The sequence below is a fragment of the Monodelphis domestica genome, chromosome 1 (assembly GCF_027887165.1).
Source record: "Monodelphis domestica isolate mMonDom1 chromosome 1, mMonDom1.pri, whole genome shotgun sequence".
NCBI lineage: Eukaryota > Metazoa > Chordata > Mammalia > Didelphimorphia > Didelphidae > Monodelphis > Monodelphis domestica.
The window spans coordinates 386789684-386861772 of record NC_077227.1 but is presented as its reverse complement, the minus strand read 5'-3'; the positions used below and the strand labels follow the sequence as shown (position 1 = coordinate 386861772).

Genomic DNA, 72089 nt, shown 5'->3' with positions numbered 1-72089 from the left:
ATTGTCTCTCTGTGAACTATTTTCAAGGTCATCCACCATCTCAATGAGATATTTTGTGTTGCCTTCTAATCTGCCATTTTTTTGACTTTGTTTTATTAATTCTTACTGTCTTGTGAGATCATTGGCTTTTATTTGCCCAATTCTAGTTTTTAATGACTGGTTTTCAGCTAAGATCTTTTGATTTTCTTTTTCAGTTTAATCTATCCTACTTTTCATGGCTTCAAGCAGGTCATTTCTGATCTTCAATTTGCTTATTATATCATTTGATTTCTGGGCTTCAGATTCCAAGTGGGAGATCTTGTCTTTTAAACTGTTATTTTCTTTTTTAACTATTTCCCACTTTTCTTGACACATCTCTTCCATTTTCCTGACAATCTAGGATTTAAAGTATTGAATGAGTTGTGACCAGTTTCCATTTTTTTCCTAAAGGTCTGGGTGTGTTTAATTGTTTGTCATTTTCTGCTGTCTCTTCTATAGTCTGGGTTTTTTCTGGATAAAAATTATCAAGGGTCAACGTTTCCTTCTTGTTTTTTTTTTGGTGTTTGTGGATTTTAGTTCCTAGGAGTTGGTGGTCATTGCCTTGTTCCTTCCTGGTCAGATGTCTAAGTGAGGAATGTACGTGATCTTTGTATTGGGCTCTGGAGAAGTTTTTGCCATGAAGACATTTTTCTCTGTCCTCAGCAGTGTCCAGCTGCTTTTGGTAGTAGGTTCAGCACCTAAGAACTTATAGATTTCCTGGGAAGAGGTCTGGGTGTGGAGTGTAGGGAAGTCTCTGTATTGAGCACTGGAGAGATTTTAGCCTGAGGGATTTTTTGGTTCTCTTTGGCATTTTGCTGTGAGCTTTCCCCCCTCACCAAGTTCTAGCACCCTATCTCCATGTTTCGTCAGCCTCCTGGGGTTGCTAGTCTTGCTGTTCTTACAGGAAGATCCAGCCCCTTAGAACTTAATGATTGCCTGGGAAGAGGTATGGGTATATGGAGTGTAGGCAAGTTTCCGTATTGAGCACGGGAGAGGTTTTAGCTTGAGGGATTTTCAGTTCTCTATGGCATTTTGCTGTGAGCCGCCCCCTTTCCCCAAGCTCCGCAGCCTATCTCCATGTTTCACCAGACTCCCAGTGTTCTGAGTCTAGTTCTCTTAGGAGTAAGTCTGTGTTGACCTTAGCCATCCTCCCTCCCAGAACCTAGAAATTTGTCTATTGCTCACTTAGACACTGGAAAGGTGGGGGAGGGATGATTAATTCATCCCTTGGTGGGGGAAATTCTGTCCCCTTTTAGCGTGGAAATGCTGTAACTTTGCTTACCTACCTTCTGTTTTTTCCCTACTGTGGAACTCCTTTGCTCATTTGATTTTGGTTTTGTCATTTTTAGGCACTCTGTCTCAATCAGTGGAGAGAAGAAGAATTCTGTTTCTACTTGGTAGCCATCTTGACCCCAATTTAGTCTTTTTTATAGCATTTTATTTAAATTTTTGCATTTATATTTATTAAGGAGACTGGTCTGTAGTTATCTTTCTCTGTTTTTCATCTGCCTGGCTTTGGAATCAGTTCCTTATTTGTGTCATAAAAAGAATTTGGTAAGACTCCTTCTTTGCTTATTTTGTCAAATAACTAGTATCGTATTGGGATTAGTTTTTCTTTAAATGTTTTCTAGAATTCATGTGTGAATCCAACTGGAACTAGAGATTTTTTCTTAGGAGTTCCTTGATTGGATTATTTAAGTATTCTATTTCCCCTTTTGTTAATGTAGACAAGTCATATTTTTGTAAATATTCACCCATATCACATATAGTCATATTTATTGTCATAAAATTGGGTAAAATAGCTGTTAATATTTGCGTCAATTTCATCTTCATTAGAGGTGAGAGAGCTCTTTTAATTCATAATACTGTTAATTAGAGTCTCCTCTTTCTTTTTTTAGATCAAACATTTTGTATCTATTTTATTTGTTTTTAAAAAATACTTGCTCCAAGTCTTATTTATTAGTACAATAGTTCTTTTACTTTCAATTTTATTAATGTCTCCTTTGTTTTTTAGTATTTCTAATTGGGTCTTCATCTGAGAATTTTTAATTTGTTTTATTTTTTGGTAATTTTCTTAGTTGCATGTCCAATTTGTTGATTTTCTCTCTCTCTTTTTATTGACATAGGCAGTCATTAATATACATTTCCCCATGAATGCTGCTTTGGCTGCATCCCATAGATCTTGATATGTTGTCTCCTCATTGTCATTCCCTTCAGTGAAATTATTAATTGTTTCTATGATTTGTTCTTTAACCCAACAGTTTTGAATACATAGATTTAATTACTAGTTAATTAAAATTATTTGATAATGTTGCTTAGAACAATGTTAAACTGTAATCTCATTGGCTAACTTTTAACATCATCTTGTGTTCCCATAAAAATCCCTTTGTAGCGGACTTCCGGGTAAACATGGCTGCAATCTAGACGCGACTTGCTTCCCCTCCCCAGCACCGAACGAAATAGACTACCTCAAAAGAGCATAAAAATCACCTTTGGTAAAACAGAGAGACTCCCCAGTACCCCACAGAAATGAAGGTAGGTGGGGTTTGAACATTTCCACACTATAAGGAGGAGGAAAAGCTCACACAAAAAACTTGAACTGAGCCGCCCCTTCACCCCTCCCCCCCACCAAATCAGAGTAAGCTATCAGAGCACTCACTGGGACAGCGAGTGAGTGAGGAGTGTCTCTGTCTGGGGGTGGGGGGAGCACATCAGGGTCCTTGGGATCTAAAGACTGGAAGGAAACAACCTCTCAGGGCTGTTTCACGAGAAAATCCTGCGCTGAGCAAAGGGGCGACCGTGCTGAGAGGCTGTGCTGAGCAAAGGGGCTGCCACGCTGAGCGCAGGGGCCTGTGCTCTAAGAAACCTCGGAGGCCGGGAAGAACTGTCTGAGGCAACCTAAATACACAGAAAACACGCCCACATCACCCAGACCCTAGGCCAAAAAAAGAAAGTGGAATAAAACCACCAAAGGGATGGCTCACATGTCCCAAAATCAAGCCTCCAAGAAGAAAGGGGGGGAAAAAGTGACTATTGAAAACTTTTATGGAGGGAGTACCCCAGGAAAAGAAGAGAATGAGGATGAAATCCAAACAAAATCAGAACATGCCTCCCAAAATGGAAACTATCCACAAGCTCTGGAAGATCTCAAACTGGACCTTACCCAAAAGATGGAAACCTCTTGGGGAAAAATGGGAGAAAGAGATCAGCAGTCTGATAGACAAGACTTCACAATTGGAGAAGGAGCTGGAAGCATCTAATAGAAGGGAAGACAAAGCTGAAAAGCAAAACCAGGCCCTAACAACCAGAATTAAGCAACTAGAAGACAGCGAGCATGCCCAAAAGATGGAAACCTTTTGGAAAGAAAAATGGGAGAAATAGATCAGCAGTCTGATAGACAAGACTTCACAAATGAAGAAAGAGCTGGAAGCATCTACTAGAAGGGCAGACAAAGCTGAAAAGCAAAACCAGTCCCTAATGACCAGAATTAAGCAAATGGAAGATAGAGAGATTACAAAACAGCAAGAATCAATAAAGCAAAGCCAAAAAATTAATGAATTATAAGAAAACATGAAATATCTCACTGAAAAGGTCACAGACTTGGAAAACAGAGGAAGAAGAGACAACCTCAGAATTATTGGTCTCCCCGAAAAACCAGAGATAAACAAAAACCTCTATGCTATTCTACAGGAGATTATAGAAGAAAATTCCCCACATGTTCTAGAGCAAGGGGGTAAAATAGAAATAGAAAGGGTTCATAGAACACCCTCTATACTAAATCCCCAAAAGACAACCCCCAGGAATGTAATTGCCAAATTCAAGAGCTTCCAAGAAAAGGAGAAAATCCTACAAGAAGCCAAGAAGAGGAGATTCAGATACAGGGGGGTTCCCATAAGGATCACACACGACTTAGCGGCTAACACACTAAGAGACCACAAAGCATAGAACACAATATTTAGAAAGGCAAGGGAGCTCGTCTCCAACCAAGAATCCAGCAAAACTGACTATATACTTCCAGGGGAAAGTATGGACATTCAACAAAATAGAAGATCTCCAAGCATTTGCTAAGAAAAGACCAGAACTTAGTGGAAAATTTGACATCCAATCACAGAAAGCAGTAGAAACATGAAAAGGTAAATATGAAAGAAAGGGAAAAGGAGATAAATCTTATCTTTTTCTTTAAGTCAAACTCTCTTCTATAAGGACTACATTTACATCAAATTATATATATTAATATGTGGGGAAATGTATTGTTTAACTATCAAAAATTGTATGCATCGTAAGAGTAGTTAGAAGAATCATGCATAGGGAAAGATTGGGGCATCAAGAAGATTTGGTGAAAGGGGAGGCAAGGAAAGAAAAAGGGAGGAGGGATCGTCGATAATACTAACATTTACTTCAAGAAATAGGAGGGTACTAAATAGAATAATCTTTCCCATACAAAGATACACATGAGAAGGGGAGGGGAAGAACTCTCATATGGGAAGGAGAGGAAGAGAGCTTGAAGTGGTATTACTTAAACCTTACTCTCAGTGAAATCAACTCTGAGAGGGAAGAACATCTAGATCCAGTGGGATCCTGAATTCTATCTTATCCAACAGGTTAAGAATGAAAGGAAAATCAAGGAGGGGTGGGGGGAGGGAGTATAAAAAGGGAAAGAAGGAGAGGGGGGAGGGGAATGGAGCATAAAAAGGGAGGGGCTAGAAAGGGAAGCATCTCAAGGGAGGGGACTAGGGGGACTGACCTAAAGTAAATCACTGGTTCAAAAGGATATAGCTAAAGAAGAAAGGTCAGAAGTAGGGGAAGTTATCAAAATGCCAGGGAATCCACAAGTGACAATCATAACTTTGAACTTGAATGGGATGAACTCACCCATAAAAGGTAGACAAATAGCAGATTGGATTAGAACCCCAAACCCTACCATTTGTTGTCTTCAAGAAACACATATGAGGTGGGTTGATACTCACAAGGTCAGAATTAAAGGATGGAGTAAGACATTTTGGGCCTAAACTGATAGAAAGAAGGCAGGAGTTGCAATCATGATATCAGACAAAGCCAAAGCAAAAATAGACTTGATCTAAAGGAATAGGGAAGGTAAATATATTCTGTTAAAAGGGAGTATAGACAATGAGGAAATATCAGTAATCAACATGTATGCACCAAACGGTATAGCATCCAAATTTTTAATGGAGAAACTAGGAGTATTGAAGGAAGAAATAGACAGTAAAACCATATTAGTGGGAGACTTGAACCAAGCACTATCAAATTTAGATAAATCAAACCAAAAAATAAATAAGAAAGAGGTAAAAGAGGTGAATGAAATCTTAGAAAAATTAGAGTTAATAGACATATGGAGAAAAATAAATAGGGACAAAAAGGAATACACCTTCTTCTCAGCACCACATGGCACATTCACAAAAATAGATCATATACTAGGTCACAGAAACATGGCACTCAAATGCAGAGAAGCAGAAATAATAAATGCAACCTTTTCAGATCATAAAGCAATAAAAATATTGATTGGAAAGGGTACATGGAGAGCCAAATCAAAAATTAATTGGAAATTAAATAATACGATACTCCAAAATCGGTTAGTTAGAGAAGAAATCACAGAAACAATTAATAATTTCCTTGAGGAAAATGACAATGGTGAGACATCCTTTCAAACCTTATGGGATGCAGCCAAAGCAGTACTTAGAGGAAAATTCATATCCTTGAGTGCATATATTAACAAATTAGGGAGGGCAGAGATCAATGAATTGGAAATGCAAATCAACAAACTTGAGAACGAACAAATTAAAAACCCCCAGAAGAAAACCAAACTAGAGATCCTAAAAATTAACGGAGAAATTAATAAAATTGAAAGTGATAGAACTATTGAGCTAATAAACAAGACTAGAAGCTGGTACTTTGAAAAAACAGACAAAATAGACAAAGTACTGATTGATCAAATTAAAAAAAGGAAAGAAGAAAGGCAAATTAACAGCATCAAGGATGAAAAGGGGGACCTCACCTCCAACAAAGAGGAAATTAAGGCAATCATTAAAAACTACTTTGCCCAACTATTCTGGCAATAAATATACCAACCTGCTTGACTACAGGGGGGAAGAGGATATGACTGAGGAGAGACTCTAAATGAACACTCTAATGCAAATACCAACAACATGGAAATAGGTTCGAACCAAGAACACATGTGATACCCAGTGGAATAGTGCATTGGCTATGGGAGAGGTGGTGGGAAGGGGGTTGGGGGAAGGAAAAGAAAATGATCTTTGTTTCCAATGAATAATGTTTGGAAATGACCAAATAAAATAATGTTTAAAGTGAAAAAAAAAAGAAAAGGAGAGGATAATTATACTTGCAACTTCATAGTGTTTTTATGAGAAAAGTGCTTTGCAATCTTTAAAGCAACATTTACCATGGGCTTTAATCCTTTTTGTGCCTTAGTTTAGTTATCTGTAGAAAAAGAATAATAAAAATACATGTAACATAGTAAAAACAAATCCCTTTGTAGCAAACAGAAATATATAGGCCTTTCTTGCTTATACAATTTACTACATAATACCATAATACTTGCATATTAAAAGCAATATTTGAAAAGATGTGCACTATAGAAATATAAAAGCAAAAACCAAGGAAACAACACAGGTTTATCAAGATTTGTAAATCTGGAAATGACCTCAATCACTATTTATGACTGTATAATTAGAATTTTGATCCCTAGCGATCTCTCTTTCCCAGCATCCCAGTTACCTATCTATGTAACATTAACATAGGGAAGTTTTAAGTTTTGTGTACCTCTGCCCTCACTCTCTTCTACCAGAAATGCAGCTGTGGAGGTGAGGTGATTTGAGAGACAGGAGAATTTTACTCTGGCATTTTTTAACTCAGATTTTACTTTTGTTCTTTTTATTTTTTCTACTTCAAGTGATAATTAATAAACTTTATAAAATATAATGCTTGAAGTTATTGGATATTCATTTAATTCTTACATTTCTGGTGAGCTATGAAGGGATTTAGAATCCTTGATCTTTTTTTAAGGTAGCTTGTGAGTAAAGATGGGGAGTAGGTTATTTTTAATAAATTGCATTTCTCTCATGCCCAGGCTTTCCCCTTTCCCCCTTCAGGGAACTTTTTTCAGTGGTGGGAACCTGCCCACAAGAGTAACCAAGCCTAGAGCTGTCCACCTGCCTATTGCTGCTGTTGCTATTGCTATTGCTGCTGCTGCTACTGCCATTACCTCTCATGTTTGACCAGACACTGGCTAGGGGTTCTTGAGAGCCATTTTCTGTGTGGTTGGTAAAGTATAAATCCCCCCTTTCCATTACATTGTTAATACCTGAATGCTTGCTGCTGCCTTAGAAGGCCCAGTGCTTCTCTTAGGCAACAATTAGCTTCCTTTTCAATAAAGGAAATGAACTGTTTGGAGAAGACACCATGAAGATGCCTTCAGAAACCACACACTGCACCAAAAGATACAAAATGAACTTTAGGATGTATTGAAATTTAACTGAGGGGAGTTGAATGCATTTATTTTAAATGTACACCCAAAGAAGACTGCTCCCTAATTGTTTTTTTTCATTGCACCTAGCAAACATTAATTTTGTTCTCTTTATCTTTTATTTTCCTCTTATCCACAAATTACTGTAATTTTCCCTTAGAAACTGAAATATTGTATGTACCTCTAGTTAAAGATTTTTAGAGATATAAGTTGGTTATGTCTACTGATTCATTGGGGAAACTAGGCATGCAAATCTGGGAGATTTCTACATGCTTGTTTTCCAGTAGAATCACAGGGGAGACTGTATAATTAGAATTTTTCTCCCCAGGAACTCTCTTTCCCAGCATCCCAGTTACCTATCTACATAATGTACTAACATGGGGAAGGTATAACTTTTGTGTACCTCTGCCCTCATTCTGTTCTCCTGGGAACATGGCTATGGAGGTGGGGTGAGGTGAGAGGCAGGAGAATGTTATTCAAGTGTTTTTTACTCAGGCTTTACTTTTGTTCCCTTTATTTCTTCTACTCCAAGTGATTATTAGTAAACTTTATAAAATATAATTCTTGGAGTTATTGGATATTCATTTTAATCTTATATGAAAGAGATAAAAATAAAAACCAGCTAATACTAAATAAAATTCTAATTGAGTATCCTATTATCAAACCAAAAACACTATAAAAATGCTTGTTAAGGCCAATATCAGATATCCATTGCAAGATTTAAATACTAGAAGTACTCATATGACAATTTCATTTTCAGAACAATTTTTAAATTAAGTTCAAAATTCTCAAAATGAAAAATTAAATTCAAAAATTAAATTCAAACTTCTTACTTCCACTTGTGGATAATAAGATGCTAATATATCTTTTTAATAATCTATCTTTTGGGGGAGAATGAGATGCTGAGGATCTAAAAAAAATTCTTTTTATTCACTTTAACTGCTTATTTAACTACTACACCATGCTCAAATGGATTGAACGTTTCATTCACATTAACAACTATTTAAAGAATTTATTTCAGATCCCTTGAGCTCGTGTCCATTTTTCATATACATGTTTTATGTATATACGTGAATGAATCCCAAATTAAAAACTACATCCATGTGATTGAATGTCTGAGGTATAATAACTAAATTGACAAAACCAAAATTCACCTTACTCAAACTTTACTAAGTGGATTTATACCTTGGTCTCACAAAGTAGAGGCCATATTTTCTCATTGTTTTTATACACACATATTTCCAAAGGCATCATAATGAGTAACGGATAGATGATAATCTTACAGTATTCATCTGCTTGATTGTTTGAATGACTAAACCTTTATAGTACCTCTAACTTCAATTCATATGTTTCAGCATTAGCCCAAGACAATATCATCTTTCATGATAGAAAACTTGCCACAAGAGGAAAAACAAGAGAGAAAAAAACTAAGAAAAGGGAGAAGTACTCCCCTAATTTGGAGTATTAATTAATGCCAGCTTGCAGTTAGAAATGATGCACAGTCATGTATAGGACTTGCCTGGTATAAAACTTAAGTTTCATCCTAGGGAAGACAGGCAAGCACCCTTCTCAGATTTCCAATGATTTGGGACTATACCTGCAGTTACTAGACGATACTGCATTGGACTTCTTACATCAAAAACCATTTTTTCCATAGCATTTCTTCTAATTACATCGCCATATGCCTTTCCCTCAAATGACAGTTTTCTGTAATCATGTTTAGGGTTGAATATAACTATCTCCTGTTGTTACAACATAAAACTCATCAGGCTCCCGTATTCTTTCCTAAATTCTTCTGACATTTCATTGATAATTGATTACATTCTCAAATTCCACATAGATAAGGGACACATGATAATTTACCCGCAGTTAGAAAAGCATTCTGGAAAATTACTGTAAATCTCCAATTTAACAGGTGATATGTTATATTAAATCTTGTAACAAAATAAAATAAAACTGAGTTGAAACTTTTCTATTTTAGTTGTAACCAGCACTCACAAAGTATTTTGCCAAGTACTTCTTGTGCATTTGCAATAAGCAGTCAGTTTTACAGTTTACCAAACCCAAATCAACTTTCCCACACTCCAGAATACATGTGTTAACTAGAAAAGCCCTGTTCTCTAAGAAGAATAATAGCTTAAAAACATTGAAATCTTAGCATTCATGAAAAGAGTTAATATGAAGAATAAAACTGCATCACATTATTGGCATAATTTCATTGTCATTCATTTTCTCTATTCATTATTTTCCACATTCACCATACCAAGGTCTATAAGGAAAGTCCTAAAATAAAGTGATGAATGCTGGGTCTGTCTTTTGTCTTCTATGAGAGACTCCTATACCTGGATCACGAGTTCTATATTCTCAGCTACTGGAAAATCAACAGTTAGTACAAAATTAAACCTTAGTAGCTAACATTTAGATTAAATACATTTAAGGCTGTTTTAGAGAAACTTCTATCTGAGAAATACAATATAGAGAAAACCTAGAACTTAAGTTCTCAAGCTTCTATAAGAAGCTTTAAAATTTTTTACGAGCATTATCACAAGTCCTCAATTCTAGCATTTCAATTCCTGAGGAACTTTCCTCCATTTTAATTGGTCCAAAGCAGTGTAAAAAGGGAAATAAGTAACCCCTAATGATGCTATTTGCTAGCTGGGCTATCCTTCCCCTTAACCAGAGGGTCTCAAGGGGTTTGTCCCTGTGATGAAAACTGAGTACAGGGAGAGATAGGATCCTGTGTTCAGATAAGAGACATCTATGGGGTAAAGTATGGACAATTTGCCAGGGCTTAGCGAAATGCCTGGCGCCCCTAGCTGACATTTCTGATACAGACCCTGTCAGAGAGGCTGTCAGCTTTATGTTTGAGGTAACTGAAGCCTCTTAGAACTGCCTCCCCAATTGGCCCCTTTCACCCTCTACCTCCCTTTATATCTTCCAAAGATTTATCTGACTACATTGGAATATAATTTATAGATGGTTTATTGATATAACTAGCAAAGGAAAGGTTTAGGAAAGTGGGATTCAGGAGATCCTTAAGCTCTCTGTCCAGGTTGGTCTTAAGTTCCTGGCTTTGGCCACCAGCCAGGACCAGTCTAGAAAGCAATTCTTCCTTTCTCCCCAGCTCTACTAACTTAAACTAAATGTCTATGTATGCGCTTGAGCATTGTGGTTAAGAGGTTACAGAGACAGGTGGTTTCTTCAGGTCAGACACACAGATTGCCCTCCTGGGATTAATCCCTCTTTGGCTAATCGGAAATGTCTGACCACCAAGTTCTTGATAAGATGAGATTTGAGACAATTAATGAACTCCAGAGACATAGCAGTCAATTTGGGACACTCTTGGGAATCAGATGAGATTTGCAATTCAGGGCTCAGGAAAAGTTGTCTCCCTCTTCAAGGCTCGGGACCAAACCCCCTCCTTCGTCACTTGAAAATCCTTCTCAGGCTCCCTCTGCAACATTCCAAACAGACCTTTCAGTCTGTCAGTCATGTCTTTTGCTGTGTTCCATCTGCACTCTGAATGCACACCTCTATTCCTACAGCAGTTTTCCACATTGAGTTTAAGCAATTGGGGTTTAAGAGCCTAGACTCCAACTTTTCAGCCTAACTCCATTCAGTGCTTCAGCCAACCATCCAGTCCGATTCTTTGCATCTCTTATCTGTGTAGCACACCATCCCCTTTCCTACTTCCCCCAGCCCAGCGATAGCAAATATTTTAGAGATGGGCTGCCACCCCCACCCTAACCTCCAGACTGAGTGCCTTAACTTCCCCTCCCCCTCCCCAAACCTGTGTGCCCTGCCCCTCCCCCAAACCAAGTGCCAGGCATGCCCTGTCTGCCCCCTTATCCCACACAGGGAGGGAGGAAGCTCTCCCATTTAGCTGCTGGGCAGAGAGGTGGGTGAAATGACAAATGTCCTCAGCCAGTATAGGGGATAAAGTGTCACAAGGGATAAAGATGGCACGTGTGTTCCACCTTCCTGAGACCTGCATATCTCCTGATAAACAGTTTCTCCAATTTCTAGCTCTTCTCCCAAGTCACCTACCCCTGCCACTCACATGTCAACCTCAAACCATTCCCAAAATCATAGATGTCACCACCTCCAGCCCCCCCCCCCAAAGTAAGCTGTAATCACAAATCTCCTGCCCCCTGGTTTGTCAAGTATAGCTCTCCCATAAAATCAATAAAACCCTATTTTTTTTGTTCATTTAGTCAGGCAGACTCCCATTGGGTAGCTTCCTCTTGGTCATCTATCTCACTAATAAACCCTTTTAGCCTCATTGAAATACCCTTGAGGTGGGAAATCCTGGGAATCAGCACAGCTTTCCACACAACATGCTACCCTTCCTCAGGTACTTGCAGTCTTTATGACTCAGCAAATCTCTTAACCTTTCTGTGCCTCAGTTTTCTCATTTGTAAAAAAAGAGATAGTTGGTGTTGATGGTCTCTTCAAACTCTAAATAATGTCAGACCTGGTTGTCTTCAGGAATGACTAAAGTGAAGCCAAATTGCATTAAAAATCATTTCATTGCTTTTTTTTTTTTTAATAGAGCAAAAACCAGGATGTTCCATAGTGATAGTCTCTCGGTGACCGAGAATGACTTTTGTCTTTGTGCAGTTTCATCTACGGTGTACCCTCATGTGGCTTTGGAGTCCAAAGGCTGACGCACAAAGTTTGTGGCACATGGGGCATGGGACGCCAGTTGTTACGGGAGGTGCGGTTGTGGCCTGGTATCGGCGTTCATGCTCAGCAGCAAGACGTAGACGTCGCTCATCTTCAAAGGTGGTGGCGGCATGGTTAATGTGGGTTCGCCAGCTGCTTCTGTCAGATGCAGCGAGTTCTAGTTGCTTTGGTGTCATGCCAGCCCACTTCAAGTTTGACTTTAGCTGATCCTTGTATCTTTTCTTTGGTCGGCCTTGTTTCCTGAGTCCAGCTGACAGTTCACCATAGAATACCTGTCTTGGTATTCGCTGTTGGTCCATGCGGATGACGTGTCCAGACCATAGTAGCTGGGTTTTGAGGACCAGGACTTCGATGCTGGTGGAGTTGGCTCTGTTGAGGACTTCCTGGTTGGTGATTCGGTCCTGCCATCGGATCCTCATGATTGACCAGAGAGAGCATTGGTGGAATTGCTCCAGCTGTTTCATGTGCTTCCTGTACAGTGTCCATGTCTCACAACTGTACAGGAGTGAGCTGAGGACCACTGCATTGTACACTTTGAGCTACGTTGCAGTGCTTACACCTCTGTGTTGGAGGACTTTGCAGCGCAGCCGCCCGAGTGCCTGGCTGGCCTTTTGGATCCTGGCATTGATCTCATGGTCTAGGGACCCATCGTTGGCGATGGTGCTGCCCAGGTACTTAAACGTGTTGACCTTAGAAAACTGAGTGCCGTCAATTGTAATGCACGGCTGGTTCATTGACCTCCCTGGTGCAGGTTTGAACAGCACCTCTGTTTTGCTGAGGCTGATAGTCAGGCCAAACAGTTTTGTTGCGGTGGAAAACTTGTCCACAATGGTTTGGAGATGATTTTCTTGGTGGGCCATGAGAGCACAGTCATCTGTGAAGAGAGCTTCCAGGATGAGTCTCTCTGTTGTCTTTGTTTTTGCAGTCAGGCGGCGAAGGTCGAATAGTGAGCCATCCAGTTGGTATTTGATGTAGATGCCCAGGTCTAGATCCATCACAGCATGTCATAATACTTGGGTGAAGAAAAGGTTCACAACATTGGAGATGTTGAAGTGATCAGAAGTCTCTCCACCAGATAGGACTTGTCTGTACTACATTTCTGTACTACATCCTGTATTCACTCTTTTCATTTCTTCTGATCTCTTTACTTTTCCTGTTCTCTCTTAGATTCTTTTTTGGATCTGTTCTAATACCCCTGCTCCTTCCCTATAATATATTTATTTGAGATCTTTCCAGAAAATATTAACATCATTCCAGACCAAGGGATGCAGATGGGACCTTGAGAGACCCAGGATGCTCCTTCTTCAGCAGTGAGCAGTTTGATGAGAAAGACCATTGACCATTTCCCTCCCTTGGAGTTATATCCCCTCTTCTTTCCTCTCCCCACTATCTTCTACTCTCATTTTCTTCTTTTTAAAAAATCAAAAGATGAGAATGTAATGAGCAAAAAGCTCCCTTTTCCCCAATCCCCACCTGAGACCAAAGCCCCTCTTTCCCCTCCCCCCAGCACTTGCCATTACCTGGAACAAAATCTGCCACAATAGTAAAACTGGTAGGACTCCAAGAATTCCCTGGAAGATCCAGACAAATGATCTCCTCCATTATTGACCATTAGACCTGAGAATTTCCCATCCTGCAGAGACTGAGGTTCTACTCTCCTTTAGGGGCATCCAATCATCTGGATACAAGTACCCAAACTTTGTCCAAAGGAGACAGCCCAGATTACCTAATCCCAGACTACCACCCTAAAAATATTTCCCCCTTCCCCACCCCACTGGAGACCCCTAGTCTTCTACAGATTGTGGGGTTCCCCCATGCTCTCGCTTCCTCCCCCCTCCCCATTCCACTGCCATCAGTTTCTCATCTCTCTCTGGTCCCTCCTTTACTCCAATAAAACCTTGTTATATTACTCAATTTCTCTATCTCATTAGTCTCTGGTTGGACCCCTGTCAGCCAGGTCTGACAATATTATCCTATGATCTCAATTGTACATTATGTCTGAATATCAGTGAATTATAATCATGTAAATTTCCTTGAGAATACATGAAAGATGATAAAGAAACCTGATTTGGGGGGCAGCTGTGTAGCTCAGTGGATTAAGAGCCAGGCCTAGAGATGGTAGGTCCTAGTTTCAAATCTGACCTCAGACCCTTCCTAGTTGTGTGACCATGGGCAAGTCACTTAACTTCTATTTCCTAGCCCTTTCCACTCTTCTGCCTTGTAACTAATATGCAGTATTAACTCTTACGTTGGAAGGTAAGGGTATATTAAAAAAAAAAACAACTCTTTTTTATTGGCCTGAGGGACCTTATGCTATGCTCAATACAGCACTCTGAACTCTTTTTTTTTTTAAACCCTTACCTTCCATCTTGGAGTCAATACTATGTATTGTCCAGCACTCTGGACTCTTGATAAGAGATACATACCTTCCTAAGATGACAAAGGGATTTCTTGATTGTTCTATAAGGTTCAGGCATACAAAGATGATTGTAGACTAAAAATCAAGAGGATGGACTCATTCTGGACATTCTGAAACTGTCTGCCTTTGATATATCTCCCACCTCTTGTCAGGGGCAATGGTGGTTTTCAGCCAAAGCACATGGCTGTGGAGATATGTCCATCTTCAGCAGACCTGAAATTGCCCTTTGAGTCTCTGGGCTGCCTTGTTTTGCCTTTCTTCTTCCTTTGCTGAGCTCAGATTGGTAGTCAATAATCTTGAGATATAGATATTACAAGTTCTAACAGTCATTTCATGGGTCAAGAGGTTCTGAGTTCAGGTTGAGGTGGTAAATGATCAGAGAGAGAATTTACTTAACAACATATTTTCATTTTTTTCTTCAGAGATATTTTATTTTCCCTATTGTATATAATAAAAATTTTCCACATCACTATTTTGGATTCATAAGATCCAAACTGTCTACCTCCTTACCTTCCCTCCCACCTTCTGGAGATGATAACAATTCAATCAGAATTATACATGTATTATCATGCAAAACCTATTTCCATAGGGTTCATTATAGTAAAAGAATACTTATAAAACCAGAATCCTGAAAATAAAACACAAATAAAGTAAAGTAAAAGATAGCATGTTTTGCATTCTAACTGAAGGAATTCTGTGTGAACTGGAATAACATCCAGGAATTGATGCAGAGTGAAAGGAGCGGAACCAGGAGAACATTGTACACAGAGACCAATACACTGTGGCACAATTCAATGTAATGGACTTCTCCATTAGTGGTAATGTAGTAATCCTGAACAACTCGGAGAGATATATGAGAAAGAACACTATCCACATTCAGAGGAAAAACTGTGGAAGTAGAAACACCAAAGAAAAACAACTGCTTGATTACATGGGTGGAGGGAAATATGATTGGGGATGTAGACTCTAAATGAACATCCTAGTGCAAATTTCAACAACATAGAAATAGTCTTTGATTAAATACACAGTGGAATTGTGTGTCAGCTATGGGAAGGGAGGAGGGAGGGGAGGGAGGGAAAGAATATGATTCTTGTAACCAAGGAATAATGATCTAAATTGACTAAATTAAATTTAATAAATAAGTAAAGGATTAAAACAAAAAAATTCCTTTCAACTAACCCTAGAAACCAGACTATCACTAACTATATTCCTAGAGTATCCTGCAACTTTGCTAAAGTTGTTGATTATTTTCACTAGCTTTTTAGTTGATTCTCTAGAATTCTTTGAGTAGACCATCAGTGATAGTTTAGTTTCCTCATTGCCTATTTTAATTTCTTTAATTTCTTTTTTTTTAATTTTCTAATTGCTACTGCTAGTGTTTCTAGTATAGTATTAAATAATAGAGGTGATTGTGGGCATCCTTGCTTCACTCCTGATCTTATTGGGAAGGCTTCTAATTAATCATCATTGCAGATGATGCTGATGGCTTTAAATACATACTGTTCATTTTTTTTTTTACAGGACTGAAAATTGATTTTTAATGATAAATTACAACTCGGACACAGGGCAGGTAATGGGACAAGAGCTGGATTGTCTGTGGGCTTGCATTGTGCTGATGGTCTGCTTGGGGGCTGGGGCTCTGGACTCCAAGCTCAGGTCTTGCCAGGAGGCTCTCAGTCTCGGGGACTGGCAATCTAGGAGGGCAGCAGGGCCCTTTTGGTGCAGGGGAGGCAGCAGGATGGCTCCTTTAAACATAGTGTTGCTGTTGCTGCTGCTGTTTCTTCATGGCTGCCTTGCTAACTCCTTGGCCTTCTCAGTAGGGCCAAAGCAGTTTCCTTTGCCTTCTCAGTTGCTTCCTTAGCTGTTTCAACAAGTGTCTTAGAAGGAGCTTCATCTTGCAGTTTGGCCAAGATGTAATCAATGCCTTTGATGGTCTTGGTCACATTACTTTTGAATCTAGCCAGGCCAAACTCCTGTACAGCTCTGGACACCCCAAACAAACTGGAAGAGACCCAGGCCTCCCGTTGGATTTCAGTCCAGCCACTGTTTTCAGGGTTCACACAGTAAACACAGCTTTCCTCCACTACCATCATCCGGACATGGTTAATGTTCCAGGTGAAAGTGGTCATGGTCTGGTTCTGTGGGTCCACGATAGAGTCCTCTAGGATGTATACCGAGTGGGCTACGTTAGCAGGGAAGAAGCGCTCCGCCCAGCGGGGCATCCTGTTGGTCTTTGTCAGAAGCCGCCTGGATAGCAGCTTCTGGTCAGGAGTGACATCCCAGTGAACAATGTCCTCAGTCAGTACATGTTTGCTGTCGGGGTTGGGGTAGCGCTGCCAGAAGGCAGCGAACACTTGGTCCCAGGAGCTCCGGAGCACGCTCTGCCCCAGGAAATACTTTACCATCGTCCCGGCGTGGGGGGGGGGGGGGAGGGGGGGTGTCGGGGTCTGGGCAGGGTCAAAAGGTGCACAGCATCTGGGGGTAGGGAGGGAAGGATCGCCGGGCTTGCGCTCTCCTTCACCATCCCAAAGCCACCGTCACCGCCACCACCGCCGCCGCCTCCATGAGGGGGTGTCTGGCCGCTCGGCACTTCCCACTGTTCATTATTTTTACAAAAGACTATTCTTATATTTTCTAGTGTTTTCAATAGGAACAAATTGTATTTTGTTTTTCAAAGGCTTTTTTTTAATCTATTGAGATAATCATGTGATTTTTGTTAGTTTGATTGTTGATATGGTCAATTATGTGGATAGTTTTCCTAGTAGTGAACCATCCTTGGGTTGTATGAGTGTAATTTCAATTGCAATATGCCTCTGTCCCAAAATAACCAATAGTGAGGAGGAAAAGAGAGGAGACAAGTGAGAAGGAATAAAAGAAAAGAGGAAGGAAGAAGTTATATGTATCTTACATAATCCCCTCTAGCCAATCCTCAGCTCTCTGAAAATCTATCCATAAATGGGACAACCCAATTTAATAGAGTCATCATAAAAGGGTATCTTTGACCAAGTCTATCCATGTCATCCACCTTTAGTAGAGAAATGGGTATTTCTATAGCTTTCATAGTGAAGAAGAAGCAAAGTAACCACCAAAAGGCCCACTTCAAGTTCAGCTAGGTGATTCAGTGGATTGAGAGCCAGGCCCAGAAATGAGAAGTCCTGGGTTCAGATCTAGTTTCAGATACTTCCTAGCTATGTCACCTGACTCCCATTGCCCAGCCCTTATCTCACTTTTCCCTTGGAACCAATGTGTAGTCTTCGTTCTAAGATGGAGAGTAAGTCGTTAAAAAAAGTGCACTCAACTAGAGAACTTATCACTTTGATATCTGAAGGAGAGTTTCCTGATTAACCCAGGTACATAAAAATCTAGAATCTAAGTGTAACATTTGCCAATCAGGGAGAGATTTAATAAAGAGAAGCTGTCATCTCACTTGAAGTCAACTTGAGCTCAACTAATTCCAGGATGATTGAGCCCCTGGGTAGTGTTTTAGAACAGTTGGATTCTCAACTGTCCCAGAGCCTGGAGTCTTTGGGGTTCAGAGGAAAGGAATGTAGTTAGGAGATAAGAAAGAGTAGGAAAAGGGCATCCATCTGTGACCAGCCCCAGAATCAGAAATAAATAGGAAGCCTGTATACAATTAGGCAGAACATTGTTCTCCTTATTACCTTGGAAAGGAAATTAAGGCTGAATGAATCAGAAACCCTCTGCTTCTAGACCTCGAATCTATTTTTAAAGATGAGGCCAAGACAATCCCGTTGGAAAATTCTAACACAATCTAATATTAATTGCCAAAATGGTGCTTTTAATCTGCTATCTCCATCTGGTGCAAATAAGGCTTTTTCAGATTAAATCAAACAACCAGAACAGAGTGTGATCAGGACTTATGTACCAGCTGGGGTCAGTTTATTATAGGCTGAGTCACTCTTCTCATATCTACTGGAGAAACTTTCTCAGAATGTCACTGTCTCCAAACATTTGAAGGGCTGTTATGAGCTAGTTGAGTGAGAATCTGATTTATTGTGTTTGGTCCCAAGCAGAGGTCAGAAAGTAGGAAAACTTGGCAGTCATCTCAGAGGGGCCATTTTCAGCCATTCAAGGAGAAACTTCTTAGAAATGAAAGTCATGTAAAAAGTGTTGTAAGTTGCATCAGCAGGTACTAACATTCCCTGTGACTCAGTTCTTGAAGCAGAGATTCCTCTGACCATCTTTCAGGGATACTCAGTAAGGGGCTTCTGCTCAGGGAAAGGTTGGACTGGAGGTCTTGGAAGCTCCCTCCAAGTCTGAGATTTAATGGTATGAGGGTTGAGTAACTTCTCTGTCTGCTTTGCTGGTGTTGTCTGTAAAATAAAAAGAAAACAAAACTAGATGGTGTCTGATATCCTTTCACCTATTGAAGCTCTATAAAACAAGCTGATTTAGAGAAGGCTCATTCCTCCTGCCCTGGGGTCTGCAAGCAGGTGTGTGCTGGTAAATAAATGTTTAACAATTGGTTTGGGGGAGGCAGAGGCAAGAGAGGGAGAGGCTGCATGGATACACACACCTTAAGTCTAGAAAATAATATTTGCTAATAATGATAGTTAACATTTATATAAAGTTTACTGTGTGTCAAGCACTATGCCAAGAGCTTTATGAATATTCTCTCATTTGATCCTCAAAGCAACCCTGGGAGGTAGGTTGCTATTCTTCTTATCATTTTACGGGGTTAGGAAACTGAGGTAAACAAAGATTAAGAAACTTATCCAGAGCCACACAGCTATTAAGTGTCTGAGGTTGGCTATGAACCCAGGTCTTTCTGAATCTGGCGAAAAAAAACAACTATTAACAAAACAATAAATCAAGCCCTGATATGTAATGATGACACATTTCTGAGATGGAAACACACACTGAAAGCTAACAATTGGTTATCACTGTCTCTAGCACAGGTAACCCTGTCAGGGCAGTATGAAGAAATTTTTCTTTCTCAGATTGAAACTTTCTGAGCAAAAGATTCAAAAGACATTTCCTCTTACCCCTCCCCTTCTTCTAAAAATACTTTTATTGATATATTTTGGGTTTTTGTTGTTATTGTTGTTGTTCTGTCTTTAAGTCATGTTTAAAATTTTGTGATTTTTTTTTTTTGCTATACATACTGGAGTGGTTTTCTGTTAGCTTCTTAGCTCATTTTACAGATAAGAAAACAGAAGTATATGGAGTTAAATAAATGACTTAGGGTAACACAACTAGTTTCTGAGGTTGGATTTGAACTCATTTTTTTTTTTTTTGATTCTAGCACCAGTGCTCTAACCACTGCATCATCTACCTTCCCCTTTGTTTTTATATCCTCTTTATTTCCAAAAATCTCTGTAAGCTTCCTGAGGCAGAGGGCTGTTGTTCGACAATAACAATAACTACCTCCATAAAGAATAAAATAAATTTAGAAGCAAATTAAGCTTCTTTAAGAGGGACTTAGACATTTCATTTGGGGCTAGCCCAATGCTGGAGCATTAAAATTGTCCAATGCCTCTTGTAACATAAGAGTCTTTTATAGTAGAAATCTATAAAGGTAATAAAGGGACAAAGGGAGTAATAAAAATTATTAGATGGAGAATAAATAATGGGACTAGATATAGTAGTAGTAGTCTCTTGGTAACCGAGGATGACTATTGTCTTTGTGTGTTTTTGTGCACAAAGACACTTGCTTGTGTGTGAAGATTTAAGTGGAAAAGTCAATGCACAGAGACAGTCCCATTGTCTCAGCGTTGGAAGCCTGGGTCCAGTGGCATGAAAAGTCGTTACATCTGGAGACTTCCTCAGCTGCATTGGATGGCCGTGTTGTCCTTTGTGCTCCAGCAACCCTAAGCACTCCACAGTGTTTTGCTGCGTTGCCATCTCAGCCATTGAACCTTCTTATTGGTTTCCCCGCCTGTTCAGCCGAAGCAGTCTTCACATGCTGGGTGAGCAAAGCCCAGGTTCACCATGGGTTGACAACCCGATGGCTACCCTCACAAGGTTTAGCCAGACTGTCGAAGCTGTTGCCTGGGGTGTGGCCGCTGCCTCATGCTAGCAGCTACTGGGAGCCACAAGTGAGAGCTGGGTGTCAGGTGGGGGTCAGAGGCTGGAGAGCTGCCCTAGGAGGGCACGACAAGCCCTCCATACCAAAGATATTACTCCTCCCTGAGCACCCCATACACCCCACTAGATATAGCCTTAGATATAGATATAGCTCTCCTCATCACATGGGAATTCAGGTACAAGATAAGGACCAAGACTTTTGACAGCAAATGGGACCAAATGAGGGGCCTGGAGGTGAGAATCTTTTACCCAGGAAAGGTGAATCAATTCCAACCCAAGGAACAAGTCTTCTCTAGTTAATGCTGATGTGGTCAAACTCCAGGATTGTAGCTGCAAGACTTTCAGCTCTGGTCAAAAACAATGGCATCAGAGGGAGCAGCATTTCTTGAGACTGTGAGGATTAAAATTCTCTGAAGACTGAATATTAATTCATAATTATTTATTAAATAGTAAAAATGGGTTGGAGAGAGTAAAGGCACATAATCACATGATCTAGCTAATTTAAGTTTGCCTGCTCACCTCATATCTCTATACCACCCCTATTGCTTCCTAACCAAGAGACTGAAAACTTCTTTGTTCCATCACTTATAACCCCTGTGACTTTACTTTTTCTGTCTCCCTGGTTACACTGGGTCAGAGGTCAGGCTTCTTCATACTAGGAGTCACATGGGAGAAGAGTTGAGCATCTTCCAAGACACTCAGGAGGCAGGAGACCTCCAGCTTCATATATTTGGATACAGGCCCAAATGGTGGGGCTGACACACAAAAGGATTTTCAAAACTTTCTTTTCTAAAAGTAAAGTAGGGTATACATTTATGTTAAATTCCCACGAGATCTACTCAGTTTCATCTTTAAAAAAAGGTAAGAAGGCTTGAATTGACCAGGATCTAGCAAATCTCCACAAGAGAAATTTGTAAATTTCACAGAATCTCAGAACTTATACCTAGAACCAGACACAGTACTTCAAATATTGTCTGACCAGGGAAACGGAAATTGCCTCCTATTCATTTCTAACATGGCATTCCTATTTGACAAGTATGATTCTGCCACATTAAAGAACAAGTGGGGCATCCAGGAGGTGCAACTGTTTAGAGTGCTGGCCCTGCAGTTAGGCAGACTCATCTCCCTTAGTTCAAATCTGTACTCCAGACACTTATTACTGTGTGACCCTGAGAAATGCTCAAGCCTAGGTGCCAAAATAAGTTAATAAATAAAAAGAATATATAGTTTTCTCTATTTGGAGAGTTGGTTGGTTGATGGTCACCCTCTATACAGGTGAGCCTGAAATCAGTATCTCATTTGATCTGAGTTTCAAATGCCATTGTGAGATTCCCCATCATCTATATAACCAGGAATGTATAAGAAAAGTGGTTCAGGGAAAGATTCTGGCTTCTTATCTATTTCTATCTTCTCTCCCCAACCCTCAGAATGTTGGCTTACTTGACAAAATTTTAAGAGGCCAGCATTTTTAATTGACTCAGTCTTTCACAGCTCCTGACCTTAGGGATTTCATTTCACTTCTCTAGGCCTTAGCTTCTCATCTGTAAAATGGGAAGAATACCTCCAATCTTACTTCCCTCATGGCTGCTATATAGATAAGATGAGAGAAAGGAAGGGTTCCATACTTTCAAAAGAGAAAAGAAGATTCTTTCCCCACTAGGAGTATTGGAGGGCACTTGAAACCATATGTCCAGAGCTGCAGGATATTTCAAAGCTTTTCTAGTCTTCTATCCTATCTCCCAATTTACTGATTAGGATACTAAGGTTTGGGTAAGTTAAATAACTCACTCCAGCTCACATAGAAAATTAGGAACAGCAGAGGTAGGATCTGAACCCAAGTTCTCTGAGGTCAAACAGCAGTCTTACAATAATCTCATATATATTTCAATGCCCTAAAGGTCAAATCTATATAGAAACTATAGAAATTTTCTAGTTCAATTCAGCCTATTGATAGAATAGATATCACATTGATTCCTTCTATGAAAGTATGGGGGAGGGGAAGAAATAAACATACATTCATTAAATTTCTACTATGTTCCAGACCAAGTTCAGAGTGCTTTATAAATGTCTCTTTCAATCCTCACAATAACCCTGGGAGGTGGGTACTATTATTATTCTTGTTTAATAGTTAAGGAAATTGAGGAAGACAGAAGTAGAGTGGTTTGCCCAGGATCACATAGCTAGTAATTTCTGTAGCCAGATTTGAATTCAGATCTTCCTGACCCCAGGTTTAGCTCTCTATTTACTTTACCACCTAGATGTCACATGTGCAAATATGCAAATTACATACATATACACATAAATAGACATAAGCACACACACATATATACTGTGACAAACTGATCTCAGACACACACAGGTAAGGGAGACCTAGAGAATGGGGGCAAGAATGAGGAAGGCTCTGGAGCACAAACAACCCAAGTAAGATTCTGGGGTCACACACACAAATTCATAAAGGACAAAGCCTGAATAGAGAGACATAAACACAAGAGAGACACAGGGAAAGGGGGATATACAGGGCAGGGAAGCGTGGGGGCTAAGGATGGGAACATAAACCAATATCCTCACTAGAATCCCCAGGTGGTCAGGAAGAGGTAAATCACCCACAATCCTAGATGCAAACAAAAGGAATAAAAGTTGGGACTCAGTGGGGGCAGGTAAGTGAAATTGTTTGGCCATGGACAATGTCTCAAGGCAAGTTAGTCAAGAGGATGAAGATCCGGTTAGGGCTGGCCTATGGCAGTGGGTCACCTGAGGACATGATGTAATTCAGCAGGTGGAGCCTATAGGCCCTGTGGGGACTATATATGGCGGCCTCTCAAGCTCCTCTGAACTCAGGATACCTACTCTCTATTGAAACCTTTCAGTTTCAGCTTCAGCTAGAGCTAAAGAAGACTGATTATGAGGCTCCTTGGTATATTCCTGCTGCTCTCCATGGCTCTGTGCTGCTTCTTAGGTAAGTTTCCCCTTGGGTACACTGCCCACACATTGGAGCCAGTAGCCCTCAGATGGCCCTTCAGCCAGAACCCAATTTGACATTAGCTGCATCCTACAGGAAGTTTTTTTAAAGCTTAATGTACTGGAACTAAATGCTGGTGAATCAGCTACATAAAGACAGCTCCTAAAGTTGGAAGTTTTCTAAACAACTCTGCTGTATGAGAGGGAATGGGAGTCTGATTAGTCCTGCTATACATAGGGGAAAATAGACAACAAAGGGAATTAGCCTACAGCTAGGAAGTGAGAGTATCCATATTTGAACCCAGGTACCCGCTGCACCACTGAGAACCTGAATCTAGGCTTTGTGGAAAAGATACTGATGTGGTAATCATAGACAGGATTATAATACTAAATGGAGGGATGGATGATAATGTTGATGTAAGTGAAAAAGTGAGACAGAGAGTGAAACATGGGAGCCAGAGAGACAGACACATAGAAACCGAGAAAGCTACATGGTACTTTTGTGTAGGGAAGACCTAAGCTCAAATTGTCCCTTTAAATTCATCAGCCTCATTAACCTCACATATAGCATACCAAATTTTATCATTTCTACTTCCTTAGATTCTCATGAATCTTCCCTCCCATAGTCACCACTCTTATTCAGACTCTTTTCACTTTGACTATTTTTTTTTATTATGATGCCCAAGGCTTTTTCTTCATCATGGCTTTCAAGTAGTTCAATAATTCTCAGATTGTCTCTCTTAGATCTATTTTCTAGGTCAGTTGTTTTTTCAATAAGCTATTTCATAAGGGGCATCTAGGTAGCTCAGTGAATTGAAAGCGAGGCCTGGAGATGGAAGGTCCTGGGTTCAAATCTGGCCTCAGACACTTCTCAGCTGTGTGACCCTGTGCAAGTCACTTGACCCACATTGCCTAGCCCTTACCATTCTTCTGCCTTGGAACCGTATTGGTTCCAAGACAGAAGGTAAGGGTTTAAAAAAACAATAAGATATTTCATATTTTCCTGGGTTTTTTTTTCATTCCTTTCATTCTGCTTTATTGTTGCTTGATTTCTCATGAAATCATTAGTTTTTACATGGTAAATTCTGATTTTTAAGACCTAGTTTCCCTCTTTCAGTTTTTGATTCTCCTTTTTCAATTTGCCTATTTCTTCTTGCATCACTTTCATTTCTCTTCCCCACTATTCATTTGCCTCTCTTAATTGCTTTTTTAAGTACATGTTGAGCTCTTCCAGACTGTATGTAATTAGTAAAAGGAAATGAGGAGCTCAGGGCTTGATTAACAGGAAGGGATTGTTTTTTTACACTGGATACAAAATAGAAGTTTCCAGATAGGGGATGGACTACCTGAGAAGGGTCTCTGATTACAATGGGAGAAATTCCTAAAACTTGATTACATACTAATCTAATCTAAACTGAGTTCAAAAAGTACTTTAAGGTCTATTGCTCAGTTTGCAGTTAAAGTCAGTCTGGGGCTTACCCCAAGGCAAATTCCTAAGGGACAGGGGCAAACTTGGAGGTTTCAAAAACAGTTGATAACACCAAATAAGTAGTCTGAAATTGACTATTGCAATGTTTGATCTATTCTTATCTCTCCAGTCCTTCTCCCAACTAGCTTCTAAAATGATTTCACTAAAGTCAAAATATAACCAGGTCATGTCCCTACTCAAGTAGTTTTCAAAAGTAGAATGCTTTTCTGTTACCTCAAGGATCAAATATATAATCCTCCGCATGCCATTTAAAACTCCTCCCATGTTAACTAACCAATTCATGCTTCTTCCCTTTTTCTGTCACTCCCATCATTCACTTTACCTGCTCTACAGTCCCATCATATTGAACTATTTGCTTCTTTTCATACCAGGCACTCCATCTTCCCAGTTCCTTTCCTGGACCTGGAATCCTCTCCCTCACCTTTACCTCCTGGAATCGCTGGTTTCCAGAAAGACTCGGTCACATTCAGTTAAAGTCTTTTTTTTTCTTTCCTTTCCTTTTCTTTTTTTTAAACCCATACCTTCCATCTTAGAATCAGTGCTGTGTATTGATTTTAAGGCATAAAATTTGTAAGAGGTAGGCAATGGGAGACAAGTGACTGTGCCCTTGCACAGCTAGGAAGTGTCTGAGGCCAAATTTGAACCCAGGACCTCCCATATCTGGGCCTGACTCTCAATCCACTGAGCCACCAAGCTGCCCCCATTCTAAAGTCTTTTCTGATCTCTCTCTCCTAATGAGTACCTTCCTCAGCAAGGTTACACTGTTTCTACTTACTGTGGCATTTATATGCCTCCATATATGTTAATAATAACTTATCTTTGTATCTACAAGGCTTTTAGCACCTAATAGACATTTAATAAATACATATTGATTGTCTGATTGAAAAAACCTATGAGAAGGTAACTGTCCTAATTTTTAAAAGAGGAAACAGGAACTGAGTGAAAATGAAAGATTACCCTCTCTAGATCATACAGTCAGCTTCAAAGGCAAACTTCAGTTCTATGACTTTAATTTAATTTAATTTAATTTAATTCCCAATCCTGCCTGCCTTTAGAGATCTCAACTCATTTTCCAAATGATACACACTTGTGACAAGTATAGCAGAAGAAATGCTTATAAATGACACAGCATACTTTGTATTCTATCAGTACTTTATGCTTTCTTGAGAACTTTGGACCTACTATTTAATTAGTGCTCCATCATAGCCCTTTTGTGACATATAGGACAAATGCTATTTCCATTTTGAAAAATGAGTGTGCTCAGTTCCAGAGGAGAGCTGATTCCAGATCCATATAGCTTAAGGAAGAACCATGCCTGAAGCCTGAGTCTTCTTCCACAAAATGTTCTAGCTTAAAAGCATTTAAATCCTATTTCAGGCACCTAGGGAATGACAAAGACTTTGGATTACTCCTTATTTGTCCAGGAATTAGGTTTATTTTTCTCCCAACTGAACTACCTTTCTGGGGACTCCTTTTCAAACCCCTGAGAAACAGAATAAACTGGTTGGAAAGGTGATTGATTCCCTTACAAAGGAAAAAAAAAACTGTAAACAGAACTCAGGTGATAATTACTTTAAGATTTCCAGAGATCTTAGATTTCTTTCATATGGATTCTCCCACTACCAGATCAAATTTGCTCCTTACCACCACCAACAACCAAATAGATCATTTACTAGATCATTTCATGAGTTACTATGGCCAAAACATACATCCCCTGGGGAGCATCCTTCTAGTGATAAGTTTTAGCACAATTAACTCTACTCTGTGTTCAGACCATGAACTAACCTTCCAAGATGACCCAGAAAGCATTAGCAGCTTGAAAGGACTTGCCAAAGAACTTCACTATGTCTATCTCAATAAGTTGACAGAAGGTTTTAGTGAAGACAGAGCTAAGAGTATAATTTGATTCAGAGAAGAGACCTGAGATTTAAATCTTTCATTCATTGCAAGGGTAACTTTGGGCCTCATTTTCATGTTTTATCAAATTAGTAGTTGAGAAGAGATGACTGAATTCCTTTCCAGCTCCATGCCTATGCTCCTAGGAAGGAAAGATTTTCTTTAGCAAGCATTTTATTTACAACAGCCCTGCAAGGAAGGAAGTATGTGTCATTATTGATACTGTACAAATTAGGATACTTGAGTGTCAGAGAGGGGAAATGACTCTTCCTACATTCCACAAAAGAGTGACTGGCAGATCTAAGACTGAAACCCAATTCTTTGGGCTCAAAATCCAAGGATTTTCCCATTCCTAAAATTCCTTCCAACTCTCAGATCTGAGGGGAGGGGAACAAGAATGAGAGCACATGAAGTCAGATGAAGATATAACTCACTTCATAAGTCATCTAGAAAAGAAGAGGAAAAACAACCTCTCACAATAACTTATTTTATTCACTTGGAAATATAGAATGTCAGAAGGAGTTGGGACCTTGAAATGAAGCATGTTATTCATTACAGAAAGCTGATGGATTTAGGGTATGGAATAAAATTTATTTTCTTGTGGACAGTCATTAAGGGAATTTGTTTTGTTTGACTAAGGACTTCTATTAAGAGAAATTTTTCCTTTCTTTTTTTTTTCTTATGAAGGCATAAAAAGAAAAAAATAGATTTCTTTTAATATGTTTTAAATAGAGAAGTTGGATAATATATTTATGTAACATGTTGCCTGAGCTTTCAGATAAGGTCATTATATCAATAAAACTGAAAGGGACCTCCAAAAAGGAACAGTAAAAGGGGATGTCTTAGAGAATCTTTATCTAGTTCACATTTTTGTTTGGGATAGATTTGCTCTAGTCACACTCTCTAAGAGTATAACTGGTGACTTAATTATGAATATTTAGGACAAGACAAAGAATGCAGACTACCTAAATATATAGGTCAGATTAAAGATTTGGAAAAGGAAAGAAAGTCTAAGATGACTCATAAGTATAAATCTACATGCCTGGAGTTTTAGTGATAGCCTTGATAGAAAAAGGGACAGCTGGAGACAGGGAAGGTTTGGAGGAAAAGGAGATTAGCTTTTGTTTTGGATATGTTGAGATTGCTGATGACTATAGAACATCCATTATGAAGTGTCCATTAAACAGTCCATGATGTAGGATTAGAGCTCAGGAACAAGATGAGGGCTAGGTAGTTCTCTGAGCCATCTTCAGAAAGATGACAGTTAAACCAGGGGAGCTAATCAAATGGCTAAGTGAAAGCATGGTCCGAGTACATAGGAGAGAGAAGGGAAGAGAGTCCACAAGAAAGCCCTGGAGTATGCCCATGAAAAGGATTCAGAATATGGAAGACAAGGCAACAAAGTAGATTGTGGCAGAACTGACAAATAGGAAAGAGGGAAGCCAGGTGAGAGCAGTGCTATGCAAACCTAGAGAAGAGAGAATGTCTAAGATAATGGAGTGATCTGTGATGTGAAAGTTTCAAAAGGAAGTCAAGGTGGATTAGAACTGTGAAAAAGCCATTGAATTTAGCAGTTTGGGAGGTTATTAGTAACATTTGAGAGTATAGTGATTATATAAGCCCACAATCCACACCCTCAGTATTCTATTAATGATACTTTTCTATTACTGCTCTGTTTCCTTTGCTTAAAATGGCCTGCCTCCCTGTCTCTGCCTGTCAAAATACCAGTTTCAAAACCACATTCCTCTAAGAAATCTTGGCCTTTCCCATAGTACTTATCAGATTTTGTGATGCATTCTATTATTTGTATTTTTTTCTTCTGAGAAGGTATCTTGTCTTACTTATCTTTTTACCCTCCCCTAGCTTCTCCAGCATTACAGGATCTTAATTAACCCGATTAAATTGAAAGATGAATATAGGACATAGAACACAGTATATAAAACATAGACCATATGTTGAAGAACAAAGGAGAAATAGTGTGTGCTTTTAGAGCTGAAAGTGACCTTAGTACATGAAACAGTAAATGGCAGAAGTGGAAGGGAACTTCAGATCATCTACTCCAGTGGAATCATTTAAAAGCAAAGCAAAGTGAAATGCAATGACAGAGACTTGTCTGAGTTCACACAGCGATTGCACAGCCCAGTTAAGACAAAGTCCCAGGTGTCCTGATTCTCAGATTCAAGGATTTTAAATAATGGATAGAAAAATACCTGTGTCGAACTTTTATCTAATTTTCCACATTTCAGGTGGCTGGGGTTTGGGGAAAGACCAGTGCAGTGGCAGAGGGGTGGGTGGAGAGAGTGGAGATATAATCTGGGCTCCTGTCTCCCTTACTTTCTCTATCTCACCCCCTGTATCTGTCATACAAATAAGGCAATCCTAACCTTTGCAATTGTTGTTTCTTAGATACTGTTCAAGCTACAGCATTTCTCAGAGAGGTAAGAAAGGTTTCTACTTTGTCATTTAACATTTCTCCCATGCCATGGAGAAGAGGACCATTGATTCACACAGTCCATTCAGCATTCAGCACCTAATGGCAATGAAGCATCACAGATTCACCATTGCTTGCCTTAAGATCATTAGTATATTCCTGTTTCCTTCTCTATAAAATTGAATGGAAGGGTCAAAGACAATCTCTAAACTCTGACATTCCATGTGTTCTATGTTCTTTGGCTCCTTCCCCCTCTGCATTCTGTGTATTCTGAGGTCCATTTCAGCTCCAACATTTTGGATGTGTATGTCTATGTTCTGAGGTCTCTTCCAGCTTTGTTTTGTGTTTTGTGCTCTGACATCTCATGTTCTATTGCTGTGGGGGGGCTACAGATGAGCCCTTGGGGTTTGGGGTGTCTACCCTTGTAAGAATTCAAGACTCCATAACCTAGCTTAGAAATAAAAAGATAAATTTATTAATTTTAAATTTATGTTGGATTTGGCTGGGAGGCCAGCATAGATGGGATGCCGCCTCCTAGAGGGATGTGTTCTGGATCTTCTATGCTCTTACAAAACCAGGGATAATAATTTGAACAAGGATGAGGTAATGGAATATGATTAGGCAGGAGTATGTGTGTGAGAGAGTATTTGTTATCTGACAGGGATTTGTGTCCTAAAGACACAGGGGGTGACCCTCATAGCTTAGGGGGTGAGTAGATGTCTTAGATACAACCGGGTAGTATCAAAGCATATCCTGGAGGTCTGTCTCTATGTCCATCTCAAAATATAGGGGAAAATAATAATAATCTTAGGGGTCTTTCTTATCACTAGTCTTTGATGTCCAGGTTCACCCTTTCCTCAACTCTTTCCTCAACAAAAAATGTGCCATGCTGTGGTCTATGCCCTGACATTCTCTGTTCTGAAGTGTCTTCCAGCTTTGACACTCTGTGGTCCATATCCTAGGTAGTCTAATAGCTTTTACATTCTTTGTTCTGAAGTCTCTTGTAGCTCTGATGTTGTGTTCTATGTTCTCAGCTCCCTTCCAGCCCTGTATATTATTTGTTCTAAGATCTCTTTTAGCTCTTTTGTTGTAACACAGTGACATTTTGTGTAATGAAGTTAACTTCAGAGATTGTTTTCTTCCTATTGACACAAGAAAAGATCATTTCAGTGTCTTTTGTGATTGTGCAAATGTGCTTGTTGATAAAAAGAAAAAAACAAGCAGAAGGCAGAAAGATTCTTGGAAAGGGAAAGGGGTTCCTACCCATCAGACCCACACCATTCCCAGAGGTTGTTTCCCATATATGGTTTGTACACAATTGTTAATATATTGTCTTCCCCATTAGACTGTTGATGGCAGTCTTCCAATGAATAGGGTATCTTGTCTCCCCACTCCTTGATGGAATGAACTGTCTTTTACCTTTCTTTGTATCTTCAGTACTGAGTACAGTACCTGGCACATAGGAGGTACTTAATAAATGTTTATAGCCTGACTTCCTGAAAGGATTAGTATAGATCCCTCCAGGCTCTGAAGCTCTAAGCATATAAAGTTCTGTGATATATGCTAATTTTATTTTATGACTCTTTTAGCCTACATGTGAATGCTCAGAAATGTATGACCCTGTCTGTGGCACTGATGGACAAACATATCTCAATGAATGTGAATTGTGTAGGGAAAATAGGTGAGTACCAACATAATATTTTTTAGAGATGACATTTTAAAGCCTGATTTAAACTAGGAACTTGAAAGGACCTTAGAGGTAATTTTAGTCCAAAAGCTCTTGATCTGTAGTCCACAAACCTGCTGCCAATGGATCAGTGAAAATTTTTGAAGGGCTCCATGAACTTGGATGAGGAAAAAATATGACATCTATATTTTCACTAGTCTCAAACTAAAAATCCTCCTTTCCTTTAATTATGAAAGTAGGCAACAAACATTATTATGAAAGTGGATCTACAGACCTCACCAAACTGTCAAAGAAGAGTGCTGATTTGCCCAAGATCCCCCAGGAATAAAATGACATATGGGAATCAAATCTACTTCTGCTAAACTTTAATCCAGGATTCTTTTCACTATACATTGTTGCCTCCAAATATATCTGCCTAGATTCTAACAAGTCTCACACAATTAGCTAAGTCACATGGACAGTGAGAAAGGGGTGGAGATTATGGAAATTAAGTGACCACTACAATGATGTCAAAGAAAGGAATAGAGGCCAGTGAGGAGTAGCTCTCATAAAGAGTTCCCTTGAGCATATTTTATATATTCATGTATATATATATATACATATATACATGGAGGAGATAGGGAAGAATTCTGATCTTGGAGTCAGGAAACTTTGTAATCTAGTCCTTACTATTGAGCAGGTCACTCTATCTCTAAGATTTGAATTCCTCTTTGGTAAAATGAGGGATTTGGGCTAGATGAACTTGAAGGTCCCTTCCCTGAGCAGCTCGCTGGGCTATAGCTTTATGTTCTAAAATCCTCCTGTTAGTAGCTCAAAGAGTATTAACCAGAGTGGATGCTTATGCATAGGTTAAGGGTAGTAGGAGGAGTTTAGGACATGACTTCCAAATCAAAGTCCATGGATCTCTACTTTGACTCCCCTCTGCCATAGTATCCTCTGGCCAAGATTTGGTATATTCCTCATCCCCAGGGATTCTTGATACTATAGATGAAGACACCAAACACATGCACTTAAAATAAGAAGATATTATTTATAGAAATAATAGAATAGAAGAAATAATGAAAGAATCAGGAGAACAAAATAACATGATAGGTACTCAGAGAATCATTGTTGATTTCTTGTTTACTCTAAATTCTAGGCAAGGTACTTATTTGCTGTTTCTTGAATATGACATGCCATATGTCTTTGCATAGGAAGTGCCCTATGCCTGAAATGTCCTTCCTTTCCATCTGTATCTCTTGGAATCCCCAGTTCTATCAAAATTATTTTCAATTATCACTTACTGCATAAAGCAGGTTATTTTTTCAAATCCTCTCAGTATTTGAATCACTCTCTCCATTCCTCCAACCAATTGCTTTGTATTTACCAAGTATTCTTTTTTTTAAAATTTCAATAGAATAGATTAAGTTCTTTTAGGGCAAGGATTATTGTGTTTTTGACTTTTTATCCCTAGTGCCTAGCAAACAGCAGGTACATAGCAAATACCTGAAGAATTAAATTACATCAAATCTGATAGACCACTCAGACTAGAATAGAAAATATAAGATTTGGTGGTAGGGGTTCTAATAGAATAGTCAGGTCATGATCAGATTAGATGGCTTAGTGGATAGAGATATAGGTATAGAGACAGGAGGTCATGAGTTCAAGTTTAGCTTTAGTCACTTCTTAGCTTTGGGACTCTGGGCAAGTCACTCAATCTCTATTGCTTAGCCCTTACTGCTCATTTGTCTTGGAACTAATAATAAACATTGATTAACAGAGGTCATAAAATAATTCAAAAATAATATTCAGGCCAGAAATTTATTTTAAAGAGGAAGAAACTGTATTCCAAAGAAGGTAATTTACTTGTCCAAGGTCACACAAATCATTAGCATTAAGAGTTATAATGGAAATCAGATCTATAGTTTCCTGTTCACTTTAAGAGTTCAAAGGAGAGCAATGTCTGTGAGCTATGGAGAAGCAAGGCAGGTGGAGTGTAGTGGAAAATCCTCAGGCCTCCCTTTTAGGGACCCCCTTATGCTTTAAGGACTGGCTTTGCAAGACTGACACACCCAGGAGCTTGCTACCAACAAGGTGACCAATAGCCTCTCTTTCCCCTGCACCTGCTAGAACAAAGCAGTTGTTCTACTTCATAGAGCACACTGTTACTCTTCATGCTGTCATCTAAAATATCCATGATGGATGTCTGTCCTTGACTATGTTCTGATATCCATACTTGCCCATCATGTTTGTGTTCTTAACCTATGGAAATTCTTGTGTATGTATCATGTAACTCATGGAAGTCCATAGAAACCCTTGATTGTATATGTATCATGTAACCTATGGAAAGCCTACCTAATTGATGGTGTATAAAATACCCAGTGTTCATTTTCTCAGTACCCAGTCCTTAGAGGAATGATCCTCTCCTTTGTTCCTTCATTTTGAGTGACAATTAGGGTTTCTTGAAAGGCTAAACTGAAAATTCTGCAACAAGAGGAGATAAGTCTTGAAGGATCATAATACTTTGGACCAACAGAAAGGAAGAAGGAGGACCTTTCTTTAGGACCATAGCAAAGGAACACATTGATGAAGGGACCAAGGGAGAGTTGTTCCTGGTGACACTATGGCATCTGAGGGCTAAATTAGAGACTGAGGTTTAATATTTAAAGTTCTTCTGTGCATAGGACCTGTTTCTAAATTATCCTGAATCTCTACATTAGCTTTGTTCCCCATTAGAGCCCCCCACCTTATTGGGGACTGTGACCCTCAATGAGGGATAATGAAGAATTCCCATTTCCTGGGCCTGACTAGGCATCTTGAGACCTTCCAGATGATGGAAGGTTTTGATCCCTTTACAAACCTTACTAAAGTGAATCATTTGGAAAATTCCCCATGGCCTAGCTAAATGGTTGACACAACCTTTAATGTATCTTTATCAGCATTTAGAGGGAAGAAATATATATAAGTAAACTCTGACTTAAAAATCCATCAGGTCCAAAGTAAAATCATAACTTCATATAATACAAAATGTCAGGGTAAGAAAGGGCCTTAGAACACAGAGCATAAAATGAATCTGTACCTTTAACATATATGTTTTTACTGACTAGAAACCTTAAGGATGCTCTGTGTAAAAGTCTAGATCAAGAATTCAGGAATCTTTTTGAAAGTCTAGGAGAACCCTTCTCTGAACCATCTTTTTAAAGGCATAAAACAAAAGACAATATAGGATTACCAAGGAAGCTGAAATAGTCAATAAATTATTTTTTAAAAATTCACATTTCCTAGTTTAAGAACCCTTTGTTCGACTTTTATTGTCTGGTCTACTTTCTATTGTCCTAGTTCAGGGTGTGGAAAATGTACATGTTAGGCATCAAAACTAAATTTTAAAGTTTTAAAGTTTAATGTATGTTAATTTTTAATTTTTTTAAATAGTAAATAATACCAAGTCTAGAGGCAATCACTGAAGATGATTAAACTGAAGGGGACCATGAATACCAGCTTTTATTGGATTTAATTTCTGTGGGAACTAAGATTGCCAGGAGAAGAGAGGACAGAAAGAATTGAGAGATGCTGAGGCACTTAAAAATAATAATTAACATTTATAAAGTGTTTGAAGGTAGCTAGATGGCACAATAGATAGAACACTGGGTGTGGAGTCAGGAAGATCCAAGTTCAAAGTTGGCTCCAGATACTTACTGGCTGTGTGACCTGGGCAAGTCACTTAACCCAGTTTGCCTCAGATTCCCTATCTGGAAAATGAATTGGAGAAGGAAATGGCAAACCATTCCAATATCTTTGACAAAAAGAACCTCAAATGGGTTCATAAAGAGTCAGACAATACCGAAACATCTCAACAACATATAGCATTTACAATGCTCCAGGTATTGTGCTAAGTGCTTTGTAATTATGACCTCATTTTATTTTCACAACAACCCTGGGACACAGGTGCTATTATTGTTTCTATTTCACAGATGATGAAACTGAGGCAATGAGATTAAGTGGCTTACCCAAGTGACATAGCTATTGAGTATCTGAGACTAGATTTGAACTCAGGTTTTCCTGATCCAAGGCTCCCTACCTATTATGCCTCCTAGCTGCACTTGAACTTATCCAGAGAAAACACATCAGCAAATAATGATGTTGTTTGAAGGACCCAGAGATGTTTAATCCAGGGAAGAGAAAACTGAAAGAGAAGAGGATATTAATCACTGCCTTCAATATCAGAAGGACTGTGGAGGTACAGAAGGTGTTCCTTGTTCTGCTTGGCCTTAAAGTCCAAGAACAGAAGCAATTAGCAAAAGCTGTCAAAGGCTGATTGTGGTTCCAAACAAGAAGTTTCTGACTAAAAACATCTGGTCATCCAAGAAATAGCTGATGTTTTGGTGTTCTTTGTTCTAAACTCCCATCCAAACTTCTCATTCTGCATTTTAAGGTTCCTTCCTACTCTAATGTTCTATCTTGTTCTTGTTTTACTGATGACTTTATCTAGGTAGTATTTTTTTTATCACTTCAGGCTCTAGATTGTTTTGTTTTTATTAAAGGTGATTCACAGTACTCTCTCTTTTCATTTGTCTTCCAGGAAAAAAATTATTCCTGTCTGTGTCCTAAGAAAAGGGGTCTGCTTAGTATCCCAAAGATCCTGGTGCTCCCGTTACCATAGCTAATCAGACTGAGTTTTAAATAAATGCATGAGATTGATTGCTGCTCTTTATGTGACTTCTTGTGAAAAATATCTTGGAAAAAGTCAGAAGAGTTTTGTGACTAGAATACTGAACTCTGGATCAGTTCAAGTCCTTCCCCTGACCCCAACTGCTTGTGTGACACATTGTCTGACAGTTCTCTTGGAAACTCTAAGATTATAAATTACAGAAAGAGTGACATGACTTGCCCAGAGTCATACACTCAATTAGTGATACTCAAAATTAGAATACACCTCTCTTGATGTCCTGTCCATTGCTCCTTATATTATATAATATTGTCTTCCTTTAAAAACAAAAACAAACCAAAAAAAACACCTTACTTTCTGTTTTAGTAACAACTCTAAGAGAGAAGGGCAAGAGCTGGGCAAACAGGGTTAAGATATTTGCCCAGTTAAGAAGTATTTGAGGCCAATTTCAACTCAGGCATCCCAATTTCTGGCATAGCACTCTATCCTACATTGCCTTTCTTTTTTAAAACTTTATCTTCCAACTTAGAATCAATACAATCTATTTGTTCCAAGGCAGAAGAATGTTAAGGTCCAGGCAATGAAGGTTAAGTGACTTGCCCAGGGTCACGCAGCTAGGAAGTGTCTGAGGACATATTTGAACCCAAGACCTCCTATCTCTAGATCTAGCTTTCAATCCACTAAGACATCTAGCTGCTCTACCAGCCTTATTTTTCAGTCATGACCTACAGATGTGTGAGCTCACAGGATCTCAATAGTTTAGAATTTTAAAGGAACTTTATAGACCAAAACTCTCATTTTATATTAACAGATCATTATACAAATGGAAGATCAGAGAGTTTTGATGATTTGCCAGAAATCACATAGCAAGTATAAAGAGATGAGATGCAAACCGATTATCTGTTTCATCTGAATCAATTAATTTTCCTATGTAACACCCTTTAATACTAAGGTGAGAGGCAACATGTGATTTTACCACCCTGACTTAAATAAAAGTTGCCTTACATGATAAAAAGAAATAGTCATAAGATGAAATCCAAGATAGAAAGGAGAAAACATCAATGAGAGTCTTCAAGTGAGCATATATGAAGGGGGTAAAGAGAAAAAACAACAGATAAAAGATATTGTCAGGGATGAAGAAAAGAGTTCACAAAGCCAGAAGATAAAAGAGTTCAGTAAACAAAATCCAAATATGGCATGGAAGTATTCTCTAATCCCAGATGAGAACTTAATTGGATTCTCTATGTTTCCACCTTCACCCCCAACAAGGAGCCTCCTTCTCCTTCCTAATCAGAACAGTGACACATTCTTGACTTGCCTTAGTGATCTAACCAGGTGCAATTTTAAGTTTAAGACAGAGCTCATGCTCTGAGCAATTTGCCTGACTGATGTTAATTTAGTAGAAAAAAGGTCAAAGTGATGCATCTGTGTCAAACTCTTGTGCAGAGACCCAGGTGTCTCCTGCTTTTGCCTTGTAATAGCCACAGACATGAAGTTCAGCTAGGTGCTGGACAGCTCCATCAGAACAGACAGTTAATGAACCAGACGTGCCCACTGTCCCTCTCCCAGGGCACATTTGACACTAAATGATATATTCAGAGGCATTTAGGAAATTTACTAACATGAAAAAATTTTGTCAGTATGAATTTTAACAATCAGAAATTAGCAAGTAAAAGAACACAGAAATAGACCAAATTTCTTCTGGGCTTAGTGCTAACACCTTATCCATAAAGTATCTCTAATCACTCCAGCTGTTTCTGGAAGCCTGTATTCATCTTCTCCTGGGGATAAAGATCAAATGTGACCAGACTGCCTCAGGGGAAGAAGGAATAAAAGAAACATCTATTCTCTAGGCTTGATACTACAGCATGGAGACTCTAGTCACTGAAGAAGGAATGATCAAAACCTTGGGACCAAGTTACCACTCTATCAGAGTTTGTGACTGAGGAAAGAAAAAATATGAGTATAGTCTGAAACACATTCTAGTTTGGGGAAGGGAAGATTTCAAAGGATTTAGAGAAAGAATAGGTAGGTTCTTTTGGCATCAATTAGAAATTGACCTAAGGGAGGTGGTGGGATTTTCAAGACTCCAATTTTAAAGACAAACACCATCCATTCTAAGGAATATAAAAGGAAATTGCTTCCTAAAAGAGCAGTATAACTGTTTAAAACAGGGTAAACACATAAAGTTTATGGCATGTAAAATAGAGTAACTTCATAAAGAATTTACTGAACAATTTACATTTGTAAACTATTTTAAATTTATAATCATAAAGATATCTAGCATTAAAACAGCACCTAATATCTATCAGGCACTATGATAATCACTTTCCAAATATTTTCTCATTTGGTCTTTACAACAACCCTAAGAAGAAGTTATAATTATGATCTTAATTTTATAATTGAGGAAACTGAGATAAACAGAGGTCACATGATTTATCCAAGAACACACAATTTGATATGTATAATGATGGAAGCAAATAAAGGGATTTTTAGAAATCCTTACCTTCCTTCTTACAATTAATATTGTATATTGTTTCCAAAGCAGAAGAGCAGTAAGGGTTAGGCCAATGATGGGCAAACTTTTGAGCTTGCTATGACAAAATTTGCCAAAAAATACCAAGCATAACTAGTGTGGTGTATCACTCTGAGAAAAAATATAATTTCACAATATTTATAGTTTAAATAACAAAAATGTATAATTGTAATATATAACTTTATTTAATAAACCAAAAAACTAATTATTTAATTTACCTGCTTAGTGACTTCTTTGTTCATCTGTCAGTTGGTTTCTTTTGTTGGTCTTGATATTATTTAACTTGTGTGGGGTGCCATGAACTAAGATAAGTGGGGGGCGGGAATTCTTTAACTAACCTGCCTATTGGTGACTTTTTTGTTGCTGAATTTCATTGGCTAAATCTTCAATTGAAGGTTGTAATTTTGTACACTTTGAGCCCAAGCAAGCACAACTAACTTCATCTGTCAATCTGTTTCTTTTGTTAGTTTTGATATTATTTAATGCTGAGAATAAGGTCTCACAAAAGTACATAGAGGGAAAAATTGTGAATAAAGCCATTGCTATATTTTTCCAGGTGGTAAAAGTATCTGGTAATTGCTTCTAGGCACTCCAGATTTCCTGTTCGTAGTGGCATTCCTCTTGATTCTCCAAGCAGAACTAATAGCACTGGCCCTCACCTATCCCAGCCTCTCCCTCACTTATTTCAGTAATGATGGTCAATTAGAAATCCATGACACCCCAGAATAGTAGATAGGATGATGGTTGCTGTCGTTATGTGGTTGCTGGTAATGGTGATCACAGGGCTCCCAGAGATGTGTCCCCTGCAGCATTCTGCTGCTCCCTAATCTGCTGGCTGGAAGTGAGGTCAAAGATCCAATCTTGGTGTAACCGGAAGTACCAGAACTAGATGCTCTGTGCCAGAGTTCTGTTGTTTTGGCCTATAGACCCCAGGCACAGAGTGTCTACGCTACACTACAGCAAATGTTTTATCCTTGGCTACTGTGCCTGGCTGTGCAGGGGATGAACATGAAACATCCTTCTTGGTATGCAGCCCTATACTTCCCTGTATGTGGTCACATGCAGCTGCATGTCAGAGGTTTGCCACAGCAGGCTAGGAAATGGGGATTAAGTGACTTGGCCAGGATCCCATGATCCTGACTCTATAGTTATATCCTATATAGAGTTGGGAAGTATCTGATGCTAGATTTGAACCCATGACCTCCCATCTTTAGGCCTGACTATCAATCTACTGAGTCACCTAGTTTACCCCTAAGGATAGATAATTGAGCATGAATATAAGATGGTCAGTTTTAGAAAGATAGAACTGCATTCTCAAAAATTCAGAATGATCTTAGATTGAAGAAGGATGTCAAGGCCAACAAAAAGGGATCAATTTTATCTATGTTGTGATCAAGAAAACAATCTAAAAAAAAGGAAAAGTTCTGTTCATTGGGTGGAAGGGTCAGCAATAATGAAGAGGAGGTGTATCTGCTCATTGTTATTGTATTTCTGTTTTCCATGCTGAAAATCATATCAGGATTGAGTATGGGGGAAAAAATAAAAAACAGATTGTAGAAACCCCAGATATGGGAGAAAATGATAAAAATATTACCTAAATTCCCTCCCTAAGCTTATGTCATTTAACCTGTATAAATTGTCCATGGCATAGTAAAAGAATGTCACAGATGAAACAGTGGAGGTGCTGCCAGGATTGTAAGAAAGTGAATTTGTTGTGGGAAAGAGAAGATTGGTCATCACTCAAAAAACTCAAAGCTCATATTCCATTCATCTGAAGGCATGAAAGTGTTTATTTGAGAATGATGTAGATTGTGTGGCCATGAGAATACAAACAGCAATAGAATATATTAATATTGTTACATTTACTGAGGGTCTGAGAGATTGCCTCCTTACATTCTTGGAAAATCTCTGCCTTTCCTCATAGTGTTCTTCCCCAAGGCATTTTAGGGCATTTCAGACTAAAAAAAAAAACACGTCAGAATGGACATTGAGGAGAGAGATATGCTTTCAGGTGGAGGTGTGCTTTGAGGATCTACTCTTCATAAAGGACCTTTAGGTCACAAGAAGAGAAAGGGAGCATGTTCAAGGCTATAGACTTTCCCTTAAATATAAAGAATGTTCTTTAATTGCAAAGAACCCCAGTCACCATGTGTTATATTCTGTCCTGTGTCCTATTTAATGTCTCTTGCCAACCATTTATATATCTTAGGTACTTTCCCCTACAGGCTTGAAATGTTTGGGAAGCTCAGTTGGGTGGAAGGCACAGGGAAAAGACAAGGTGGTATATATATCTTGGGTGGAAATCCACAGATTGGTATATAGTTTACTACATTCTATTTTGCAGTATTTGCTAACTGGTCAAAAGCATAGTATCTCAAAGTACAGTGTTCCATTTCTATCAATGCTCACTCCAAAACCAGTGATAATGCAAAGATGTCAGAGAACAGCAGTTGCATAGTGGACCAGTGTCCTGACTATTATTGTTGTTTATTTGTTTAAAGGCACAGAAAAGGAGGAGTCTTAAGTTTTCAAACTATAGAATAATGAATTCAACTTCAAATCCTGACCAAAATTCTAAAATTAAAAATATACATAGGAAATAATTAAAAGGATATTTGTGAGCATTTAGAAAGGAAACATGCTACTAGGTTTAAATTCCAAAGAAATCAAAAAAGAGCAAAAGGATCCAAAAGTAGAAAAGTAGTTCCAGGAGTTCCTGTCTGTGGTGGCAAAGAAATAGAAACTGAGGAGTCACTTATTCATTGCAAAATGCTGAAAAAATATTCAATAAGAAGATAATGGAATACTGCCTTGTAAAAAATGAGAGGAAAGGAATAAATAATTTGGTACTGCCTACTATGCATTAGGCACTGTGATAATTGTTTTTCTACAATTATCTCATTTGATCCACCTTATAACTTTCAGAGGTAGGTATTATTATTATCATTATTTACCAGTTGAGAAAATTTAGGCAAACTGAGTTGGCCAGGATCAAATAGCTAGTAAATATTTGAGAACAGATTTGAACTAGGCTTCTTGACTCCAGGCCCAATGCTTTATCCATTGAGCCACCTAGTTGCTATTAGAATATCAATGTAAAAAAAGAACAATAAAAATGGGTTAAGATCTCCAATCAAGGACTTCTGGGTAAGCATGGTGGCAGATTAGACACGGCTTGGCTTCTCCTCCTCGGACACAAAGATACGGACGACTTCAAACCCCCCCCCCCCCCCCAAAAAAAAAACATCCTTGTAAGAATAGACTCTACAGTAGGGCACAGCATTGAAGGTATGTGGGATTCGGGCATTTCCACACTATAAGGGAACAAAAAAGCTCCACCAAACTTGAGTTGATCTACTCTCCCCAACAACACCTACAAAGACAGAGTTAAAGTCAGCGCCTGACAGAATCACTGAGTGCGGGAGGGTCACCCCAGGAGTGAGCAACAGGCAGCTCCAGGTCTTGAGAGCTGACTAAGACCACCAAGGAATTCTAGAGGATCAATTAAAAAGCTAGTAGAAATAATCAACAACTTTAGCAAAGTAGCAGGATACAAAATAAACCCACATAAGTCATCAGCATTTCTATATATCTCCAAAACACTTCAGCAACAGGAATTAGAAAGATAAATTCCATTCAAAATCATCTTAGACAATATAAAATACTTAGGAATCTATCTCCTGAGACAAACACAGGAAGTATATGAATACAACTATAAAACACTTTACACACAACTAAAACTAGATCTGAGCAATTGAAAAAACATTAACTGCTCATGGGTAGGATGAGCTAACATAATAAAAATGACCATCCTACCCAAACTTATCTATTTGTTTAGTGCCACACCCATCAAACTTCCAAAAAACTTTTTTTACTGAATTAGAAAAAACCATAACAAAGTTCATTTGGAAGAACAAAGGATCAAGGATATCCAGGGAAATAATAAAAAAAAATACAAAGGAAGGTGGCCTTGCAGTCCCAGATCTCAAACTATATTACAAAGCAGTGGTCATCAAAGCAATTTGGTACTGGAAAAGAGACAGAAAGGAGGATCAGTAGAATAGACTTGGGGTAAGTGACCTCAGAAAGACAGTTTATGACAAACCCAAAGACCCCAGCTTTTGGGACAAAAATCCACTTTTTGATAAAAAGTGCTGGGAAAATTGGAAGACAGTGTGGGAGAGATTAGGTTTGGATCAATACCTCACACCCTACACCAAGATAAACTCAGAATGGGTGAATGACTTGAACATAAAGAAGGAAACTATAAGTAAATTAGGTGAACACAGAATAGTATACATGTCAGACCTTTTGGGAAGGGAAAGATTTTAAAACCAAGCATGACTTAGAAACAGTCACAAAATGTAAAATAAATAATTTTGACTACATCAAATTAAAAAGTTTCTGTACAAGCAAAACCAATGTAACCAAAATCAGAAGGGAAATAACAAATTGGGAAACAATCTTCATAACAAAATACTCTGACAAAGGTCTAATTATTCAAATTTATAAAGAGCTAAACCAATTGTACCAAAAAATCAAGCCATTCCCCAATTGATAAATGGGCAAGGGGCATAAATAGGCAGTTTTCAGTCAAAGAAATCAAAACTATTAATAAGCACATGAAACAGTGTTCTAAATCTTTTATAATCAGAGAGATGCAAATCAAAACAACTCTGAGGTATCACCTCATACCTAGCAGATTGGCTAACATGACAGGTATGGAAAGTAATGAATGTTGGAGGAGATGTGGCAAAGTGGGGACATTAATTCATTGCTTGTGGAGTTGTGAATTGATCCAACCTTTCTGGAGTGCAATTAGGAACTATGCCCAAAGGGCAATAAAAGACTGTCTGCCCTTTGATCCAGCCATAGGACTGCTGGGTTTGTACCCTAAAGAGATAATAAGGAAAAAGACTTGTACAAGAATATTCATAGCTGTGCTCTTTGTGGTTGTAAAAAATTGGAAAAAGAGGGGATGCCCTTCAATTGGGGAATGGCTGAACAAATTGTGGTATATGTTGGTGATGGAATACTATTGTGCTCAAAGGAATAATAAAATGGAGGAATTCCATGAGGACAGGAACAACCTCCATGAAGTGATGCAGAGTGAGAGGAGCAGAACCAGGAGAACATTGTACACAGAGACTGATACACTGTGGTACAATCGTATGTAATGGACTTCTCCATTAGTGTCAATGCAATGTCCCTGAACAATTGGCAGGGATCTATGAGAAAAAACACTATCCACAAATAGAGGACAAACTGTGGAATAAAAACATGGAGGAAAGGCAACTGCTTGACTACAGGGGTTGAGGGGATATGATTGAGGAGAGACTCTAAATGAACATCCTAATGCAAATACCAACAACATGGAAATGGGTTCAGATCAAGGACACATGTGATACCCAGTGGAATCACACATTGGCTATGGGAGGGATGGCGGGATGGGGGGGGGGGAGGAAAAGAAAATGATCCTTTTTTTCCAATGAATAATGTTTGAAAATGAAAATAAAAGAAAGTAACTTTGCTATTTTTATTGGATGGGATATATTAAAATACTTCCCTATGGCTCCACTCAGCAGCCTTATAACTTGCCAAATTACAATGTCCTTCCCTGTTCACCACTCATATTTGGTTGTGATTTTGTATCCATAGTGCTTAATATCTAGCAAAATTTAATAAATTCTCTCTCTCTCTCTCCACCCCACCCCCCCAGTCTGTCTTGGTCCCTCTTTGCTTCTGTCCCTTGACTCCCTCTCTTTCCTTTCTATCTACCTCCCCCTTTCCAAAAGGAAGTTTAAATGTTAACCAGACTAAATATGTAGGATGGTTTGTAGAAATATCTGTTGGAGACAGGCAGAGTAGTAAGGTGCAATAGAAGGAGTCTGGGGCTTGGACCTAGGGGATCTGAGTTAGAATTCAAACCTATATGACCTTTTATATGTCATTGCCCCTGTAGATCTCAGTTTTTTATTTGTAAAATGAAGGGGTTCTAGGTCTAAATCTTATTGTCTCTCCTCTATATTCCTCTTTCTAAGGCTCTGTCCAGTTAAGACATTCCATGCTTCATATTCTTTCCAACTGTTACAGTCTGTGTTCTTTGTCTTGAGATCAATAGATCTCTTGCATATTATATTCAATCTAAGATCCTACATTTAATGTTTTCTCAAGTATTTTAATTTTTCTTCCTGTTTGGACATTGAATGTTTTGGTGAATCTAATTCTAACCATGAGCTCATGCTTTGCAGTATTTGAGTACATCGCTTCCTAGAAAGCAGGATACCTTATGCCTTCTCTCATCAGTGGGCATCTATCCCTATTTGAATAGTGAAAGTCAGAAGATGAAACTCCATCACCCCCTAGTGGGCACATTTAAATCTCAGGAAAGTCCTGTTCCAAAGGTACCACTGTCACCACTTGGGATCCATAAGCATGTTGGTAGAGAAGGAAAGACTTTCTATCCAATGGTCATTATGCAGGGGATTCACTTGGTTCCCACATCACCCAGCACAGAGGGTATGGATTGGTGAGACTGAACCAGGTCATTGCAAAACCATGCCCAACCCTTTTGGTTGCTGATAGTTCAACTTAGAAGTCATCAGGTTCAATCTGCAAGTGGACCTGAATCCCTTTCACAATTCCTTAACAGATGGTCTTAGAGTTTCTGCATAAAGACTTCTATGGATGGGAACCCATTACATGCATTTCAACCCTTTCCTCCTTGGGAAAGATTTCAATATTGGGAAGCTTTTGCTCACATCATCCATAAGCACACCTCTCATTGCTAATCCATTGTTGGTATTTCTATCCATTATGCCCTACATTCTTTTCCATCAGTATGGGGGTACAGGGTCCCCTGGGCAACCCCAGCCTTTAGAGGCATCCCAAGTCAAAAGAATATGTAAGGAATTCCTCCATCCTGGTCCCTAAAGAGGCTAGTGATAAAAAAAGCCAGTTCTGATGCAACTAAAGGGACAAACTACATAAACAAAGGATTCTCTGAGACATACATTTCCTTCTGTTTTAAGTCCATTTCCCCTAGTCTTCTGATGAGTTTTAGCACCAATGTGTGCCTTCTGTTTGTATTTCAAACATCACTAGATTCCCTGAGATATGCAACTCACTCTCCTTTATAATCAAGGCTTAATATGTCATAAACCATATGTACCTATGCTTCTACCCCAGACACCAAAGTGCCTTACATGGGAATGTCAACCTAATCCTTCTTGTTTGTACCCCTTCACATCTTCCTTTCTCAATCACATAGTCTCTTTTCCTTTAAGGTATAAACACCTTGGACCCCTTCTCTTCAGGGAGGCAGATTTCACCTACACCTACCACCTGGTCATTCACTCTATAAATTTCTGCATTTTTAAAGATTTGTTGGTGCCTGGTAATTCTTTAAGAGTGTACCCTCCTAAACCAGAAAATATCTAGGTCTCCCACAATAATTTTGGAAGTGAAACCACGAAAGACACTGATTCTTATGGAGGAGGGGGCCCCTTTTGGGACCCCTGAGTGCAGACCAAGAGACCCTCAGCTAGAATATCCCCAGTCATATTCTTCTTTCCTAAGCTGGGACATGTTTTGTATCCCATATCTCTAGAAACTCCTGAAGACAACTGTATCCCCAACATATCTATTGTTTATGTTTCATGTAATCTATGGACACCCCCAATCATCCAATCCCTGTATCACAGATATAACCAATAGATCATGATTATGATAGGATGCACTGTGGCTCTCAGAGCTCTCTATTACCTGATACTATGTAAACACTGCCTGTTATCATGCATATGGAGAAGTTTGGGTAGAAACACCAGTTTGTTATAAAAAAAATCCTCACTCCTCTCAATAAAGTCACTATTGTTTTCCATCAGCATTTTTGGTCCATGTCAGTGATCACCATCAGTCCTCCTGGATCTGCCTACATTCTTACCCCCAAACATATGGTCCCTGGTGGTCTCTGAGAACTCCCTTGGCTCCTGTATGCTCCCCAATTGCCCTGGTGTAGTGTTGCTTTGTGTTTTTTCCTTCTTGTCTAGAGAGTCAGGGGTCTGTGTGCTCCAAGTGTGGGGTTGGACTCTACATCATGAATATCATTGCTCTAACAAGTCAAGAGATGTGCTGGCTAGAGAAACATCACTCTCAACACAGTCAGAAGACTGCCTGGCCTGAGAGATGTCATATCTTGGCAAAAATATGTCCTAAAGAAACAAGAAATTTGGCTTGTAAATGGCACCTTAAATTATAATATCATTCAACAATTGGATGTATTTTGCAAGAGAGCAGATGGGCAAAAGTCCTCTTTATTTTAGCTTTTATGTCCCTAAGTCAGCTTGAGGATGTAGAAGTCTTGTCTCATGTAACTCAATTGGTCTCTGATGATGCTTAGTGGTGTGAGTCCTCAGAAGGATGTTTTATATGATATTGCTTATCAGAGAATCATAGTTTCCCTGAGGAGGGAAGAGCCATAATATCTCAAAAAGACAGAGAAAAAGTCACTCTTCTCCAAAGTTAGCTCCCTTCCCCCTAAAGGACACATCTTCCTCTTAATCCCATTCTTATTCTCCAGAGCCACCACTTTAGCCTGAGCCTCTATCCTATACTCCCAGGATTCTGGGTCTTACCCTTTCACAGAAGCTTGAAACCATTCCTGTTTCTCTGCCCACCCCCCATCATAACATTCTTTGGTATCCTCCTCTGCTTGACACCCCTATCTCACCCACTCCTCAGCCAAGCCCCATACACATTTGGAGTGGACATTGCTAAAACAATAAGGTGAACCTAAGCCAAAGCCATGTTTTTTTTAATGTATGGAAGTCCCCTTTCAGCTCCAGTGCTTGTCCTTTCTCTGTGATAGACTTAGTCCAAATTAAAGAAAAACTTGTTCATTACTCAGAAAACTACACCAAGTTTATTGATTTTATCCTATAGTTTGACCTCTACTGTTCAGACCTTCATATAATTATATCTAATTGTTATATCCCTGATGAGAAGCAAAGACTCTGGGATTTGACTATAGCAGTAGGTGACGAAAAGGTACAAAGTGGCACCTGGTGCCACAGTAGTACCTGCCCAGGACCCCGGCTGGGGTTACCAGAATGAGAGACATAGGGAGCATAGAAATCAAGTGATAGATTGTCTAGTAGAATCACTGGTGAACATTGTTTAAGACATATTAGGCCCTGATCATAAAGGAGGATGAGTTACATATCTCAAAGAATCTAGTGATATTTCAGATGCAAACAGAAGGTACACATCCATGCTGAAAGCCTTATCATAAGGCTTGGGGAAACACCTAAAACAGAAGGAAATGTGTTTCTCAGAGAATCTTTTGTTTATGCAGTTTATCCCTCAGGGCTGGCTTTTTTTTTTTTTTACCACCAGCATTCCTGGGGTCCAGGATTGAGGGATTACTCATGAACTCTTTTGACCTAGGATTCCCCTAAAGCCTGGGAGTGTTCAGGAGACTCTGTACCTCCATACAACCATGACAGTTTCCCAGCTACTTGGAGATCACTATCATGCCCCATACAAGTCTTCTCTTACTCAGAGTAAACATCCTAATTTCCTTCAACTGATGGAAATGGCAGGAGCTCTTAGGCTTCTATTGCTCTGATTTTTCTCATTGTCTGAGCCTGTCTTAGTTCATTACTAATCTCATTCTAAAAGTAATCACAAGCTTTTTTGACTATATCTTAGATGTGGAGTGACCCTAAGAGAATGCTGCAGGACTATTAGCTTCTTTTTTTAAATCCTTACTTTCTCTCTTGGAGTCCATACTAAGTACTGGTTCCAAGACAGAAGAGTGGTACAGGCTAGGTAATTAGAGTTAAGTGACTTGCCCAGTCACACTGCTAGACAGTGTCTGAGGTCAGATTTTAACCCAGGATTCTAATATGACTCATTCTTAATGATGCTATTCCAGCTCTTAGTAATTACTATTCTCCTTTATTTCTTTTTAAAAATTAAATGATTTTCAATTAAAAATATTTTTTCTCTCCTTCCCACTCCCTAAATTAAAAAAAAAAGAAAGAAAAACAAAACTATCATAGCAAGTATGCGTAAAGAACACTGGACCAGTGAACAAGCATCTATGCAGTGCTTACCAAGTGCCAGGTACTATGCTAAGATGCAAATGCAATTAAAAGAAAAGATTACCCTTGCCTTTATTGAGCTTCCATACTAAAGGGGAACACAAAATATTTAAAGAGGAGGTGAAAAGGAAAATAATATGGGGCAGCAGGGGAAACTCACTCATTGAAAAGGGGGACTGTAGACATAGAGGGATGTCTTGGGGTGAAAATCTGGCCACATTGGCCATCCCCCAAACTTATTTGTCAATCTATATACCCTATACCAAGATAAATTCAGAATGGGTAAATTATCTAAATATAAAGAAGGAAATTATAAGTAAATTAGATGAGCATAGAATAATATACCTGTCAGATCTATGGGAAAGAGAAGAATTTAAGACCAAGCAAGAGACAGAGAATATTACAAAATGTAAAATGAATAATTTTGATTACATTAAATTAAAAAGTTTTTGTACAAACAAAACCAATGCAACCAAAATTAGAAGGTAAAAAAACAAATTGGAAAAAACATCATTATAACAAAAGCCTGACAAAGATCTAATTTCTCAAATATATAAGGATCAAGCCATTCCTCAACTGATAAATGTGAAAGGGACATGAATAGGCCCTTTTTCCATATAAAGTTTTTTTTCAGATTTTCAGAAAAAGTTTTCACATAAAGAAATCAAAACTATTAATAAGCACATAAAAAAGTGTTCAAAATCTCTCATAATTAGAGAAATGCAAATCAAAACAACTCTGAGGTAGCACCTCATACCTAGCACATTAGTTGATATGACAGCAAATAAAAGTAATAAATGTTGGAGGATATGTGGCAAAATTAGGACACTAATGCATTGCTGGTGGAATTGTGAATTCATCCAACCATTCTAGAAGGCAATTTAGAACTATGTCCAAAGGGCTTTACAAGATTGCCTGCCCTTTGATCCATCCATATCACTGCTGAGTTTATACCCGAAGAGATAATGAGAAAAAATATGTGCACAAAAATATTTATAGTCATGCTTTTTTGTAGTGACAAAAAAACTGGAAAATGAGGGGGTGTCCATTGATTGGGAAATGGCTGAAGGAATTGTGGTATTTGATGATAAAGCTTCCTCCGAGGGGAGAGAGGCTTTAAGGTAGAAAGATAGAGACAGGATAGAAGTTTTAGATACCACGAGGGGGATGATGGAGTCAAATTAGAGATATGAGGTGGCAGGAATGAGTCTTTATTAATTATCCATAAGCCACAGCCAAGCTTTGATCAAAGGACCACTCTGAAGGCTTATATCAGTCCAGAGATCCACATTTAATACCACACCGGTCAGAGAGATGAAAGAGAGATAGAGAAGGTTTAAAGACGGAGCTTGGCCAGAGGCCAAGCTCCTGCCAGGATAGCCATCAGCTAGCTTGAAAGAGAGAGAGAGAGGCGGAGCTTGCTGGGCTATATATAATCTTTGATATGCAAATATACACAGTACATAGGGATGATTCTCATTGGTTAATGACAAGGTATAGGTGTGGTTTCTCTTAACCAGGTGAGCACAAAGAAACCTGTGTTGCCACCTAACCTGGGGGAAGCTGGGGTCAAGGGTCAGAGGCTTTCCCAGCCATGTGAAATACTGAGCATGCTCTCTTCTAAGGCAATATGTACATACCAACTGTTCCCCTTGCCCATAGCTAGGGGTGGAGTGCTACAGATGATGATGGAATATGAAAGAATGATGAACTGGAGGAATTTCATGTGAACTGAAAAGAACTCCAGGAATTGATGCAGAGTGAAAGGAGCAGAACCAGGAGAACTTTGTACACAGAGACTGATACACTGTGGCATAAACAAACGTAATGGACTTCTCTACTAGCAGCAATGCAATGATCCAGGACAATTCTGAAGGACTGATGAGAAAGAACACTATCCATATCCAGAGAAAGAATTGTGGGAGTAAAAGCGAAGAAGAAAAACATATCATTGATCAAATAGTTTGATGTGGATATTACTGGGGATGTTGACTTTAAATGATCACTCTGTGGCAGATAGCAATAATATGGAAATAGGTTTTGAACAATGATACATGTAAAACCCAGTGAAATTGTTAGTTGGCTCTGAGAGGGGGGAGAGAGGAGGCAAGGGAAGGAACATGAATTATGTAAGCATGGAAAAGTATTCTAAATTAATTAATTTTTATTAAAAAATCTATACTTAGACTTCATCATTGCATTATTAGTCCACTGAAAACATGGTCCTTGTATTGATTGGAGATCTTTTTTTTAATTTTTATTTTTAATTTCAAACATTGTTCCTTGGTTACAAAAATCATTTTCTTTTCCTCCCACCCCTTTCCCCACCCCTCCCATAGCCAACGCACAGTTTGACTGGGTATCACAAGTGTTCTTGATCAGAACCTCTTTCCATGTTTTTGGTATTTGCAATAGGATGTTCATTTGGAGTCTATTTCCCCATTCATATCCCCTTTGACCCATATCATTAAGCAGTAGTTTTTCTTTAGTATTTTCTCTGGATGTGGATAGTGTTTTTCCTCCTGTACCCCTCTGGGTTGTTGGAGTCCATTTCCTTCTATTGTATTACAGTGTATTGATCTCTGTGTACAATGTTCTCCTGGTTCTGCTCCTCTCACTCTGCATCACTTCCTGGAGGTTGTTCCAGACACCATGGAATTCCTCCACTTTATTGTTCCTTTGAGCACAATAGTATTCCATCATCAACATATACCACAATTTGTTCAGCCATTCCCCAATTGAAGGGCATCCCCTCATTTTCCAAATTTTTGCCACCACAAATAGCGCAGTTATGAATATTCTTGTACATGTCTTTTTCCTTATTATCTCTTTAGGATACAGATCCAGCAATGCTATGGCTGGATCAAAGGGCAGACAGTCTTTTATTGCCCTTTGGGTGTAGTTCCAGATTGCCCTCCAGAAAGGTTGGATCAATTCACAACTCCACAAACAATGAATTAATGTCCCCACTTTGCCACATCTCCTCCAACATTCATTACTTTCCATACCTGTCATGTTAGCCAATCTGCTAGGTATGAGGTGATACCTCAGAGTTGTTTTGATTTGCATCTCTCTGATTATAAAAGATTAGAACACTGTTTCATGTGCTTATTAATAGTTTTGATTTCTTTGACTGAAAACTGCCTATTTATGCCCCTTACCCATTTATCAATTGGAGAATGGCTTGATTTTTTGGTACAATTGGTTTAGCTCTTATAAATTTGAGTAATTAGACCTTTGTCAGAGTATTTTGTTATGAAGATTGTTTCCCAATTTGTTATTTCCCTTCTGATTTTGGTTACATTGGTTTTGCTTGTACAGAAACTTTTTAATTTGATGGAGTCAAAATTATTTATTTTACATTTTGTGACTGTTTCTTTTTTTTTTTAAACCCTTACCTTCCGTCTTGGAGTCAATACTGTGTATTGGCTCCAAGGCAGAAGAGTGGTAAGGGCTAGGCAATGGGGGTCAAGTGACTTGCCCAGGGTCACACAGCTAGGAAGTGGCTGAGGCCAGATTTGAACCTAGGACTTCCCATCTCTAGGCCTGGCTCTCAATCCACTGAGCTACCCAGCTGCCCCCTTTGTGACTGTTTCTAAGTCATGCTTGGTTTTAAAATCTTTCCCTTCCCAAAAGGTCTGACATGTATAGTATTCTGTGTTCATCTAATTTACTTATAGTTTCCTTCTTTATGTTCAAGTCATTCACCCATTCTGAGTTTATCTTGGTGTAGGGTGTGAGATATTGATCCAAACCTAATCTCTCCCACACTGTCTTCCAATTTTCCAGCAGTTTTTATCAAAAAGTGGATTTTTGTCCCAAAAGCTGGGATCTTTGGGTTTGTCATAAACTGTCTTTCTGAGGTCACTTACCCCAAGTCTATTCTACTGATCCTCCTTTCTGTCTCTTTTCCAGTACCAAAATGCTTTGATGACCACTGCTTTATAATAAAGTTTGAGATCTGGGACTGCAAGGCCACCTTCCCTTGTATTTTTTTTTATTATTTCCCTGAATATCCTTGATCCTTTGTTCTTCCATCTTGACCAGAAGTCCACAAAGTTACTTTCAATATGGTTGCAGATCTGAAAAATGAGGGGGTTGGAAGTTGGGAGGTTACATATACAAATACACACACACACACATATATATTGCATACATATATACATGTGCATATATGTGTATTGTTTTTCAGTCATTTTAGTCACATTTGACTCTTTATAACTCTATTTGAGATTCCTTGGAAAGATATTGAAGAGACTTGCCATTTCCTTCTCCAACTCATTTCACAAATGAGGAAAATTGAGGCAAACAGTGTTAAGTGACTTGTCCAAAGTCATACAACTAATAAGTATCTGAAATCAGATTTTAACTCAGGAAGATGAGTCTTTCTGACTTCAGGCGTGGCACTCTATCCACTCTACCACCAAACTACAAACACACACACACACACACACACACACACACTATACAAATATATTGGTTTGTCTTTTTTTCCCATTTGAATAAGTTAATTAGTCAATTTGAAACATTATTCCTTGATTACAATAATCACATTATTTCACTCCCTCCCCTCCACCTACTCTTTCCATAGCCAACGTGCAATTTCATTGAGTATTACTTGTGTCCTTGATCAGAACCTATTTCCATGTTGTTTTTTACACTAGGATATTCATTTAGATTATCCCCAGACATATCCCTTCAACCCATGTATTCAAGCAGTTGTTTTTCTTTGGTGTTTTTACTCCCACAGTGTTTCCTCTGGATGTGGTTAGTGGTTTTACTTGTAGGTTCCTCCGAGTTGTTCAGGGTCATTGCATTGCCACTAATGGAGAAGTCTGTTACATTCAATTGTACCACAGTGTATCAGTCTCTGTGTACAATGTTTTCCTGGTTCTGCTCCTCTCACTCTGCATCAATTCCTGGAGATTGTTCCAGTCCCCATGGAATTCCTCCACTTTATTATTCCGTTGAGCACAATAGCATTCCTTTTTTTTTTTTTAAACCCTTACCTTCCGTCTTGGAGTCAATACTGTGTATTGGCTCCAAGGCAGAAGAGTGGTAAGGGCTAGGCAATGGGGGTCAAGTGACTTGCCCAGGGTCACACAGCTGGGAAGTGGCTGAGGCCAGATTTGAACCTAGGACCTCCCATCTCTAGGGCTGGCTCTCAATCCATTGAGCTACCCAGCTGCCCCCCACAATAGCATTCCTATTGTTTGTCTTTAGTTAAAGAGAGAGATTTATGACTGATGGCAGGGGTTGATAAGACTTGCCAGAATGGTGGTTCTTGAGAATGAAGCAAATCATCGGTGGGGCCATCCTGGAATAGGAAACTACCTTGGAAGGTCACTAAGAGAAAGGAAAGGCTCCAAAGATGAAAGGGTTAAAAAGCCTCATGGCATAGATTCTATTGCAGGTGACAAGGGTAAGGCATGAGACTGGGAGTGGGATCCTTCAAAGCTATCCCATGTCTGTCCGAAGACTGACTCAAGGCAGAGGTCGATGAAAAAGCAACCCCTATGCCTCCCAGTGAGCTACATGACTGTCCTGCTTTATTTTAAGGCAAAGGAAAAATAACAATCTGCTAGCCAGGAAACAGAGCACCTATATCCCTACAAGGTCTCAGGTCCATGCACCTGTCCCCAGGGAGTTTCATCCAGCCTGATATGGTTACCCAATGCATTCCCTTCCTTAAATACCCTTCAGTGTCTCTCCATTTAAGTAGAGGATCAAATCCAAGCCCTTCAGTTTTGCATTCAAAACCCTTCACAAGGGAAGAACAGGGAGCTTAGTTTGAGTGGCTCACAAGAGGGGTTCAAGTAATAAGAGATTGTCTCATGGAACTAATTGCCCATAGGAAGGAGTTTGCCATTGCAGGAGTCTGAGAGTGAGCCCTCTGCTGCTCCTGATTACATTGACATGCTTAGAACCAATCCTATGCCCTATGGGCCATTTTGTTAGCCAAGGTCCAGTCCCATGGATGAGGTTGTTTCAGCTAATTCTCAATGTTAGTGTTAGCCACATGAGCCAAGCAAGCAAGAAGGAAGTCTTAGAAAAGGGAGACCATTAGGGAACATTCAGAGAACAGGAATACAGCCAAATTTGGTTAGTGGTGTATATTCCAAAAGTCTTCATGCAACTGGTAATTTTAACAGTTTAAAATGTACTAAGACTTTGGAGACACCCTGTTTTTAGAGATGGGTGGGAAAATAGACAGTCTTTCATAGCATTCATCCTTTTGAACTCTCTGCAGCTCTTAATATTATTGAATGCTTTCTCTTAGAAATTCACATCACTGGACTTTCCTAATTCTACCTTCTCTTGACTCTTTTTTTTTATTTTACTATCTTCTCAGTTTCCCATGTTGGATCATTGTGCTACTATAGCTGTACTCCAAAATTTTCCTGAACACTCTTTGTTCTTCTTTCTCTAAACTCTTTTTGTAAATCACATCAGTTCTCATTGGTCTGATTATCATCTCTATGCAAATGACTACCACATACATATCAAGCCATGGAAAAGCATTCATTACTCACTCTGTTAGGCAATATACTAAGTGCTAGGGGTACCAGGAAAAGGAAAAAAAGGGTTCCTACCTTCTGGGAACTTATATTCTAATGATAAGACATGCCCACAAATGGACCCACAAATTATACAGACAATAAAAGGAAGATAACTTTAGAGGAAAGAGTACCAGAAAGTGGAGAGACTGGGGAAGAGGCATCCATCCTGTAGAAAGGTGTAGTTGAAATGAATCCTAAAGGAAACGAAGCATAATGTCTCTCATTAGAGTAAATACTTACTCGGGTCCCATTTGGATCCCATTTAGCAGTAGTTCTTGGTGTCACATTTTGAGGAAAGGCAAGGATTGAAGACAAGTAGAGCACACACTGGGGTTAGGGTGTAAGTGGATGAGGAAGTTAGGTGGAACAGTTAAGCACTGACCAGCGCTATTAAATATTTTTGAGGACAACTCATGGGCATATCTATCTAATGTTTTCTTTCAGTGAAAACAAAGTTCAAATTAAAGTCAACAAAAGCAAGACTAGAATGGTGAATTTTCTCCAGTTGTTTGCAGGGTGGCAGAAGAGAAGAGAATCACCTTCAAATTATGGACATCAGGGGATAAATCTCTGACATTCCCTCACTAATGTCTACATACTGAATGCTACTATTCTCTTCTTGCTTTTGGCAGAGGCACTGACAGAAGGAAGGGGGAAAAACAATTAAGACCTTTTACTGGAAGGATGTTCTGAACACAGAGCAGTGGTGAACCTATAATGTAATATGGTGTACCTCCTTCATCTCCATCCTATATATCAGTGATGGTGAACTTGTTAGAGACAGAGTGACCCACACCCCAGACCAAGTGCCATTCCCACTACCCCTAGAGACCACAAGGCTGGACCCCCCCCTACTCTGAGAGCCAGGTGCTCCCCGCTGCCCCCTTATACCACATAGAGCAAGGAGGAAGGACTCCCCTTGGGCTACTGGGCAGAGGGACAGGTGAAATTAGGAATGTCCTCAGAGAGTGAAGGGAGAGAGAGGGGAGTGTCCCAAGCCTCCATTACCCTTTAGCTCTGCTGCCTATAAACTGCCCACCTTATCCCCAGTGTACTCCCATTGGGATGCTGGGTGGAGGGACAGTTGATGTGAAAAAATGTTGTCAGGCATGGTGGAGAAGTGTAAGGGAGAAGCTCCACCCAAATCCTCCAACTGCCTTTCATATATCTTTACCTAAATGTCCAGTAGACATTTTGAACTCTGCATATTGTAACAATTAAAATAGTGGAAGCCATAAACTGTGGCAGATAAAAGAGTGGTTGGTTAGAATTGTGACCGCAGAAAATATGGTTTCAAGACAGTGTCTTGTTTTAAATCAAATATAAAATGGTCGCCAGGGAAAAATTCCCAAATATGAAATATACCCAAGTCAGCTGGGTTTTATAGAGATTTTAATTAATACAAATGAGGAATTAATGAAAGGGAGAGAGAGAGAAAAAGGAAATAATGAGAAAAGGGTTAGACCAGCCTAGGCCAGCATGAGCCAACCTAGGCTGAAAACCCTAAGAGAGAGATCAGTCAGTCTTTTATCAACTCACCACAAGATTTGTACAAGCAAGGTTCTAGTGTTCAGAGAGACACCAGTTCAGCTTTGGCCAGCTCAATCTCCAGAGAGAGTTCTCTGAGACAGTCCCAAGAGAGTCCCTTGCTTTCAAGCTTATCATCTCCTTTTAAAGAGAATTTTCTCCTATGTCACCTCCCCTAAGTTCTCACATCTACCAATCACAGTAGACGTTTTCCAAAGGACAGACCATTCTGAATTCACACCTGAGTAGACTAAACTTTTGAGTAATTCAAACCTGAGTAGACTAAAAACCTCTGAGTAAGTTCTCACCTCTTTGCCCTTTGTAAGTTTACAAGTTGCCTGACCTTTATAGGTACTTAGCACCCTTTTGTATTAGATCTAAAAATAGGCACAGCTTAAGAGCTTTTGCCTTACTATAAGTATGGGTTAAGCATTTTTCATTGTTCAGCAAGGAGTTTACAACTTTATCTTCCCCTAAAGTATGCTTAAGTGGGGGTGGAGTAGAGTTCTCACATTCCTGATATAAGTCCCTTCATTGTTTAAAATGGGGAATGGTCTTAACCAAGTGTTCTGAAGTAGGGTCTGAGAATTTTTGAGATTCACAATATCCAAAACAAAAATCATTCTTTTCCCCATAACTACTCCCATCACTTACATTTCCAATTATTGTAGAAGGCAACATAATTTTCCTAGTTCCTCAGGCTCACAATCTGGGAGTCATCATGGACTCTCACTACCTCTCAACCCTGACATCCACACCATTGCCTTTCTGGTAAAAAACTCTAGGGGGAGGTGGGGATGGCCTAATGCTACAGAGAACACTCTGTGTGACATATTTGGCACACATGCCATAGGTTCACCATCACCTTTATAGATGGTGGAATATAGAAGTCAATTCTACTGCCTTTGGACACAGCACCTACAGAGGTGTCAGGGTGCCATTAGCCTGCTAACCTATTCAATATTCACCCAGGGTTTCCTAGTCTTATAACTCCCAGTCACCCAGAGATTTATTGGGTCCTATTGACCAGATGGAAGATAGGTAGCCACTGTTTGATGACAGGCAACATCCCAGCAGTTTTCTTCAAAATCTAATTACATATACCTGGCCTACAGAGATTTAAAGAATCAAGAGACTATCTACCACATTTGTCTTTTTGAAAGAGCAGAGAGTAGTTGAAAGAGTGTGAGATGTGGGGTCAAATGACTTGGTTCAGATTCTGGTTTTTCCCATTTGTCCACTTGTGTGACCTTGAGAATTTCAGCTAACTTTTCCACACTGTAAAATGTGATATTTGGATTAAACGGCATTTAGTATTTCTTCTAACTCTAAATCTATGTTCTTTTGACAGTGAATTCAGTACATTGATTACTTACATTGTTCTTTGCAATATTTTATTGTATGTTTAAAATTTGTATTATAATAAAATTATACTAAAACTCCAACTTTATTTGAACAAAAGATGAGCAAAGAACAACATTTGCATAAATTTTTAAATGGAAAGCAAGGGTACAATTTTTGGTTCTAAAGGAGCAGTAAGGGGTCATCTAGGAAGCTCAGTGGAATGGGATACAGTCCTAGAGACAGGAGGTCCTGGGTTCAAATCTGGTCTCAGATACTTCCCAGCTGTGTGACCCTGGGAAAGTCACTTAACCCCCATTGCCTAGCCCTAAACATTCTTCTGCCTTGGAACCAATACTTAGTATTGATTCTAAGGAGAAAGGTAAGAGTTATTATATATATATATATATATATATATATATATACATATACATATGTATATATATATGTATGTATGTATGTAATAAAAAGAGGGGTAAATGTCAAACAGAAGAGTTTGTATCTTATTCTAAGGAAAACTGTGAGCCAATGGAACTTCTTGAATAAGGGAGTAATATAATCATATCTGTGTTTTAGGAATATCAGTTTCTCAACACTGAGGAGAATAGTTTAGAAAGCAGAGGCATTGCATTCAAGAAGTTCAATTATGAAGTTATTGAAATTATTCAAGTAACTCACTCAGCAAATATGCCACGATGATTAAAGAAGGGAGAAAGGAAAAAGCATATATTAAGCTCCCACTTTGTGCCAGCTCTATGCTAAGCACTTTACAATAATCTCATTTGTTCCTCACAACAATTCTTAGAGGTAGGTATTATGATCTCCATTCTGCAGTCAAGAAAACTAAGACATACAGAGGTTAAGTGACTGACCCATGGTCATATAGCTAGTGAATGAGGCCAAAACTTGGCAAAATGAATAGTGATTAGTGTCATTAAAACTCTAGGAAAGTATTATAAAGAAATGAGAAGCCAGCATTCTAGTTTTAGAGAGGAACTCTCAGGAAAGGATGAAAAAGGATGAGAACTTCTCAACTTTCAATGTCCTTAAAAATCACTATAATCTTTGATACTGTTAGTTGTTACAAATAAAAGAGTGGTTGGCATAAACTGTGACCTCAAAAATATGGTTTCAAGACAGTGTCTTGATTTTATATTAAAAATAAAGTGGTTGCCAGGGAAAAATGCCCAAATATGAAATATACCCAAGTCAGCTGGGTTTTATAGAGATTTTAATTAATACAAATTAAGGAATTAATGAAAGGGAGAGAGAGAGTTAGAGGAAATAATGAGAAAAGGGCGAGGCCAGCCTAGGCCAACCTAGGCCAGCCTAGGCTTTTAAGCCTTAAGAGAGAGATCAGTCAGTCTTTAATCCACTCACCACAAGATTTGTCACAAGCAAGATTCTAGTGTTCAGAGAGACCCACCAGTTCAGCTCCTGAGCTCCACTTCAGCTTCCAAGGCTGAATCTTCCTGATCTCAGCTTTGGCAAGCTGAGTCTCTTCAGAGAGAGTTTTCTCTCTCAGCTTCTGACCTCCTTTTAAAGAGAATTTTCTCCTATGTCACCTCCCCTAAGTTCTCACATCTACCAATCACAGTAGACATTTTCCAAAGGACAGACCATTCTTAATTCACACTTGAATAGACTAAACTTTTGAGTAATTGACACCTGAGTAAACCAAAACCTCACACCAATTTTGTTAAGGCTTGTCCCTTACAAGTTTGCAAGTTGTCTGACCTTCATAGGTACTTAGCACCTTCCTAAAAATAGACTTAACTTAAGGTTTTTGCTTCACTATAAATACGAGTTAAGTACTTTTTCATTGTTCAGTAAAGAGTTTACAACTTTATCTTCCCCTAAAGTATGCTTAAGTATGAGTGGAGTAGAGTTCTCACATTCCTGATCAAGTACCTTCATTGTTTAAAATGGGGAATGGTCTTAACCAAATCTTATGAGGTAGGGTCTGAGAACTTTTAAGATTCACATAGTCACTCTCTCCTCCATGAAAATCTCTTTTTTTGAGATTTTTAGAACACTTTTTTTGTTTTGTTTTGCTTTTACCTATCTGAGTATTTTTCTCTGTCTCCTTTACTGGATCCTCCTCCATATAATGGCATCTAGCTATTGCAGGTGTCCCTCATGATTGTATCCTAGGTCCTCTTATCATCTCCCAGTATACTACTTCATTCAATGATTTCACCAGCTCCAATGGATCTAATTACCATTTTTGTACTGATCATTCTCAAACCTCCCTTTCCTGCTCCAATCTCTCTGCTGACTGCCAATCTTGTACCTCCAATTGCCTTTCAGATATCTTTACCTAAATGTCCAGTAGACATTTTGAACTCTGAATATCGAAAACAAAAATCATTCTTTTCCCCATAACCACCCCCATCTCTTACCTTTCCAATTACTGTAGAGGCAACATAATTTTTCTAGTTCCTCAGGCTCACAATCTGGAAGTCATCATGGACTCTCACTACCTCTCAACCCTGACATCCACACCATTGCCAAGGCATGCCAATTTGAGTTGGCAACACCATCCCTCTAACATGCCCCCATTCTCTCCTCTGACACTATTATCACTCTGGTGCATGCCCTCTTCAGTCCATGCCTTGACTATTGCCTATGGCTTGCTGGTTGACCTGCCTGGCTCAAGCTTCTCCCCACTCTAATCTATTCTCCATTTAGCCACCAAAGTGATTTTTTCCAAAATACAAGTCTGATCATGTCACCCTCCCTACTCAATAAAGTCCAAGGACTTTCTATTATCTTTAGATACAAATTCAAAATGCTCTATTTGTCATCCAAAGCCTTTCATAATCTACCCTGCCTCCAGCTTTCTAGTTTTCTTATACCTTACTCCCTACCACATGATCTTAATCCAGTTCTATCGGCTTCTCTGCTCTTCTATGAACAGTGTCTCCACTCTGATTCCCTTGGGTCTAAGCATTCTCTCTTAATATCTCCATTTAGCTGGAATACTTTCCCTCCTCCATTCCAATTGTTAAGATTAAAATTAAGGAGACTGACTATATATTTTAATGTTCTATTAATCAAAAAGGAGATGATGAGAGAAGAGTGAGGAAAATGATCATTCTTAAAGAAAGGATTAATATATAGCATATCTTTAAAAGAAATTCCCAAAGGGAGCTAAAAAATTGTCTGCCCTTTGGTCCAGCCATAGCACTGCTCCATTTGTGCCCCAAAGAGATAATAAAGAAAAAGACTTGTACAAGAATATTCATAGCTGCACTCTTTGTGGTGGCAAAAAAATTTGAAAATGAGGGGATGCCCTTCAGTTGGGGAATGGTTGAACAAATTGTGGTATATGTTGGTGATGGAATGCTATTGTGCTCAAAGGAATAGTAAACTGGAGGAATTCCATGTGAACTGGAATGACCTCCAGGAATTGATTCGGAGAGAAAGGAGCAGAACCAGGAGAACATTGTACACAGAGACTGATACACTGTGGTACAATCGAATGTAATGGACTTATTCATTAGTGGAAATGCAGTGATCCTGAATAACTTGGAGGGATCTATGAGAAAGAACACTATCCACATTCAGAGGAAAAATTGTGGGAGTAGAAACACCGAAGAAAAACAACTACTTGATTACATGGGTCAAGGGGGATATAATTGGGGATATATAGACTCTAAATGAACATCCTAGTGCAAACATCAACCACATGGAAATAGGTTTTGATCAGGGACACATCTAATACCCAGTGGAATTGCATGTAATCTACGGGAAGGGTGGGGGGAAGGAAGGGAGGAAAGGAATATGATTCTTGTAACCAAGGAATAATGTTCTAAATTGACTGAAAAGGAAGATACTGAGGACAGCTGAGGACACCACCAACTTACCTCTGAGAGCAGAAAGACCTGGGACCCCAGGAGGCTGAAGAAATGTGGAGATTGATCATGGAGATTGGGCAGAGAGGGGCTTCACACAGCAGACACAGTGGTGACTCAAAAAATAGCCTTAGGGCAAAAACCTCTCTGGAGCGCAATACAAAGACTTGTTTGCCTTCCTCACTCAGACTTCTGCAGAGAAATCTCCAGGTTCCCAGTGGCTGGCTGAGGACACCACAAATTACCCCTTAGAACAGAAAGATTTAGGATTTAGCCAGGACCTTTGGGCCCTGTTGCTAAGATTTAAAACAGCTGTTTTCTATTTAATTTAAGGAGAAATCAAAATGTTTTTTACTCACCTGCTCTTGCAGCTGTGTTTTGAAGCCGAGTTAACATGTTTAAAAAGACTGACTGATTTGAGCAAGTAATAAAGAGAGAAAGGAAAGAGATTTCACAGAAATTTTGAGGGGTTTCATCATAATCTTCATGGTTAGACAAACACTGTAACTGCAAAAATGTGGGTTTCCAAGACTATGAATTGCCAAAATTGTAAAGGTTTTGATCAAACTGTAAAAAGATAATTTTTAGTGTCTTGATTTATATTAAAAATAAGTGGACGCTATGGAAAAATTCCCAAATATGAAAATACCCAAGTCAGCTGGGTTTTATGGGGATTTTAATTAATACAAATGAAGGAATTAAGAGAAGGAGAGAGAGAGAGAGAGAGAGAGAGAGAGAGAGAGAGAGAGAGAGAGAGAGAGAGAGAGAGAGAGAGAGAGAGAGAATAGAAAGGGCCTAGGCCAAATGGCCTAGGTCTAAGCCTAAGGGAGAGCGAGTCAGTCTTTATCACTCACCACAGGATGGTCTCAAGCAAGCTCCAGTCATCCTCTGAACTCCAGAACCCCTGAATAGAGTTCAGAGCTCCAATTCAGCTTGCAAACTGAACTAACAACAAACTGAACTGAATTCTCCTTTAAAAGAAATTTTCTCTTGTTGAGTCAACTCCCCTACATTTTCACATCTACCAATCACAGTAGACACTTTTTCCCAGGACTGCCCATTCTTAGTTCTCACCACTCTTTAGTTCTCACCTTCTCTGGGTAGACTAAAAACTTCACATCTCTTTTGTTAAGCTTGCCTTTTGTAAGTTGCTTGACCTTTCAGTGATTAATTTAACCTTAATAGGTACTTAGCATCCTTTTGTATTAGAGTATTAGATCTAAAAATCGGCCATCTAGCTTAGGGTTTTTGCTTCAATATAAGTATGAGTTGGGGACTTTTCATTGTTGAGGCAAGAGTTTGCAACTTTATCTCCCCTAAGGCACTGTCTGATGTAAAGATTAAAATTTAGGAATATGGGGAGACTGAGGCAGGTAGAAATTAGTTTCTCTCTGCAAGGAGTATTATATTTTTTAGAGGTTTATTAAAGGTTAAAGATTAAAGAAAATACAGAATAAGAAAAAACACATGCCTAGGCCAGGGGCCTAGGCCAGATAACCTCACATCACAGAAGAGATGCATCTGCTCCAAAACAAAAGTCCAAAAGAAACCCCAAAAACCTTTGCTACCACCTTAAATCCTTCCTCGATCTCAGCCAACCTCAGAATTCCCATGAGATTACAAAGCATTTTGGGGAAGTGGAGCAAAGGCTTGTGGGGGTTGTAGTCCTGTATTGGAGTCTATTTTTTACATTCCCCCGTTTGATGGTTTGCAAAAAAATTAATTTTTTTCCAAAGGATCATGAAAACATAATCAATTTAAAGATTACAATAATTTGATGATAAGAGAAAAAAACAAACAAACCCAATAATTGCTGAACGCATTGACAAAAAGCCAGTTAGGGAGCAGTCCACTTTGGCATGAAAGTACAGATACAAATAAATGTTCAATCAACCACACCCAAAGTTCAATTTTGTGCAACTTGTGGTCTGGAGGCTTCTTCACGGTGGCTTCTCCAACAGTTCAGTTCTGGATTCAGAGAGGTGGCATCTTCTTTACCTAAAATTCTTCTCAAAAGGAATTTAAACTTTGCAATTTAAATAATGATATTTTTTTACATTCCCTCCATTAAGAGGGTGATTTAAAAAAAAAAAGTATCACTTAGGAATGCATGGCTGAAGTATGAGGTATATGAATCAATTGGCAAGAGATATTAAAAAGACATCAGAAAAATCCAAAAGAACAGAAAAAATTTCTGGATGAAAATATAGACTATCAAAGTCTTATGTGTAAAAATTCCAAGTAAAAAGAAAAATAAATCTATAACAGGTCCTTGAATCAGGACCCAATTAAAATGATCTAAGCAATGATGCATTTATCCAGTCAGTAGCCAGGATTACAGAAAGTTACCACACTATGAGAGGCAGAAAAGGGGACCAGAGTATATAAGCCAAGGTTCCGGGAGCCAAGTTTGAGGTACTTGGTAGAATGTAGAACAAGGAAGACCTGATTTTACAAACAGCCGCAATCTCGAACCCCAAACATGTTCAAGTCCTCTTTGTCTAGGCTCAAAGTGACATCAATTTCACCAGGATTGGTTGGTCTCTTTGACCTTATGCTCTATTGGCACTAGGCAATGGCTCTTTTGTGTATATCTTGTCCTGGAATCAGACAGAATCATTAAGCAAAGTCCCATAATTCATCTAAATAATTAGTGACATAATTTTTATAGTCACAAGCTTTTTAGGGCATGCATTAGCAAATGTATTTCAAACTTGTAGCACTGAAAAGTCAAAAAATTAAAGAAAATCTTAATGCTGGTGACATGTGCTTCAAATATAAAAAGGAGAAAAAAATACTGAAAAAGTATATTGCACATGCAAGAAAAATATAATAATAAAAGAGCTTTAAAAATTCAAAAATACAGCTTATAATCATTGACACTCTGTGTCAGCTAAGAAAATATAAAATGCAAGGCTTTCTCACAAAAATGAGATCCATTTCCTCTTAATATCTGGCCATGACCACTGTGAGTAGAAGGCAAATGAATTGAACAAGGTTAACAATTTTTTCATCTTTAAAAATACAGTAGTACAAATATGTAGATACCAAAATCCCCAAAATTCTCAATAGCCCAATTACTTACAATAGCAAACAAACATACTTTCATATTTCACATAAGTTGCTGTATGGCATTTTTAAAACCTATGAATTGATGGACATTTGTCACAATTTTTACAAACATAGCAATCTTTCAACCTTGGTAATAAACATATTTTTTAAAACAAAGTAAAACTCATCTTGGGTTAAGAACATAATCAAGAAATCTATATATCATTCTGGTGCAAGTAAAGTAGTAAGCTGAAGAGTATAAATTTTCTTGGAGGCTTATAGGGATACAAATGCCCTGAGATTAACTGCCCAACTTCCATTCACATATTTAGAAATGCGGGAAGGTTGGGGGTTATAAAATGTATTTCACTTCCGCTACTATTGGCCTTACCTCATGGTAGGGGCAGGCAAAAATAACCAGATTGTTAAAAAAAATTCCAAAAATCATATTTAAAAAACCCTAAAAATCAAATCATTTGAGGTATTTAGCACATTAAATTTTTCCAAGGTTGTTAATACAATTATAACCAGTTCTGAAGTCCATCTATCCTCGGCAAAATAGAAAAAAGCTGTTTTTTCATATATGGGCTTATTCACAATAATATTTATTCAATAGTTATAGGGGAAAAACAACAGAATTTTTAAAACTAAGTACATTCAAAATAAATTCAATCAACCTTCAGTTCAAGCAGAATAATATTGAATCCAGTAATATATGAACTTAAAATCACAAAGTTAAACCATAACAAAAAAGTGCAATAGAATACAGAGATTTTTATAAACCATTGGAGTCTGAAATGCCTTAGAATATAGCCTTTAGTCTTTTCAAAGTTCCTTGGGTTCTTATCCATTTAAATGTCTATTGTCAGAAGGCAGAGTGGTAAGGGCTAGGCAATGGGGTTAAAAGGACCTGTCCAGGGCCCCACAGCTGGGAAGTATCTGAGGCCAGATTTTAACCCAGGATCATGTTCTCAGTTCCCTGAGCCACCCATTTGCAAATTCAAAGTTGAATCTTTGGGCTGAATCTTTCTTCTGGCATGCAGGTGAAATCAATGAAATTACCAGAACAGTCAAAAGGTATCCTTTTAAACAGCCCATTGCTTAAAAGTCTGTTTGAAAAATCTGTTTCTTCTCCTCTCCCTTTTCTCTCTCCCCTGCTCTGATACCTCCTCCTGCTCCAGTCCATGTGGAGCCCAGGCTGCCCACGTGGAGTCAATACACCCCCCCTCCACTTGGAGGCTTAGCCTAAGGGAAAATTGCCCATTCTCCTTTCCCTCTCGTCTCTCCCCTCCATCCACCAATACTGTTACCAGCTGGTCGAAATGAGTCCTGAGCGATCTGCTCCAAGGATCTGGGTGATGAGCTGTCTGGCTCAGAGGCCAGATGGGTGAGAGACAGACCGCCAGGGTGGGCAGGGCAGAGGCCAGAGCCAGAGCACAGACAAACAGGGCCAGGAGCTCCAGCACCAGGTGAGAGGCCAGGAGCAGAAGCAGGAGAAGCAGGCAGGCAGAATTTAGCAGCCAGGGGCCAGGTGGGTGGCAAACGCAACAGGTCTGGATCGGGGGCTGAATGCCCGCAGGCAAAAGTGGCTGAGCTATCTAATGGCTGGAACTGAATGAGCAGCAGCTTTGCAAGAGTAAAAAACAAAAACTTGGCCAGAGAGATGTGGCTCAAATTAAAAGCTGAACTAAAGATCAGGAAGAAATCAGAAGATTGAGAGATTTTTTTTTCCCCATTAGGTCACCAAACTGTAAAGATTAAAATTTAGGAATATGGGGAGACTGAGGCAGGTAGAAATTAGTTTCTCTCTGCAAGGAGTATTATATTTTTAGAGGTTTATTAAAGGTTAAAGATTAAAGAAAACACAGAATAAGAAAAAACACGTGCCTAGGCCAGGGGCTTAGGCCAGATAAACTCACATCACGGAAGAGATGCATCTGCTCCAAAACAAAAGTCCAAAAGAGACCCCAAAAACCTTTGCCACCACCTTAAATCCTTTCTCGATCTCGGCCCACCTCAGAATTCCTGTGAGATTACAAAGCATTTTGGGGAAGTGGAGCAAAGGCTTGTGGGGATTGTAGTCCTGTATTCGAGTCTATTTTTTACACTGAGCAGGGTGGAGTAATTTTAGAGTTCTCAATACATTCCTGACCAAGTACCTCCATTGTAGAAAATGGGGAATAGTTTAATCAAATCTTCTGAAGTAGAGTCTGAGCAGTTTTAAGATTCACAGTGTGGGGGTTAGGGGTACTGATTAAAAGAAAAACACTGATGTAGAAGGAAATAGTGAAAGAAGAAGGGCAGGACTAGGAGAGGAAATCAAAATAATGGGGAATACACAGGTGGTGATCATAATTCTGAATGGGATGAACTTACCCATAAAAAGGAAACAAGGATCAGAGTGTATTAGAAACCAAAATCCTACCATATGTTCTCTACAAGAAACACACTTGAGGCAGGTAGACACAGATAGAGTAAAAGTAAAAGGCTGGAATAAAATCTATTGGGCATCAACTGAAAAAAAGAAGACAAAAGTCACAATCATGATATTTGACAAAGCAAAATTAAAAAATAGATCTGATTAAAAGAGATAGGGAAGGTCATTACATCCTGATAAAAGGTAGTATAGACAATGAGGAAATATCAGTACCTAACATGTATGCACCAAATGGTATAGCATTCAATTTTTATAGGAGATATGATTGGAACTTAAGGAGGAAATAAATAATAAAACTATACTCGTGGGAGACCTTAACCTATGTCTATCAGATTAAATCAAACCAAAAAATACATGAGAAAAAGGTAAGAAATACGAATGAAATCTTTAAAAAAATTGGAGTTAATAGATATATGGAGAAAACTAAATAGAAACAAAAAGGAACACACCTTCTTTTCAGTAGCATATGGTACATTCACAAAGATTGACCAGGTAATAGAGCATAAAAACATGGTAAATAAGTACAAAAGAGCAAAAATAATAAATGCAACTTTTTCAGATCATAATGCAATAAAATAAAAATTAGTAAGGGTACATGAAGAGACAAACAAAAAACTAATTGGAAATGAAATAATTTGATTTTCTAAAATCAGTAAGTTAAAGAACAAATCATATAAAAATTAATAATTTCATTGAAGGGAATGACACTGATGGCACATCATATCAAAATCTATGGGATGCAGTCAAAGCAGTACTCAGGGTAAACATTACATCCTTTACTGCATATAACAAAAAAAATCTTAATAAATTGGGCATGCAAGTTAAAAAACTAGAAAGAGAAAAAATGAAAAATCCCCAGATAAAAAGTAAATTAGAAATCCTAAAAATTAAGGGAGAAATTAATAAAATTGAAAGTCAAAGAACTATTGAATTAATAAACAATACAAGAAGTTTGTACATTAAAAAAAAACAAATAAAATACATAAAGTACTTTAAAAAAGGAAAAAAGAAAACCAAATTAACTGTATTAAAGATGAAAAGGGAGACCTCACCTCTAATGAAGAGGAAATTAAAGTAATTATTAAGTTCTATTTTGCGTAATTATATGACAACAAATATGACAATCTAGGTGATATGGATGAATATTTACAAAAATATGAATTGTCTAGATTAACAAAAGAGGAAATAGAAGACATAAATAATCCCATATCAGAAAAAGAAATTGCATAAGCCATCAAAGAACTCCCTAAGAAAAAAATCACCTAGGGCCTGATGGATTCACAAGTGAATTCTATCAAACATTCAAAGAACAACTAAACCAAATGCTATACAAAATATTTGACAAAATGAGCAAAGAAGGAGTTCTACCAAAATCCTTTCATGACACAAATATGGTACTGATTCCAAAGCCAGGCAGATCAAAAACAGAGGGGAAAAAACTACAGACCAATCTCCTTAATTAACATAGATGCAAAAGTCTTAAATAGAATATTAGCAAAAAGACTCTAGCAAGTGATCATAAGGGTTATTCATTATGATCAGATTGGATTTATATGAGGACTGTAAGGATGGTTCAATATTAGCAAAACCATCCACATAATTGATCATATCAACAAGGAAACCAACAAAAACCACACGATTATCTCAATAAGTACAGAAAGGGCCTTTGACAAAACACAACACTCATTCCTATTGAAAGCACTAGAAAGTATAGGAATAAAAGGGCCTTTCCTAAAGATAATAAACAATATATATTTAAAACAATCAGTAAGCATATTTTGCAATGTGGATAAATTAGAAGCCTTCCCAATAAGATCAGGAGTGAAAAAAGCATGCCCATTATCATCTCTATTATTTAACATTGTACTAGCAACACTAGCAGTAGCAATTAGAGAAGAAAAAATTGAAGGGATTAAAACAGGCAATGAGGAGATCAAGCTATCACTCTTTGCAGATGATATGATGCTCTACTTAAAGGATCCTAGAGAATCAACTAAAAGGCTAGTGGGAATAATTAATAACTTTAGCAAAACTGCAGGATACAGAATAAACCCATATAAATCATCAGCATTTCTATATATCTCCAACACATCTCAGAAGCAAGAATTAGAAAGAGAAATTCCATTTAAAATCACCAAAAACAATGTAAAATACTTAGGAATCTACCTGCCAAGACAAACATGGGAATTATATGAATACAAAAACAAAACACTTTCCACATAATTAAAACTAGATCTAGATAATTGGAAAAATGATTCATTGTTCATGGGTAGTATGAGCTATCATAATAAAAATGATAGTCCTACCCAAATTAATTTCCTTATTCAGTTCCATACCTAATAAGCTACCAAGAAACTTTTTTACTGAATTAGGAAAAAAAAATACAACAAAGTTCATTTGGAAGAACAAACAATCAAGAATATCAGTGGAAATTATGAAATAAAATGTGAAGGATGGTGGCCTAATAGTACCGGATCTTAAACTATACTATAAAGTACTGGTCATCAAAATAATATGCTACTGGCTAAGAGACAGAAGGGAAGATCAGTGTAAAAGACTTGGGATAAATAACCTCAGCAAGGCAGTATATGATAAACACAGAGTCCAGCTTTTGGAACAAAAATCCACTACTTGACAAAAAGCTGGGAAAATTGGAAAACAGTATGGGAGAGATTAGGTTTAGATCAATATCTCACACACTACACCAAGATAAATTCAGAATGGGTGAATGACTTGAAGAGGGAAAACATAGATAATTTAGGTGAACATAGAATAATATACCTGTCAGATCTTTGGGAAGACCAAGCAAAAGTTAGAAAATATCACAAAATATATAATAAATAATTTTGATTACATTAAATTTAAAAGTTTTTACAAACAAAACCAATGCAATCAAAATTAGAAGGAACATAACAAATTGGGAAAAAATCTTTATAACAAAAACTTCTGACAAAGGTCTAATCACTCAGATTTGTAAGGAGCTAAATCAACTGTACAAAAAAGCAAGCCATTATTCAATTGATAAATGGACATGGGATATTAATAGTCAATTTTCTGATAAAGAAATCAAAACTATCAATAAACATATAAAATAAACATAAAAATATTCTAAATCTCTTATAATTACAGAAATTAAAATTAAAACAACTCTGAGGTACCACCTCAAACCTAGCAGATTGCCTAACATGTCAGCAAAGAAAAGCAATAAATGTTGGAGGGTATGTGGCAAGATTGGGATATTAATGCATTGCTGGTGGAGTTGTGAATTGATCCAACCATTCTGGAAGGCAATTTGGAACTATGCCCAAAGGGCTTTAAAAGACTGACTGCCCTTTGATCCAGCCATACCACTTCTGGGTTTATACCCCAAAGAGATAATAAGGAAAAAAGATTTGTACAAAAAATATTCATTGCCACGCTATTTGTGGTGGCAAAAAATTGGAAAACGAGGATATGCCCTTTGATTGGGAAATGGCTGAACAAATTATGGTATCTGTTCATGATGGAATAATATTGTGTTAAAGGAAATAATGAACTGGAGCAATTATATGTGAAATGGAATGACCTCAGGAATTAATGCAGGGTGAAAGGAGCAGAACCAGGAGAACTTTGTACACAGAAAGAGATACACTGTGGTACAACCAAATGTAATGGACTTTTCTACTAGGAGCAATGCAATGAACCAGGACAATTCTGAGGGCCTTTTGAGAAAGAATTCTATCTACATTCAGAGGAAGAACTACGGGAGTAGAAACACAAAAGAAAAATAACTGCTTGATTACATGAGTTGATGGGGATATGATTGGGGTTATAAACCCTAAATGATCACCCTAGTGCAAATATTAACAATATGGAAATAGGTTTTGATCAATCATACATGTAAAACCCAGTTGAATTCCTCATTGGCTATGGGAGGAGGGAGAAAGGAGGGGAGGGAAAGAATACAAATCATGTAACCATGGAAAATAGTCTAAATTAATAAATAAAACTTTTCAAATCACAAAAAAGAAACTGAATTAATATGAACATTTTAGAAACAATTTGAAATTACATAAATAAAAGTAAATAAGATATCTATGCCAATTGACCCAAAAGATTCCACTACTAGGCCCATGCTTCAGAGAGGCCACTGATAAGAAAAAATTCCTAACTTGAAAGTGATAGTTCAGCCTTAGAGGGGAGCTGTATCTGATTTTTATGCTTCAGCTCTTTAATGAAAAGGACCCTGAAGAAGAGAAATAATGCAACTTTGAAGTGAAAATTGGTAGTATTGTATGGGATGAAATCATGCTTTATTCTCCAGTATTAGTAATCATAGATTGGCAATTTCCAATAGAAAATTAGTGAAAGTTAGATGCCCTTCAGAAGGGAGATACCAATTTCTCCTTATGAAGAGTAGTGGAATCCCTCTCCCTAATCATATATATATATATATATATATATATATATATATATATATGTACATATATATATACATATATGTATACATACACCTTTATGTCTATCTATCAAACTTTAATTCAATCTTTCTAAAGTGGCCAAAAATAATCAAACCCTTTTCTCACCTTTTTTTCATTCCCATGAGAATTGGTTCCCATTTCCCAGGTCACCAAACCTGTTTGTGTCAGTTTTCTCATCTAAAAAGTGGTCTGACAAAAAGACTTGTACAAAAATATTCATAGCTGCGCTCTTTGTGGTGGCCAAAAACTGGAAAACGAGGGGATGCCCATCAATTGGGGAATGGCTGAGCAAATTGTGGTATATGTTGGTGATGGAATACTATTGTGCTAAAAGGAATAATAAAGTGGAGGAGTTCCATGGAGACTGGAACAACCTCCAGGAAGTGATGCAGAGCGAGAGGAGCAGAACCAGGAGAACATTGTACACAGAGACTAATAC

At 38.5% G+C, this 72089-nt stretch overlaps 2 protein-coding genes and 1 long non-coding RNA gene across 5 annotated transcripts; 1 reads left to right on the top strand and 2 right to left on the bottom strand.

The window, feature by feature from the left end:
• Positions 1–16420: 16420 nt before the first annotated feature.
• LOC130456400 (PRELI domain-containing protein 1, mitochondrial-like) lies at positions 16421–17059 on the bottom strand. Its single transcript, XM_056811627.1, has one exon. It carries the CDS (start codon positions 17027–17029, stop codon positions 16421–16423), a length of 609 nt encoding a protein of 202 aa, XP_056667605.1. The 5' UTR covers positions 17030–17059.
• Positions 17060–18495: 1436 nt separating this feature from the next.
• LOC130456401 (uncharacterized) lies at positions 18496–21283 on the bottom strand. Its single transcript, XR_008915187.1, has 2 exons — positions 21192–21283; positions 18496–18958 (listed from the first exon to the last, which is right to left on the bottom strand). It is a non-coding gene; the product is annotated as an uncharacterized LOC130456401 (long non-coding RNA).
• Positions 20653–35810, top strand: LOC103104981 (serine protease inhibitor Kazal-type 1-like). Of its 3 annotated transcripts, none has more exons than XM_007474085.3 (5): positions 20653–20906; positions 23540–23628; positions 29422–29453; positions 31036–31127; positions 35692–35810. In XM_007474085.3, exons 2-5 carry the CDS (start codon positions 23574–23576, stop codon positions 35774–35776), a joined length of 264 nt encoding a protein of 87 aa, XP_007474147.1. In that variant the 5' UTR covers positions 20653–20906; positions 23540–23573; the 3' UTR covers positions 35777–35810. The 3 variants fall into 3 exon arrangements, with proteins under 3 accessions (XP_007474147.1, XP_007474146.1, XP_056667606.1); XM_007474084.3 differs by lacking the exon at positions 20653–20906 and adding an exon at positions 21113–21533; XM_056811628.1 differs by lacking the exon at positions 20653–20906 and adding an exon at positions 22725–23093.
• Positions 35811–72089: the final 36279 nt, after the last annotated feature.

What these genes read in the sequence shown, in the direction of transcription:
- LOC130456400 (XM_056811627.1), bottom strand. Translation starts at nt 17,029, where the DNA reads ATGGTAAAGTATTTCCTGGGGCAGAGCGTGCTCCGGAGCTCCTGGGAC.
- LOC103104981 (XM_007474085.3), top strand. Translation starts at nt 23,574, where the DNA reads ATGAGGCTCCTTGGTATATTCCTGCTGCTCTCCATGGCTCTGTGCTGC. An exon ending in CTACAGCATTTCTCAGAGAG is followed by an intron (nt 29,454 to 31,035) that starts GTAAGAAAGGTT and finishes TGACTCTTTTAG; the next exon opens with CCTACATGTGAATGCTCAGA. An exon ending in GAATTGTGTAGGGAAAATAG is followed by an intron (nt 31,128 to 35,691) that starts GTGAGTACCAAC and finishes TTTGTCTTCCAG; the next exon opens with GAAAAAAATTATTCCTGTCT.